Source organism: Camelus ferus, chromosome 13 (genome assembly GCF_009834535.1).
Source record: "Camelus ferus isolate YT-003-E chromosome 13, BCGSAC_Cfer_1.0, whole genome shotgun sequence".
Classification (NCBI taxonomy): domain Eukaryota; kingdom Metazoa; phylum Chordata; class Mammalia; order Artiodactyla; family Camelidae; genus Camelus; species Camelus ferus.
This window is the reverse complement of record NC_045708.1, coordinates 48853467-48925555: the sequence shown is the minus strand read 5'-3', so window position 1 is coordinate 48925555 and position 72089 is coordinate 48853467. Positions and strand designations below refer to the sequence as shown.

Below are 72089 nucleotides of genomic sequence, written 5' to 3'. Positions count from 1 at the left end.
GAAAAACACACCCACGTGCCCGTTGTACTGAACACTGGCCTATAAATTTGGAATTCATCAATACATAGTTAGTATACAAAGCCATTAGCCATTCCACAGGTAAATTCTCCTGTGGAATGAGTGTAGAAAGAGAAGAGAAGGGAAGAGACGAAGTTTAAGGACTGTGCCCTAGAATACACTCAGTGCTTAAAATCAGTGTCCAGAGAGCCAGAGGGAGAATCAAGAGAGAAAGTGATAGTCCTACAACATGTGAATAAAGTGTTTGAAGGAGTCAGGAACTCACCACTCAGGCCAAATGCTGGTTTTCTTTTCATAATACAAGCACTGAGAGCTGAACAGAGTTTTTTTCAATATAAAGATCACTGATGACTGTGACATAAGTCAGAGTTGGGAAGAAAAACTAGAACAAACTGGATTCAAAGAAGAATGAAATGGCACAACTAAGAAGTGGTTACGATGATTTTAGGCATGTCTTCTGAAGACATTTCTGTAAACAAGAACAAAAGAATGAGGCAGGCAATTTTATTAGAGCATTTTTGTGTGCTCTTTGGGAATAATTCAGTAGCCTGGAAAATCTGATGAAGCAATAGAGGGCCACATGCAGGAGCAATATAATGAAGGAGGAAAGAGAGACAGATCCAGTCCTGAGAAGGGGAAAAAAAAGTATAAAAGTATAAGAAAATATGGCTGTTTGATTAAGACGACAAATCAGGGGTGGATGAAATGGGAGAATGTGGTCAAAAGGTACAAATTTCCAGGTATAAAAAGTCATCGGGATGTCATGTACTGCATGGTGACAATAGCTAATAATGGTGTATTGTGTATTTGAAAGTTGCCAAGGGAGTAAATCTTAACAGTTCTCATCACAAGAAAAAATATTTGTAACTATGTATGGTGATGGATGTTAACTAGACTTATTGTGGTGAGTATGTTGCAATATATATATAAATATTGAGTCTTTAAGTTGTACTCCTGAAACTAATATAATGTCTTATGTCAATTATATCTTAATTTTAAAAAGATTGAATCTTGGATCCTTGACAAATAGCACTTGGTTACCTATGTAGTAAAATTGACAACAAAATATTTTCAAATAGATAAATAAGCACATTATGGAAACTTGGCTCTTACATATGAGGACATTTTTTTCCCTTAACAACAAGAACAAAACAAGGATATGATAAAGTCGACCAAAGGCAGAGCTTATTCTGCTGAGAGATACAGAGGTTCTGCTATATGGGGACCTTACCTGAACAGTAAAACTCTAACACCAATTTATTAACTCAGAGAGAGAGCCAAATTCTAGTTTTGCATTTAGTAATGTTCCCCCCCCCAGGGAGAAAAGTAAACTTTATTTACAAGTAATAATATTTAGAAAAGATCTGTTCCTCACCCTTAAAAGCCTCCCCGTCCCTCCAAATTGTACCCCTGTGTATGTCTGGAGAAGGTGGGGGATGAGCTGCCTCTAAAGGCCGCCCTGCTGTCCTCCCAAGTCATGGGGCCCATCTGTCTTGGAAAAGAGCATCCTCTGGGCAATTGTGCCCTTGGAGTGGTGGGAGGATCTGGGAGTGAGTGCTGACCCACCAGGTCAGTGGCCAGTCCTGGACTTTAAGAGCAAGTTCCTCTGCTAGGCTCAGCCACCAGGAGCAGCAGTGACCAGGACTCATTCCTCCAATGGTCCCTTCTAGATCCAGAGGCTGAGATGACTGGCTAAGCCCAAGGACCCAGTCACTCAATGCCAGCCTCAAATCTGGTTGTGATGGAGAAGAGACTTGGCTCTAAGAAGACATCAGGAGGCAAGGTAGGGAGAAGACTGAGATTGTCCAGACTCCATGCCTCCTGGGACGACTCTGAGTACACATCTGTCCACCTGGGGAAGGTCCAGGAACCAGGGTGGGATATGGGCAGGTATCACTGCCTCTAGGCATCACTGTTGGCCTGAGTGTTGAGAGAACGCACTGAAAGAGGGAGTAAGATATGTGCATGTATTGAGTAATAAAATTTTCATAAACTCTCTTTTTTCCTTAACTTTGTGAATATACCCATGAAAATTATATAAAATTTGCCAAATTTAACACATTTCATAGGTCCTTTACAGACTTAAGTACATATTATAAACCAAAGCAAATGAATTCAGCCCTTTCAAACCTACATTTTTCTACTCTCCCAGGTTTTGTCTTTTACTGTGTTTTTTCATATTCTGGAACAGGCTGAGCCTTTACTTTGGGAGAAAAATACTCTCCTTTTTCCTTGAAAAACAAGATCATATGCCCAGCTGTATTTCTCCAAAGACAGTCTGAACCACTCATATTAATTATAACTTTTAATTAAAGTAACAACTTCTGTTTCACAGAGAAGACCAAAAGGTAGGTCATTCGTAACAGTTTATCATTCAGAAATCTTTTAGCCAGCCAGCAAATCTCATGAATACACGTAATTCAATAAATTACAGACACATCTCTTTTTTCATCGATTTCATGTTTTCTTAAAGAAATAAAAATGAACACATTCATTAATAAAATCCCAAAACATATATTCACTCTGTAGAGTATCTGAAAACAAGAAGCAAAAGTTCATAAAATTAGTATATCAAGGGAACTATGTTCAATAACTTATAATAACCTATAATGAAAAAGAATATGAAAAAGAATAATATATGCATAACTGAATGACTTTGCTGTACACCAGAAACTGATACAATGCTGTAAATCAACTATACTTCAGTTAAAAAAAAATTTTTTAAATAAAACTCTCGGGATAGGAAAAAAAGTTTATAAACTCACAATTATGCTTACTAATCAATGTTTCAGTATTCTACCTTAATTATAAATTATCCAGCTATTTAAAGATTAACAAAAATAACTCAACTTGACATTAATACAAGTATTTAAGTTACCTAAGGATCTTGGAGAGTAAGCTGACGCACTACAAAACAGGGTTATTATTATAAAAATGTGTGTTAGAATTATAATTCAATTCGGTTGAACACAAATTTGCCTTATTCATAATCTTAAACAGTATGCAGGAATAATGTTAACTTATTTGATCAGGAAACTCCTTATTTTTTTAAATATGCTTACTCCATACTTCATAATGACAAGACAAAAAGCTATTATTGTTTTTTAAAATCAAAATCACTAAATCAGTCTAATTCGTCCAAATACTCATCATAATTATGTAGACTTAAGTTCTCATACAAACATTGCTCTAAGCCAGCAGCTTGTGTAAGAAGGAATTTTTTTTCCTTAAGGGTTTAGCACATTTAGAATCGTTAGAAATTAAGTTTCTTTTTATTTGTGAATTTGGTATTTTATTTCATATAAGTGCTTATCTCATCAACTGAATCAGAACAAAGTTCCTATATTTTTACTTTTTTCTTTCTGAGGGGTAGATAACTAAGTTTTTATTTATTTACTTTTTATGGAGGTACTGGGGATTGTACCCAGAACCTTGTGCATGCCAAGCATGTGCTCTACCACTGAGCTATACACTTCCCCCAAAAAGTTCGTGTATTTTAAGAGACAATTACTTAATCTATTAATACTTTCTACAGTTTAGGAAAGTACTTTTCTGATCGCAGGCATACAGAAGTAGAGAGTTTTTAGCTTGTTTTACAGCTCAGTCACAGGTCAGATGTAAATCTAAAAGTACAAAATCTCCATGGTCTAGATCTCAACTATTTTTCTTCCTAATGGGCATGAAAATTTTAATTGATTTGAGCTCACCGGTCGACAGAAAAGACAAGCCGGATTTTGTTCTCTCTCACCCAGAAGAGAACAGATCTGCATCATCTTTTTGCTGCAATCACCACGTGGTCAAATCATAAAGCCAAATGTGCAATTTTAACTGCCGTACTCAAGGACTGACATTAGCCAGGAGAGAACAAAGTGGGGCTGTGAGGCTAGGGCAGCAGCAGGGACAAAACTAGAGGGGGAGAAAGAGAGAGTCAGCAAAGTCACTTGGAATGCACCCTGGGAGCCGAGGAAAGAAATGCGCGGGCTTGGTAGCCCGTGAACTACACGCCTCCGTCAGCACAATGTACTTGTTTTTGTCAGGCGAGATTTGTTGGACACCTTGGTGGACGCACTTCTAAATTGTTAAAGCCTAATTCTCAAAATATTAAAAGTCATGATTTCATACAAACACAAAACAAACACATGTCAAATGTTTTATTTAATTACTTAATGAGAAGGATATTAAGGATGTTAAAACTGGTCTCAAGAATATTTTAACAGCAAGGCGTATATAGGGAATTTAATCAAGCATGTTAGGCTAAGAGAGCTGGCCTAGATACAAGAGTGGTTCACGTCTGCCAGGGCAAGTCGTAAGTTCTGCCGCATCTCTTCCACTCAACGGAAGTTCTTTGCCTCTATACCATACAAAAATCGATAACCTAACTTCTTTTCCCGCTGAGTTATAAAATACCCTCGTCCAGCCAGTAGCACCCTGAAGGAATGCTCAGTAATCTCTTTTGCCTATTTCTATGTTTTAGAAAATTTTTCTGATTACCCATTTTCTGTTGTATTACTTACCCCTATTTATTTTACATAAAATTAATAAGCATACAAGTCTTTGCTTTCTTTTTCTTTTTTTTTTTTTTTTTTTGAATGAGTACTTGTCTTTTCTTGCTCTAGACTCAGCCTTTGACTTTCTATGATTTTCCATCTTGGCTCTCTCTCTCGCCAAGAACTGGATTTCCATCCCCAAATCCCTGGTCCATACTTTCACTTAAGGTCAGAGGTTTTGGCCAGGCAATGGATGAAATCTTTGGGACCCATTCTCTTCTTCTGGTCTAATTAAGGGACAATAATGGCAGTGAATGGAGACTGCTCCTTAGGTACAGAGCTAAGAGTGGGGCTGGTGTGATGTCCAATACGTGTAGTAATAATAATACATCAAGAAGAGAATCAATCACCTGTGGGAGGACGACCTCAGACAGGGCAGGGTTTTTCAGATATTTATAACTCAGAAACCTGAAACTCCATGAGCAAAGTCAGGGCTATCTAGCATTGGATACTAGTTCTTTCTGTTCCCTCTTCCCTCTTCACATATATCCAGAGCCTGCCTCTAACTTTTCCTGGCCCAGACTCAATTCAAGGTCTCTCTTCTGGGAAACACCAAAGGTGTCTCTAAGGTTCTTACACTTACTTTTTCTTCCACCCAGTTAATGTTTAAGGAACAGTGAGTGAGTTCAATTCTCCAGGCGTAGGTGTTCAGAGCTTAATGACGAACACTTAACCGATAGGCACTCAGACATCTCTTGGTTATTCTGCAAAATAATGATATCTTGGAGGAATGGATTGGAAAAACTCTGTAAGATTAAAATCTTAATATAGTAAACCATTGGGAGCATGCATGTACAGAGGTAAAACATTTTTAAATTCCTTGTAACTATTGTCAGTAACCGTTTAGAGATTATTAACATGAAAGGAATATTAAAAAGGTAACTTGCCTCTCATATTTTATTGTCCTAGTTTATAGGTTGTGTTTGCTAAGCCTGGGTGACTTGAGACTTTTGTTCCCAGTTGAGAAGTTTCTTTGCTCTCTTGATGATTGTGCAGCCAAAAAGGCTTAGAAGGGAAGGATCTTACCAGCGTTTCCATCCATTGGTTCCAAGGACAGAAGTGACTTCAGAAATGGTCTTCAGGGGTAGGCTAAGAGCATGGTAGGGAAGAGGAAAAGAAAAGACGGGGGTGTTTTCAAATGCTTCCTTAGGTGATTCTGATGTTCTTATACGGTTTCCTGTTGAGAACAGCCACTTGTGTTTGAAATGATGGCTATGAAACAGGTAAACTAGATGTGATACTAAAAGGAATAGATCTTTTAAAACTAATTTAAAAAACAACAACTCTGGAAACTTAGATAGCCAATAGGACAAGAAAGGAAAGTTAAAATGATGACTAGTGGGTTTAGAATCAAGGCTTATAGTCTCACCTCTGCTCTAAAGAGAAGATGTCAGTACGTCTGGGATTTATCCTTTATGCTGTATCAGGTTTCTCAGTAAAAAAAAAAAAAAAAATCAAGATAATTATATGATTCCCTTTGGGATCTGTTTGTAAGAATTCTTATTTTCAAAACAAAAGAAAAGGTCAATGTTTCTGATTCCCTTGGAGTCAGAGCTTATAAAGAAGTAAACTGCTCATTAATGCTTTCATAACAGACCAGTTCACACAGTCAGATCCCACTTCTCTGATAATTCGCTTCTGCTAAGACACCCTTTAATTTTTCATCGGCTATTTATTGAGCACTCTTGGTATTTTAAAGCAATTAATTCCTGATGGATGCTTAGGTGATTTATATGTATACTATCTAACCTTTTTCAGAATTTCTGAACAGTAATATATTAATGTTTCCATTTTTTAAAGGAGTGAGCTGTTACAGCATGATGGCAAAATAATTTTGAGTGTGTAGTACTGAAGACTATTGTATGCAGGAAAAAAGGTGACTGAAAAATTAGTAAGACAGAAAGCCACACAGAATTTGGTTCACACCATGTGTAGCACACCAGCCGATCACAGACTCTGAGTATAAATAATAAACCAATAAAAAAGGTGAATCACTTCTTTAATCCATAGGGCTTTCTTCCTATTTTCTGAGATTTATAGTGTGTTTTCCTCAACAATAATAAATCCTTTTCCATGGGATGACTTGATTCTGGCAATCAGAGTTAGTTTCTCACACAAGAGAAAAAGAAAAGCAGCTTAATACCCAGGTCGTGGTATTCGAGAGACAGCGTGTGCAGTGAAGAGAATTTGGGGGTAGAAATGGGAACTGTTCCCACTGCATCTCTTTGGAGCGAATACATAATTTCTCTTTAACTTAATTTCCTCTTCTATGGAGAAATACTTTCCTGCCTACTTCACATCATTTTTCACAGCACAAGACAGAAAACCCATGTGAGAACACAAGTAAACGGCAAAGCACCAAGTTTTAATTTGCCACATAAATATAAAGAATCGCAAATATGAGGGCACCCAAAGATCCCTTGATCAAAACATATCTCTCAAAGGGGCCAATTTTAACTTTTCAGTGTTATTATCTTTCCTGAATTGCTTTGAAAACTTTGAAAAAGTAACCGATTAGCTTCCTAAATTATCAGTAGTTCTTTTAGTACATTAGTAAGTGCATCTGTTGGTTGGAAACTACACTCAACTAAAGACTCGTGTTGCTGTCTTTGTGGCAGTCTCTGTTTTAAGGTGTTAGATCACATCCAAGTTAAGTGTCTCTCTGGCCAGCCCACATGCACAGACCCAGAAACTGAAGAGCAGCGAGGTCGTGCTCTGGGTATGTTACACGTGCTGATGTGTTCCCAATTGGACAATGAAATAAAATCAGCATTTTCTTGCCAAGGCTTAACTTCCCCCTTTTTTTTTTTAAATGACCACAGTGATTCACTCAGGTGACTCACTATACATGTGCTGTACAGTTTGACCTGTGTTCAAGTCCCAGCTTCATCAACTGTGTAACCGTGTATCCCTTTGTCTGTAAAATGAGGGGAGTAGTCAAGTCTACCTTCAAAAGACCTTACTGAAGGGAGAGGGCAAGCAGAATTAGCGTAAGGATTTTATAGATCAGGTTCAGGGGTAAAACACATCACTTCCACCTCTAATTCTCCCACTACCTCCCGGACCAAGCCACCATCACTTTGCACTTCAATTATTGCAGTAGCCTCCTACATGGTCTCCTTTCTTTCAGCCTTGCCTCTCTACATTCTTTTCTCCATAGAAGTATCAGATGAATCTTATAAAATATGATGGATAACATAGCAGCAGATAATGCCTTGCTGCCAGTTATTTCTTTAAGAACCTAGTCCTTGAAGCCTTTGTAAACTTTAATGGTTGCTCTGGGCTGCCACATCTAGCCAGTGGCTTGGGGAAGAGAGAGCACTTGGAGGATACATGGAAGGTTTTTATGGCTTAGGTGTGGAAGGAGCACACAGTGCTTCTACCCACATTCCAGTGGCAAGACTCAGTCACATGACCCCTCCTGGTTGGTGAAGAGGGAGAGTTGGAAGATGGGCTCCCTGAGAAGCCACTTCTCGACACTCAATAACATCTCTACATTCTGGAAGGGAGCTGAGTCTTTGGTAGACAGCTAGCTGACTTTGCCATATCCCACTAAGAAGCATCAAGCAGAGAATCAGATACGTTTCTGAATAAAATTCAAAATCTACAAACATTTTTGAGCTCTATATCCAATGGCCAAATTATCCGCTAGAAATATGGCATCAAGTTACAATCTCACTGGCAGTGTATAACAATGCCCCTTTTAATGATCTTAGCTAACACTGGAAGTGATCAGTTTTAAAATTAGCCTTGCAAATTTTGAACCCCAAATCTAATTTCATTTATTAAATTAAAATCTATTGAGTGCTTACTTTCTGTCAGGCATTAGGTTAGACTCTGGATTTGCCCCTGATTTCATAGAGGTTATAATCTCCCCAGAAACTTCAGTTAATTAACTGTCATTGTGTCAACTGTGAGGAAAGAGAAGTTCCGGTGCTGAAAAGATGTAGCGCAGGGAGGATGGAACCAGTCCTGGAAGTCAAATAAACTCTTAACAAGGTGACGCTTGGTAATTAGTGTAAGTTGGTGAAACATTTTAAAAACTGTTTTTGTCACTTTTATTTATTTATAAGTTCTATGATCGTGTGTTTTGCACACTTTTAATTGAAATTGAATCTGCTTTTAAACATACAATGTGTAATTTTAGATGGCTTTTCTCACGGCGTATCTTGGAACAGAGCCCTTGTGAAATGTTGTCTTGGCAATGGCTGCTCTTTACTCAACATTGTACCTGTTTTTCCTCTCCCCACACCATATTCTGGTAACAGACCCTATCTTCCTGGCCTTGGGGGTAGGCATATGACCACGAGTCGGCTAATAGTGTACCCAGCCATCTGGTTCAACTTTGGCCAAGTAGGATCCTTCTACTGAAGCTGGTTGGAGAAAGTTTGCTTTCTTCTCCAGAAACAAATTGGTAAGAATCTAAGTTCAGAACTCCCTGTGGCTATAATTATATGCTTGTGGGACGAGGTAGCCTTGGAGAATGAAGTTCATATCTAAAGAGAAATGGGAGATACTGGGTGGAAATGGAGAAAGGGAGAGAAAGCGTGAAAGCAAGGAAGAGAGAGGGAAAAGACAGGGCATACAGCATGCAGCTCTGCATGCAGCTACCCCTGAGGCCAGCCCAGAGCTCTGCCCTGCCTGGCCCTTCTGTTGCTCAGGTGAGCCAAGAGAGTCCTAACTAATCAGTCTTACCCGACTAATCAGTCTTAGCAATCAGCAATTAGCATTCACCTTATTGAATATATTAACATTTTCTTATTTAATTTAGTACCTGACACATAGTAGGAACTTGATGATTGATTCACGATTGAATTGAATATGAATTAATTGATTGAATGAATGATTCGAGAACAAAGATTTTCAAATAAGCATACAGAAAACACAGGGTTTTGTTGTTGATAACGTTTAGCTTTGTTGCTTTGTTCCCAGCATTGCAGGGATCCTAAACTGGTGCTGTCTGGAGAGCTTCAGGAAAGCAAGACAAGAATTGGTTCGGAAATACCACGTTCGGTCATCAAGGCTGTATGCTTTAATTGGATTTTCAGGGATGAAATATATTCCCATTTACTTTTATTTAATAAATGTCCTATCATAATGTTTCTTCTGGAAGCCTTCTTCCTGGTGGGTTTTTTAATTTTGCCATGCCATGTACTGATGTATTAGTCAACTCCATTTCCCTTCTTCCTGTTGGGTGACCCAGCTACTAAGGGGCACAGTTTAGGAAGGAAAAGAAGGAGCAGAAAGACCCATCATTTCCCCCATGCCTGGGGGTGTTCTTTTGCTGCTCTCTGTGGTCAGATAGCATTGTAAGTGGAGATCACATCATATAAACGTAGAGGAGGAGGAGGAAGACAAATAACTGTGTGTCCTCTGTTACATGCAAGCTGGGCTCTAAGGAGTAAGGGGAGAGCCCGACAGAAATAAAATGTTTCTTTATTTGCCACTTTTAAATAAAGAAGGAGTCATCTTTCACCTGTATTTCTTGCTAGTGTTCAGCCCCCAAAATTCTATTAGTGTTTTTTTTGATATAAAACACTGTCAAATAGACAAGAAGATATACCTTTTAGCATTACAATAGAAAGATACATTTGGCTTTACTGTAATTTTTTTTAAATAATGAAATAAAGGGGGGGGGGAACCATGCTATTACGTCTAAGTCCTGTTGTCTATAATTTCACCACAAAACTGATAACTATGAACTACAAACTTTGCATAAGCAGTTTTCCTTTGAGAAGCACTTTCCGAACCATCCGTTTATTCTATCTCAACCTGTAGTACAATGGGAAAGTCACAATGTCTCGAATCAGAAAGTTTACTATGCATTTGGACAGGTCACTCAATCTCTCCTCAATCATGTTTCCTCTTCCATAAACTGATGATAGTAATACGTACCCATTTGACAGGTAAGGAAGATGGGGGACAAGAAGAGTACGCGACTTGCCCACAGTAATATCAGAAGGCTGGCAGAGGCAGACATTGGAACTCAGCTCTTTTGTTTATTTTTTAGGATTCCTTGAAGGATGTTGTAAATAATAGCTACTGTTTTACACATAGGTCCATAAACAGTTTTGGGGAAATTGTATATTCTATAGGAATTTTTTTTTAAGAATAAGGATATTCATTTTGTAACACATGATACAGGCTCATTATAAATAATGCAGGCAATTTTTCAAAATATCTGGGCCACATTTGTCTACCCATCAAGATGAATGTGATAGCCAGTACTTGGTGTGTATATGTATAGGGAGGAACAGAACAAAGAACAAAACTTTTGCTTTTGTCTGTCAGCATCTCAGTCAAAGATTCAAAGCTAAAAACAATATGTGATACGTACTCCTATGTCCTCTAGAAGCAAGGAAACTCCTAAGGGTCTCTGGCTTCAACTTCTTACAGTCAGGGTCATTCATTCTAAATCAATTTTCCTATCAATCTTCCGATTTGGTTCTTTCATTTCAAAAAAAATTGTTTTCCATTAACCCTTGAAAATCTTTTCTTCTTTGTTGGACTCTACTTCAAAAACAGCAAGTATAATTAAGCTTTCTCATCTTTTTCCTTTACCTCTAATTATCTCTAAATTGCTTTATACTCTTCATCTTTCTTCATTTAACGTGATCATTTCAACCCTTTCCTCCACATCAGTAATTTGAATGGGTCATATATATTCTGTTCTTGGTGTTTTCCATTTATTTACTCAATTTATAATGGTGTTATTTCAGTAGCACATTTCACTTTCTCATCTCTGCAATTTCCTGTGTCATCTTATTCTGTTGATTTATCAGAACTCTCATTCTACAAAATGTGTCCTTTAATTAATCCTTTTATAGCAAAAAAATAATCAAAGGCGATTGCCTTCTGACCCTTGAGTTATGTTTTCCAGTCTCAGTTGTCCATTTTTCTGTTTCATATTGTATTTCCCCCAACTTTTAAATTATAGATTGTTTACATAGTTGCCATGCAATTTCTTCATATCTATCCAATGTTAATGTTGGCTGCTCTAAATATATATTTTATTTCCTCTGACATACTATTGATGAATTCTCTAAAATTCTCTTCCCACCTTGTCTGGGCTGTAGTTTGAGAACAGGGGTGGGTTTGGTGAGATATCCACTTAGGTTTAGTGCTGTTTTTCTAAGATGGTCTTAGCTATGCCCTCTCTTTCGGCATTCTGTTAACTATTTCTTTTCATTATCTACTTGACCTCGAGGGTTTAGAATCTATTCACTGGGGGTATCATCTTCAGGCCGCTTAGTGTCACCACCATTTAACATGGAGCAAAAGGAAGGCATCGCCAGACTCAGCCTGCGCTAGTTGTGAACTTTGCCCACTTCCCCCTTCTCCCGAAAGCTACTTCTATTTCATCCAAAACAAGAGAGGAAAAATAAAAGGTCAGAATTTGATTGACCCATTTTCTTTCACCAGAAGTGATTTTGTGGGGTTGGGGCCAGATCAGGAGCCAACAAACAAGGCTCAGGTCTTCTTTTCTTCCATAGCTACATACATTTTTAAATTTCATGTCATAAACACTGCCCCTATTTCCCTGTTAGATTTCATACGATTTTTTTTTTGCTAGTTTTTGTTTGTCTTATAGATTTTTTCTTCTGATTCAATTAAGTACTAAGAGGGAAATGATGTGATTCACTCTCACACCATCATTTTTTACCCAGGTGTTATTAATGGAAAATAAAATTATCCTACATTTATCATATTTTTATATTTCATTCATTCAGCATGCTATATCTATTTATGAAACACCTACTTTGTGCCAAGCAATGCAGCTATACTCCCACGGGCCAGAGGAGAAAAAGATTTCCATGACGCAAAAATTGTCTGATCCTGTTCTCCAACCTCTCCAAGCTACTTCAGTCAGTACTTTTGGTTTTATCACTTTGGCAACTTACAAAAACTTTTCAAGCTCCCTAGTTAATTATGCATGCCCTTAATCTTGTCTACATCACCTGCCAAGACTGCTAACTCTCTGTCTTTATCTCCTCCAAAAGCTTTAACAGAAGCAAAATGATCTCTGTACCAGGAAGGAAGGTTTTTAGTACTCAAAAAACTGTAGGTCTGAGACCACAAATAACAATAAAAGTAATTGGTGGAGGCTTCAGAGATACAGATTGTTATCCACCCATGTGTGGATTCTCTGGAAACAAGAGAAACAAAGGAATTCTACTTGATTAACTAAGTAGTTATCTGTGAATTGTATTTATCTCCAAGATCTTTAGATTTCAGAGGAGTTCCTTCAGCCTTTGCAAACATCCAGGCATAGGAGCCAGGAGTGGCTGAGAATACAGACCATCCTCTAAAGCCTAGTTTACCCTGAGTATTTAGGGATAGTGTGACCATTAGGTCTTATTCTTGTTTGTGCAAAGGGGGTTGTCAACACTGAGTGTGACTGGCAGTCTCTTTAGTTCTTATTGAGCAGGTCTGGGGAAGTAGATAGCACTTTCCAGACTGAGTGCTACCATACATGTAACAGAGTACCTGCCGGATGTGCAAACCTGAATATCTTGGTGGAGCAGGTGAACACGTGGTATTTGTTCTCTAATCAGAAATACAAATTTCTGCATAATAACACCCCTCTATTAAAGTAATTTTTTTCAGTAAATATAATCTCTTATATTTTGTTATACAGTGAGATCTAATCACATGTTGCAGTGAGCCCAACATTTCTCTTCAGAAGATTGCTTTATACAAGTGTGTTAAACTTTAGATTGCTTTACATGTGTATGGTAAAGTTCAAATGTACATTAAATTACTTGCTTTGTTACTTTTTTTTGGTGTCCTACATTTATGGAATTATTCCAACTAAGCAAGTGTGGAAATCAACGTAATTGTATAACTTATAATGAGGTATAGCAGAAGCTCTCCTTGATGCTGCAATCTAGAAAAAAAAATAGTATTGGTCTATCTCAAAGAATGTGACATGACTTTTTATTTTCAAAATGTAAGTCAGTCAAATATAATGACTTTTTTAGATACATGATTTAAAAAACCAAGAGGAAAAGTGAGGTTTCCAAGATATATTGTGTAAGAGATCTAGGGTTTCTCAGACTCCATGATTTGAAATTTATTTCAAGATTCAAAAATCTTAGTATAGGTTTGAAATGTAAACACTCTGGGCAGATAATCCATTAAATTACTAAAACTTCTATGTGGATAATTACGGTAATTACGTATTATTCTTAACGCCCAGCATCTATGCTTTCTTCTCCTGGTAAAGAATCTTGATTTTTCCAAAGAAAAACTAGTCTCTCCCTTGCTTTCCACCCAAGTTCATGGGTGGAACATGTGGTTCAATCCTGGTTTAAATACATCCTAAAAACAATCAGTATAACTTATCAACTGGATACATTCAGTGCTTAGCTCTTAAAAGGCAAAGAGATATTCCCAACTGGGACATTTATACCAGCTATCTGATCCTTCTTCTACAAAGTCTGGAGCTAGAGCCAGCACAGCCAGGGCTGTTAGAGGAAATTTCTTTTATAGAAATCCATGGGAGCTTTAAAGTAGAGGAAAATTTTGAATGGAAAGTTGAGAATGGAACTGAGATATCAAGTCAATCTACAGCATCTAAACAGATTACAAAACATGGAATCACAACCAGAAGATAGCAGTTGGAATATATATGTGGCAATCAAAGAGCCAAAAAATAATAGATTGAGCTTGTCCCAGAAAAGGGGCTGTTTTCTAAGACTAGCTTTTTCCATCCTTTTGCAGCGTTATGCTTAGACAAGTCAGCTGCATTTAAATGCAGACAACAGATATCCACTTGTTATATGCTTGTTATAATACTGAGATCATAAACTATCTAAAGGGCTGCCATGTGCATGCACAGATTATTGTATATCTGATCTTAATGCTGTCAGGTACCGTAAACCTAAACCTAAAATACAACATAAGAGAAATCACAGGAGATGATGGTCGGAGATGATGGTCTGAGGACTGGAAGTTTCCTTGAAAGCACCTGTACAGTGATACTCTCAGAAAGCATTCCAGAGGAACACAGCAGTGGTTTATGGTTTAGTAACACAGACATTCTGGGAAAATTGGGGGAGGAACTAAGATGCAGTCCATTGCAATGTTGAGCCCCTGCACACGCAAATACTCCACCATACTCCACCTTTAAACTCACCCAGGAGCAAAACAAAGAATGGGAAACTTCTCTTACCAGACAGTAAGCACAAGGCAATAGCCTCAGAATCACAGCACCCCCGAATCCCTCATTATTAAATTGTGTTTTTAATGACCAGAGGCACAGAGGATGTCAGCCGTTTAAGAGCCCTCCTTCTCTTCAGAGCCCAGCTGCCAGGGATTGTCATTCCCAGCAGCACTTGAAAAGGTATCCCAGCAACGGCACCTTCCCCTGACTAATTATAGGCCAGCGGGGCTTCTCAGCCCTTTTTCTTACCTGTCACTTTACTCCTTAGCTCTCTTTAGACACTCCTCCAACTGTGCCCCGTATCTCTCTAAATCTTGAATTCTCTGCGTCCTCTTCAGAGGGCCTTCTCATAACCACTTTTGTCAGGAGCCACACTTTCTGTGCCCTTTTGCTGTGCCATTCTTGTGCAAGGTGTCCCCTCTCTGATCTCTCTTTGGGACTAGTCCATCTCTTCTGTCATTCTTTCTAACTCCTCCTCTTTCCGCCTAGCGTCTGGGTGTTCCTTCAGTTCCTCAGTGTATCTCCTAATCTCAACAAGAGTAACTTTTCTCATCATTTTCCCTCCAGAAAGTAGCCAAGGGTTTGGCTCCACAGAAGTTGCAGCAGATACTGCTCCTTGCTTGCAGGATCTCCATTCCTCTCACTTTCTTTATTTCTCAGAACAACTATGATTTTGCTCAGGTAACCACCATTACTCCACAAAGCTGCGTGCTTCAGGAGAAATGAACTCCACTGGAGTCAGCTCAGGTGGGTGGATCCTGACTAGTGTAAGCCAGCTGCCATCATTTCATTCCTCTTTCCAAGTGTAGCCTTAGAAAAGGAAATCTGTTCTGGCAAGAGAGACAGGAGAGGAAGTCTGCTGGAAGACTTGTGCGAAAAGAATTTCCATCTTCTTAAGAAGACCCCGGATGAAAGCCAGCCCTTTCTTCTCAATGCCATCATCATGCATTAATAATAATGTATTACATTTGTTGAGAGCATATTTCACTGCAGGCTCACTGATTTATAAATAATCTTTCATCCTCCACAGTTCTGCAAGGTATGTATTATAATCCCCTGCGATTTAGAAGATATAAATTCATACAAATAACGAAGCCAGGACATTAAGCCAGTTCCTTCTGACTCATGGTACCTTCCTTTATTTTAATTAGAATTTTTTCTTCCTTACATTTAAAACCTTTTATATAAGGACATAGCTATCAATGAACTGGTATTCTATGGAAAGAAGGCTTTTCATAAATAGAATAATAAATTAAAGTTATTAATTCGCTACATCTGTTGTTCAGTTATATTTGAATAATATTCTTCTAATTACCTTCTTAATTCGTAATATAGAAAACTTGGAAAAGCAAAGGCAAAAAAAAGGAAAAATAGCTCTTGTAATCCAAATGTAACTACTGTTAATATTTTGCTATGGTCTACCAGTATTTTTTAATTCAAGCTTAGAAAATTTATAAATACTTTGCAAAGTCGATACCATTTTGCATACACTGTTCTGTAGCTCATTTTTTTCTCATTTTTTAAATTGAATAACATATAGTGAACAATTTCCCATGCCAAAAATATTCTTCCACAACATGATTTTTAAAGCCTTGTATGATATACAAATATATTTTTCTTAATTATCCTGTGTCATTGGAATTTGTTTTTTCCAATTTTGTAACCGTAGAAACAGCCCAAACTGGTCCTGTCCTGTTTCTAACAAGATACTGAGTTGTTTTTCAGAGATAAACAAACCCGCCAAGTCCTGTAGCAGTAGCAAGCGCAGAGAAGAAAATTTTGACCCCGAATAACTGAGAACCAAAGTTTTCTCCCCACCTCCCACCCCCACCTTGTAATTAAAGGACCAGGACATGACAGAACCCAAAGGTAGGAAACTTTTCAGAAGCCAAGGGTCCATTGTCTAGGAGGATCAGGTGCTGAAGCCCCTTCACCATACCTTATCGTAAATGACCAGGTTCCAGAGCCCTCCAACTGAAGCCTGTCTGCCAGCATGTCTGCAACCCTCCTCCCTCAACTCATAAAAGTTTGACTGAACCCCAGATGGGAAGACAATTTGAGGCCAGCCTCCTGTCTCCTTGCTGGTCGACCTTGCAATAAAGCTCCTTCCTTTCTCGAAATCCAGTACTTCTCTGCATGTCCAGCAGCAAGCCCTTTGCTCGGTAATAATTTTTGCTATTATAAATAGCACTATGCTAGCCGTTTGTATACGCGTATTTTGTCCATTCCTCGAACTGTGTTCCTTGACAGAGAAGTGCTGCAGCAAAACATTAAGGCTTTGTAACACATGGTGAAATTGCCCTCCAGAAAGATCGTTATCTTAAGCTGGCCGTAGTGGTGTCTGTGAGTACTCCGCTGCCTTCCCCCTTGCTGTTGGGATTTTTGAGAGATGCAAGATTCAGATAAAGACAAAAGAGCGTCCGTTTTATTACTGATAAAAATTGAATTGGAAGACAATACTTTAGGTTTGCAATCAAATTGGCTTTTTAACGTGTGACCTCTATACTAGTCAGATTTACAGACCCCATCTCTAGCCCAAGTGCGCTTCCACAGGCTGCCCCCTGGGGTCCTGGCCATCAGGCTGAACGTGTAGAGGATTATAGTTTTGAAAGTTTTCCGCCTGCTCAGAATTAGAACTGAGAACGAGTTTAGATACACATGCTTGGTTTCTTCTCCAAAGCATACCAACTCTCTCCTTCTCCCTTGGGAAGCAGTAGAGGGAGAAAGAGAGAGAGAGAGCTGGAAAGAGAGAAGCCAGAAGTGTTAGTCGAGCTGAAATCCCCTTGTGTAAACATGAGTCAAAACAGTTGGAGGTTCTACCCTATTGTTTGCTAATGCTGTGCACTGAAATATTTAGCTTTAAAAAATAATTTTCTGCCTTGATTGGGAAAAATAAATCGTCTCAATTTTTTTAACTTTGTTTCTTTTCCCAGTTTTACTGAGATATAATTGACATGCAGCACTGTACAAGTTTAAAGTGTTCAACATAATAATTTGATGTCATTGACATCATGAAATTATTACATTAAGTTTAGTGAACATCCATCATTCCATATAAATACTACATTAATGAAATAGAAAAAAAATTTTTGTCCTTGTGGTGAGAACTCTTAGGAAAGAGGGTCATTTTAATGCACTACTTTGGTTACTAGAAGGCTGAAATTCTTCTGTGAATTTCATCTCATGACTTGTGACTATATTGAAGAGTCATCTTTTGACGTTGATTTGTAACACATGATATGGAAGGAAAATAATAATTTGCTATATCTCTTACCCAAAATTTTAGTTTTCCATTTACCTCTTATTTTTTATAAAAAATTACTTTTATTCCTTTGAAAATATATATACCATTTTTAAAATCAGAAAATAACTAAAAGTAGAGGAAAAAAGTGAGAAATCTCAAGTAATTTCCCAACTTGGAGAGAACAACCAATAAGGTTTTCTTGTATATCTTCCCCAGTCTTAATAGACGAATACATAGACAGATGACTGGTTAGAAATGTGTATATACGAACAAGCACACACATATCATTTTATAACAATTGGGTCCCATCTGCTGTTTTGTAGCCTGCAACACTTGCAGTTACTGTCCTCACAAATCTATCTTGCTATGTGTGTCAGTTTTTCCTTTGAACATGCTTACAGAATGTTTATGTTTTTGATGTAAAAACGTGAACTCATATTTATTACAACTGAACAGTGTATACTGTTAACCGTATAATGTAACTTCAATAAGGTGGTGAAGATGAGAGAGATTCTCTACAGAAAGTTAAATTTATACAAGCATAGGCAGCAACTATGCTGCTCCCTCTGTCTGGTGGGTGACAAGTTTATTTTGGTATCTATTGTAACATTCACAATAATTTCAGGACATTAAAAATGTGAGAAGATAATCTGTTTCTTGGAAACGAGAAACTTTGGATATTAAAGCTGTTCATTGTGAATTCAAATGTGGAAATGCACATAGCTCTCTCATTTTTATTTCAATGTGTTGTTATCTTTTCTTACCCTTTTTTCCTTCTATATCAGACTGGCTATCATTTTCTATGAATAGTGAATATTATGGGCTTTACAGGCCTAATAGTTTCTGTCATACTGCTGGATTCTGCCACGGTCGAACAAAAGGCACCATAGATCGTATGTCAACAAATGAATGTGGCTGTGTTCCAATAAAACTTTATTTACAAAAACAACAGGCCAGATTTGGTCCATGGGTCTCAGCTTGCAGACCCCTGTTACATGAATATTGGAATCATTTTGCTTTGGGGGAATTTCATTGGAATTCCATCAAGGGTTAAATTAATCTGGGGTTAATATTTCTGTAATAATGCAACTTCCCTTCTTGGAGCAAGATACTTCACTAAATGAATTCAAATCTTGTTTATGTCCCATAGCAAAGTGTCATATATTTTTAAAGCTGTCCAAATTGTTTGTCAATTACTGCTCATATAGTGTACACACCAGGGATCATTCTCTCCACTCTTTGAAGTATAGTTGGTTTATGATGTTGTGTTAGTTTAAAATATATATAGTAAAATATGTATATGATATATTTTATATATATAAAAAACCGAATCACTTTGCTGTACACCTGAAACTAGCATAACATTGTAAATCAACTATACTTCAAGAGTGGAGAGAATGATCCCTGATAATTTATTATATATACATAAAATATATGTAATAAAAATATATATAATATATTATATATATTCTTTTTTGAATACTTTCTCATTGCAGGTTATTATAAGATACTGAATATAGTTCCCTGTGCTATACAGTAGGATCTTGTTGTTTATCTATTTTATATATAGTCATGTGCATCTGTTAATCCCAAACTCCTAATTTATCCCTCCTTCCCACACTGTTCCCCTTTCCTAACCATAGTTTGTTTTCTATGGCTGTGAGTCTATTTATGGTTTGTAAATAAGTTCATTTGTATCATTTCTATTTTTGTTGTTTAGATTCCACATTCTTCAATCTCAGAACACATCACTCTGTGTAGAGCCCATTCTAAGGGGAGTGTTCTTTTCCCTCCTACTGTAGTTATAAGTGTGTGGGTAGCTGACTATGTGGTTCAGCTTTTTTCCCTTTCTTATTTTGTTTTTTTAGAGCAGTTTTAGGTTCAAAACAAAAATGAAAAGAAGATACAGAGATTTCCCATACACTCCCTGCTCCTCCTGATTCAAAGCCTCCCCCATTATTAACATCACTCCGGAACAGTACATTTGTTACCAAGGATGAGCCTACATTATACAGCAAAATCACCTAAAGTCCATAGTTTACCTCAGAGTTCATGCTTGATGGTAGTACATTCCATGGGTTTAGACCAATATATAATGACAACGTATTCATCATTATAATATCACATAGACTATTTCAGTGCCCTAAAAATCCCCTATGCTCTGCCGATTCATCCCTCCCTGACACCACCACAAACACTGATCTTTTTATTGTGTCCATGTTTTTACCTTTTCCAGAGATCAAATAGTTGAAATGAAAGCATATATAGTCTTCTTAGATTGGCATCTTTCACTTGGTAATATGCATTTCAGGTTCCTCTGTGTCCCTTCATGGCTTCATAACTATTTCTTTTTGTACTGAATAATATTCCGTTGTCTGGATGTACTACAGTTTATTTATTTGTCCATTCACCTACTAAAGGGCATCCTGGCTGCTTCCAAGTTTTGGCCATTATTAATAAAGCAGCTATAAACATTCTTATGCAGATTTTTAAGTAGACATAAATTTTTCAATCCCTTTGGGTAAATGCCAAGGAGTACAATTGCTAGATCTAATATTAAGAGTATGTTTAGTTTGTAAGAAATTGCCAAACTGTCTTCTGAAGTAGCTATAGCTTTTTACATTTTTACCAGCAATGTGTGAGAGTTCCTATTTCTTCACATCCTCACCAGCACTTGGTGTTGTCAGTGTTCCATGTTTTGGCCTTCCTAATAGATGTGTTTTGGCATTTCGTTGTTTTAATGTTCATTTTCCTGATGACATATGATATGGGACATCTTTTCATATGCTTATTTACTATTTGTGTGTCTTCCTTGGTGAAGTGTCTATTAAGGTCTATGACCCATTTTTTAATTAAGTTGTTTTCTTATTTAAGAAATTTAAGATTTAAGAGTTCTTTATATACTTTGGGTAACAGTCCTTTATCAGTCACGTTGTTTGAAAATATTTTCTCCCAGTCTATGGCTTATCTTCTCATTCCCTTGGCATTTTCTTTTGTGGAGCTGAAATTTTTGCTTTAATGAAATTCAGTTTATCAATGATTTCTTCTTTTATGGTTCGTATCTCGTGTTGCGCATAAAAAGGCATCACCATACCCAAGGTCACTTAGGTTTTCTCCAATATTATCTTACAAGAGCTTTATATTTTTGTATTTTACATTTATGTCTATGATTCATGAAGTCTATGAGTTCATTTTTGTGAAGAGTGTAAGGTCTGTGTCTCGATCCTTTTTTCTTTCTTTCTTTCTTTCTTTTTTTTTTTTGCATGTGGGTATTCAGTTGTTCCAGCACCATTTGTTGAAGACACTGTCTGCTTCATTGCATTGCCTTTTCTCCTTGGTCAAAAATTTGTTGACTGTGTCTACAAGGGTCTATTTCTGGGCTCCCTACTCTATTCCATTGATCCTTTAGTCTGTTCTTTTTTTGTCTATACATATACTGCCCTGTCTTGATTACTGTAGCTTTACAGTACATCTTAAAGTTAGGTAATGTCAGTCCTCCAACTTTGTTCTCCTGCAATATTGTGTTGGCTTCTCTGGGTTGCTTCGGCCATTTTACCCACTGAATTTAGGCATTAATAACTTATTTCTCTTATAGGCCAAGGCTTTAGATCAACTGAAAAGAGAAAACAAAGAGAGTGAGAGGGTTGATGGAAGAGGGTGATAGATTTGATAAACAAATTCTAAGAAGTCAGTTTGACCTTAATGCATTAGCTCTCATGCCCTCTTAACAGAGACCTGTTAACGATTTTCCATTTATTCCCACAAACACTTTCTCCCTTTCACGGTTTATAGGTAAGAGATAATGTGAACATCTTTCTCTCTTTGGCATACATAATAGAGCTAGGGAATCCTCTTTTGTTACTAGTTTCCATCCTGACTAGCACAACAAACACTTATTTCATTGAGCCTGAGACAATCACGTTCGTTATTAATGAGTGTGCCATTTTCTCCTTTGGATATAAGACGGTATGTTTGGAGATTTTTCATTTCCATAAAGTTTCCTTAGAAACATTTGTCTTGCAGAAGAATACATTTGCATTGCAGATGAAAGTTGGGTGTAAGGGTCATTCCGGTGGCTTTAGCTGAAATCAAATGCATGGAAACCACCATGTACCCTATGTTAACTGCACATAAATGATATCTTCTATTGTAGAAGGGAAACATGCAAAAATAAAAGACCGATTTTCCCTAATTCAATAATAAAAAAAAGAATTCAAAATCTATTGATATTAACAGATGAATTATTGGTGACAGACATTCAGAATCTAGGAAATTTAATTGAACTCTTCATTCAAATGTAAAATGTGTCCTTGTTTTTTTTTAAAAAAAGATTTTTTTCAACATTTTCTGTATTGTTAGACTCCTATCCATATGATCCATAAAATTCCATCATATGTATATGTGATAATTTAGTCAAACCTCTATTGTTGAGCATTAAGATTACTTCATTTACGAAAATGTCTTTTAAAATATATCTTTGCATGTTTTTTCCTTTCTGTGTGATAGATTTCTAGATGCGAATTACTAGGTTTATATGAAATTTTCAAGGCTATTGATGCGTTTTGTCAAATTATTCTTTGAAAAGGCTGTAACAATTACACTTCCACCTGAATTGTGTAAAAGGTCCTATTTATTCACACCTCATCAATATGAAATATTTACATACTTATGCTAATTTAAAGGGCATATTTTTATTATCAAAGTGGTTGATATGGGTTAAAAGGACAATGAAAGAAAGATCAATATCATTTTTGAGAATCACAAAAAGATTATTTGTTGTTTTCCACTTACCAAACAGTGACAGAGTCCCATCTCAAATCTCTTAACTCATATTGATGTAAATCCATATTCCTAATTATTCCTATACTTAAATTAAATGTATCTTCAGCAAAGCCACTATTACACTTCAGAATGCTATTCATTTCAAGACCCTGCAGCTATCAATCTAGAAAGCTTTTAACCAAGTTCCTAAGGCTGATTAATGGCATCCTTTCCCAGTGGTTTGATGAAATAAGCAAAAGAGGAAAGAGGCTTAAATTGAGCTTCCAGTTTAGGACTTGGGACTTCTGCCTTCTTCTAAGATTTGACCCAGCTGTTATATGACTTCTAATTGCTTAGGGTGTATAGGGGATTCTTCTCCAATATTTTTCAAAATGGAGAGAGTGTCAGATATTTTTCTTTAGCTGAATCTCCAGGTCCTCATTATAGCAAAAGAAAGAAATAAGATACTGTAGGTTTTCCTGTTCCCAGTTGTGAGTGAAAAAAGGGGAGGGGGGACTTAAAATGAGATCTTTGTATCTCAGTGTCGACTAATGTGGTACGTAGCAGATACTCGACTGCACGTACAGCCTATAAAACAAGTGAGAGAATGGATACAGAAACAAAAGGACTTGGAAAGAGATTTCTTTGGAAAGAGCAGGCTTCACGGTGACACGGCAATCTACTCCACCCAAAAAGAGAAAAGTTTATTCCTGTCCCCTTTAGCTACGGAGGGGGCATTCCCTGGTTTCTGCAAGAGCTTTAAGTTGTCTGTAAAGCTGAAAAACACTAAGGCATGTTGCCTTGACCCTCATATGAGAAAGATTAAAGTAGCCAGCAGGTAAAAGATAAAAGTCACTGCACTGCAATGAGCCAGCACTCCCGGATGGTCAGAGCGAGGGGTGAGTGCCCATTCCTTCTGGGCCTGATAAGAGTCCGCCAGGACAGAAGGGCCTGGAGCTATGCTAAGTCCTACCTAGAGGAATATTTAGGAGGGCAAAGAAAGCCAGTAAGAAGAACCTGCAAGAGAGAGAATTGGGTGCCTTGACGGGGCTGGGCGGCTGCTCAAGGGAAAACATTCAAGGGAAAACATCGCCGGCATCAAGGGAGCTGCACTGAGACCACAAAAGCACTTGAGTCCACTTGAAACACCAAGACCAGGGAGCCGTCTGGTTAAGGTCAGACTCAGCAGGCGTGCTGGGCCGGAAGTGAACACCAACAAGAATTCTAACCTTCCCATTAATACAGAAAGAAAAATCAGCATCTTAGACTGGATATATTTTTTAAATTTTTTATTTACTCTTTTTTTTTTTTTTTTAATGAAGTTACTGGGGATTGAACCCAGGACCTCATGCATGCTAAGCAGGCACTCTACCACTGAGCTATACCCTCCCAGCTTAGACTGGACATTTTAAACTTATGATCCAGATTGATTTGAAACTTAATAAGACAGAATTGTCTATTGGAGCCTGATAGAAACAAGATTTTGTTTAGGAAAAGGGCATTTCCTCTCTGAAAAAATACTGAAGGGAAGGATGGCAGACTTAATGATAGTGTCGCAGCCCAGGGCAGGCCGCCCCAAGATATTCCTCAATGACATATTGATTATCTTGAATTAAAGTTACTTAAGAAATGGCTGATGCAAGAGGGACAATTTAAAAAAAAGTTTTTTTTTTATTGAGGTATAATCATTTTACAATGTTGTGTCAAATTCCAGTGTAGAGCACAATTTTTTCAGTTATACATGAACATACATATATTCATTGTCACTTTTTTTTTCTCTGTGAGCTACCACAAGATCTTGTATATATTTCCCTGTGCTATATATATATATATATATCTATTCTGCATATGCCTGTCAGTATCTACAAATTTTGAACTCCCAGTCTGTCCCTTCCCACCCCCCAAGAGGGCCGCTTTGACCCTCCTCACTGTCTCCCTGAAAGCAGGAAGTAAAGCTCTCACACGAAATGTGCGCTCCCTGCGTCTGGAGACAGAAGGACACCCGTATTGCCAGAGTCAAGAAATTCAGACCAAGAAGCCTTTATAAACAAACGTTGTTACCTCTTTAATTTACTACATCAAGCCCAAACTCTATTTAGATTCTTCACTAATTAAACACTCAAACCCTAAGTTTCTTTGTCTTGTCAATTTCTTGCCAACTTCTCATTTCTTTCTCTACAAAGTGCAAAAGCTGCTTGCTTTGGCCAATTCCTAGGTCCTAATTCTATGAACTTCCGTGCTCACAAATTAAACTTGCTTATTTTTCTCCTGTTAACCTGTCTTGCGTCAATTTTATCATTAGTCCAACCGTAAGAACTCAAGAGGGGTTGAGGAGGAAATGGTCCCTTCCCCAACAATAGCTAACACATGTTGACTTTAAAAAAAAAAAAAATGCACAACCTAGAAGTGGAGAGTTATGTTTTATTCGTCAGGCTTCTTGAGGACTTCAAGCCTGAGAGGCAGCCTCTCAATTCACTCTAAGGAACTGTTCTGAGGAGGTAAAGGAAGAGCCAGGATATATAGGAGTTTTTTTGAAACAAAGACCAGGTAGCAGGAACATCAAAAGATTACTGTTGATTAAAGAAAACAGATACTGAGGAATCCAGAAATTTTCTAGGTATGGGATGATGCAGAAGTCTAGGCTCAGTGAAATCATTCCTTTACTATGCACCGCAGCTGTCTGGGGCCAGTCTCCTGTTCTTCCCCATCCTGAGTACCCTCAGGGCCCACCACTGCGGGTGGCTGCAGAGGCTGAGGACTTGGCAGTGGGCAGCCTGTTTGTCTCCATCCAGAGATCTCTCCAGCTCACCAACAGAGGGGTTGCGGTAGTGGCTGATAGCTTGATGGCCGCAGCATCCTTTGTTTACTGATACGGCAGGCAATATTTTTCATTCACACACTGGATAGGGCTTTCTATGTGCCATACACTATCCTAAATGCTTTATACCGATTTTAACTCATGATCATTACCATGATCTCAGGAGGCTGGCATTATTTTTATCCCCGTTTTACATGTGAGGAGTCTGAGGCATAGAGTTGAATGTGACAAACATCCCAGAGCTGGTAAGCAGCACAACTAGGATTAGATATTCAGCAATCTGATGCCAGAGTTTATCAGTCTCCAAAGCTGGATGCATGCATTAAGAATTATACAGGGCAAATAACAAGCTCTCCATGGGTGGACGTGTGAGGGAGATAGCCTCGAGGGCTTTAGGAATCATGAACAATCTATCTTCCTCCCTGGCACATAGCACAACAATATTGCCAATTGCCCAAAACTGTGTTTCCCAATCTAAGTTGTAATCTTATTGAGAATAGAGAAAATGCAGTGATCTTATTTGCATAAATGTTGCTGAGGTCGGACTACATAACCAGCATCTGTGGATGATGACACATTAATTTAAGGGCATTTAAGGGAAAATGACAATCCTTATTTCAGTTATTTTGGAAATATGCTCAGGAATGGAAATGCTAGATCAAATGGTAATTCCATTTTTAATTTTTTAAGGCAACTCCATACTGTTTTGCATAGTATGTGCACTGGTTTACATTCCCACTGGCAGTGCACAAAGATTCTAAGTTCTCCACATCCTCACCAACACTTGCTACCTTTTTTTTTTAACAATAACAATCCTAACAGATGGGAGATGATATCCCGTTGCGGTCTGGGTTTGCAGTTCCCTGATGATGAGTGGTGGTGAGTGCCTTTTCATGTGCCTGTTGGCCACCTATAGGTCTTCTATGATATCTGCACTCCCATGTTCACTGCAGCATTATTCACAGTAGCTGAGATATGGAAACCACCTAAATGCCCATCAACAGACAGATGGAGGAAGAAAGTGTGGTATATACATATGATAGACTATTACTCAGCCTTAAAAAAGAAGGAAATTCTGCCATATGTGATACGCTGTTCACATGGATGCACCTGGAGGCCACTATGATTAGTGGAGTAAGCCAGCACAGAAGAACAAACACTGCATGATTCCACTTATGTGAGTATCCAAAACAGTCAAACTTATAGAAGCAGAGAGTTTGGTGGTTGCCACGGTCTGGGGGGAAATGAGATGTTGCTCAGTGGGTGCTCGAGGGGATAGTGTTGATGATGACAATGATACTGGAAGAATCCTTTAGTTACTCATCTCATCAAAACATTTTCTTGAGGGCTCCCTGTGACCTAGGCATTGTGCTTTCAGATGGGAGTTCAACAGAGAACAAGGCAGACGTGGTCTAGCAGGCGCAGATTAATTCTGTTCTATATTTCAAACTTATCACCTTTTCAAAACCTGTAATGACAACATAGAAAGGTAGATGTTCTTTACTTGAAGTGGAGCTGCTGGCTCCAAACAAATCTATTTGGCTAGTATCCTAGAAATCAAAGTGAGAAATACTTAGATTCTGAATTTCACAATCTGACCCTAAAGCTCTCAAACCCAGGTAGCACCGAACATTCTAACACTTCGCAATTCAAATCATAAGAGAAGCTTTTTTTAAAAAATGAAAATAAGAAAGCTCATACTCCTCAAGAATGCTAGTCATGTAGGCCAGATAGAATGTGCAAAGTTTGAATAAAATATTCATCTTAGCACATGTTATTTTTTTTTCCCCTTAGGAAGATAACTGCATATTGAATTCTTTCTTTTCTCTAGGGTGAGCGCTAAAAGGTCTTAGAAAATAAACATGCTGTGCCTGGTAGAGAAAAGCTTTGTTCTTCTCTTGAGCTTCTCTCTGTTCTTTTTTGGTCAGAAATTATGCTTCTGAACCATGTAGTCAAGGAGGGAGTGTACACTCTGCTTCTCTAGATTCTAGTTTTACAAATGGAGCCAGAGGGGTCAGAGACGAAGCCGATGAAGGATTCCAGAGCTTCGGGCCAACAGTACATTCAAGAGCCAGAGTGACACCCACCAGTTCAATTTCATGAAATTAAATTTGTGCACAGTGATAGATGCTTTGGACATAGAGAGCCCTAGATCAACACTGCTCAACATGCATGCGCACACACACGCACGCACGCACTTGTGCCTTTGTTCTTAGCCCTTCAACTGGTCAGAGGGTGAAAGACGCACACTTGGTTGAAAATTTTTTCTTCCTCTGGCCTCCTAAGGAACTGAAGGAGTAAATGTCATCGTTTTCACAGCATCAGGTAGCAAATGGCTTCCCAGCAGGTACGAGGGAGCTCAGCTTGAAACACAGCTGGTATTAGGTTCCAGAAGATGAAACTGAGAAAAAGAGTCTCATCTCCAGCTTTAATCAGTGGCTCTCTGCAGCACCCAGGCCAGCAGGCGGTCAGCATTCAGCCCTTGCTGTTTCTTCCACTTGGAGAAAAATGGAAGGCGGTAATGAGAAGAGGATGAAGGCAGCTCACAGGTGGTCAGTGACCCAGCCTTTCCAGTGCGGTTGCTCCTCTGATTCCCCACCCATCACATGTGCGTTTTGTTCTTCCTATTACTGACTCTGGGAGCGTCCCCAGACTTGAGCCCTGGCAACAGATGTGCTGACAGTTTTAAAATCCTCTCTAAACCTCACTGTGCCCTGAGCAAAATAGTTGCTCCAGAAATGTTAGATCATGATCACAAGGATGGAGGGTGGAAAACTCAAGCTCAGCCTCCCAATTGTATTCATACATCCAAACAAAGCTTTGAATATTAACTATCCATTGAGTGATTACTGTGGAACCGACACTGATGGTCTTCACAAAAGTGAATAAAAACGGTTATAGCCCTGCGGCATGGAAGTTACAATTGCAAGGGGGAAACAAAATAAATCAAAAGAGTGTAAGTTTGTAATAGTGATCAGTGCTAACAAGGAAAAGTTCAAGGTGCCATGGGGGGGGGGCAATTTTAGAAGAATTTGAGGTAGACTGTGGGGCCTGGGGGGGTTTTTCTGGGCAAGTACAATAGACCTGAGAGCTAAAGGATAAAGCAGAGGTACTGGGTGTGGGAGATGGAAGGGAGAGGAAAGCGTATTTCCACCCTGGGCAAATTCCTGAGGTAAGAACTAAAGTCCCAAGCAGGGGACTGCTGAGGGCCACGGGGGACATGGTACCGTTACCCCACCCTTTTCAGATTCTTGGACAGCGATATCATAGAAATGAGTGTTGCTTCCATAAGCCTGTTAGGCAAGCAGAACTTTTTATTAAAAGAGACAGTGTTGTGGGCACAATGAGACAATGGGCTGGCTGGTGACGCAGGTTGGTAAGAAAAATTACCAGAGACAGAGAAAAGTTTAGGAAAGTTTAACAGTTACACTGCTATAGGCAACAGCGGGCCAGACGGGCAAGAGGTGCCTGCCTGAGCCCCGAGGGTGTGCGTGCAGGGCCTTCTACTGGGGGAGGGGGCTGGGCACACAAGGAGTAGGGGTTGCAGGAGCAGTTCGTGCACAGGCACCTGATTGGTTGTAAGGCCCATCAGGAACTTCTCTGAACCAACAGGCTTTATGACTCTGATAAGAGCAGGGTCTGAGGCCAGTCCCCTGGTAGTGTGAGCCAGGCTATCCCCTGGGGCCATGAGTCCTGCCAGGGTAAACACACAATAGGTGTTTTTATCCTACAGAAATGCAGGTATGCGGAGAGGTCCTGCAGTGGGGAGTCGGGGGTTAGGTGTCAGCCCCCCAGGGTCTTTGTCCTTTAGCTTGCATGGCCTGTTTTGCCCTAGTCATTTCCAAAACGGCTGTATTCTTGTCTTCCTGTCTCAGACTGAGATGAGGCTGAACGGGATTTGTACCCCTTATTAAGGATTTGGGACTCCATCCCTGAGAGTCAGAGGGAAAGAAAAGGTTTTGCGTTTCAGAGCATTCTCTCTGATTGCTGCAGTAAGAATAGATTGGAGGCAGCCAAGTTTTTGAAGGAGTCTAGGCAAAACAGATGAGGACTCGGGGCTAGCACAGACAGTAGAGCTGGAAAAAAGTAAATAGAGCCTAGATGTGTTTAAGAAGCAATTGGTATATTATTTTGGTTATTCACAACTCAAATCAAAGGATCATTTTTATTCATTAATTCATTAAACAAATATTTCTTAAATGCCGATGTGCTAGACTGTGGAAGAATAAGTAAAATAAGTAAAGATGCAGTTCTAATTGGAAAGCACTGCAAGCATCCATTTACAGGGCAGTCAAGAGCGTGGGCTTAGAAGTCAGGTGGACTGGTTAGAATTGTGACCATGCATCTGATGGGAAGCAGACTATGTGACCCCAAAATATGTCACTTTGGCATTTGGCTTGTTTTGAGCTGAAAGCAGTCAAGATTCAGCAGACTCAAGAAAAACATACACCTCTTCCTTAACCACCTATGAGAATTTATATAGGGGGCCTGGCTCAGAAAGAGTTAATACCAGAGAGAAATTGTTCCACCTGAAATGGTGGGGCAAACATCTAATTACCCAACGTCTGCCCTTCTTATTGTTCTGTGAATTACTGTCTCCCCTTTGAAGCCCACGGCCCCCATCCCATTCCTTAGCCCAGGATGGCACATAAGCCTCAATTGCTTGACTTGCCCCTGTGTCTCGTAAATTTGGGACTACTGCGTATACAAAATTCAATTTGTTTTTCTTCTATTAGTCTGTCTTATGTTAACTTAATTATTAGGCTAGCCCAAGAACCTAGAAAGGAAGAAGGACAGTTTTTCTACCCTTTCACTTCTTACCAGCTGTGTCAAAGACTCTGAGCCGCTTTTATAAGTGGACATCAATGGCGCCCGCTCACAGAGCTGTTGTCAGGATAAAATGAGGTGATGCACGTCAAATTAATGATGAGATGCTTGTTTTTAGAAAGTTTTTAATAAATAGCAGCCATTTTCCTGATTCATCAATAATTGAAATACCAAAGATACATCAAAACTTATTTGCAAACACAATGCTTACTTAAAGGATTCATGCTATACTGTATAGCACAGGGAAATATATACAAGATCTTGTGGTAGCTCATAGCGAAAAAAAAGTGACAATGAATATATATATGTTCCTGTAAAACTGAAAAATTGTCCTCTACACTAGAATTTGACACAACATTGTAAAATGACTATTACTCAATAAAAAAAATGTTAAAAAAAAAAAAACTGAACCCGCACTGGGTTTTGATGATATTAAAAATAATAATAATAAAATTTTTTAAAAAATTAAGGATTCATGGTTATAAGATGGGTTCTTGGTGAGTTCTTTCTAGTTAATGACAACAATTTCACTACAAGCTAGCCTCCCATCATAGAAGTTGAATTGTGCTTCACACATCCTGCCCCAGATGTGTAAACTGGTAGAGAAGACATTTGCAATGTAACATATGTTACATAAATATCTCCTTCCAAATCTTCCATAAATACTATTCTCAAGACCTACCCAAACCTAGTATGGCTGAAAATAACATTATCATTTGCTCACTCAAAGGTAGCTATAGACCAATATACAAGCTAAAGCTGGTATATTAATTTGACCTGAAAAAGATCTTACTTTTGGAATCTTCTTTATCATAAATAAAACCCCACCGTAATGATCAGCACTTTTATGTATACTGCTAATAACTTTGGGCAACTCTATCATGGGTCCTGCTGCAGCAATAAGTAGATTAGCTTTGCTGACCAGCTGGTTGAAGTCAGATTCACTCTGTGTTTTGAGCAAGGAATCAATAAAGAAGATAAAGTCACCTTGGAAAATCTCTCTCACCAACTCTTACTTCATTCAAAGGTTCTCAGGGGCACTCGTGCGTATCAAATGACCATAGGACATTTCAGGATAAATAATGCTAATTTTGAAAGCAGTTTAAAAATCTTTGGAGCAATGGACTGCCTCTGCTTGGTGGAGGAATATTTATCAGGCAAAGAAGGTCTAAAGTTATATAAATTCTTCAGGCAATAATACTCATGTAGAGAAAAATCTTCCAAAGGGAATATTTTTAATGCAAATTCCATACCACATAGCTGTTTCATTTTCTTTACCCTTGTTTTAATGACTGATTTTTGGATTTAGTATGATTTGAAATGGGATCTTAGAAACAGATCACAAATTTTAACATTGATCCTATAGGAGATGAAGGTTCTACTCACAAAGGCACACTTGTAACCATCCCCCAGAAATAAATTGTCAGTGGTTTTCAAATTGTTCTCAGATCCTGACAGTTCTTCAGAGGTGTCTCAGAGCTGCAGCAAGGCCATGGGAGGCCAAGAATCACCCGATGAGTGTAACCAAGTAGGACCCTATGGGGCCTTCCAGGGACAAACCCCTCCCCCATATCCTCTGTTTTAGCTCCTCTCTGAAGTATCTGATATACATTTCCTGAGTTGTTTCACAGATGCTAAAGCCTCTTGGTTTTTATCTTTTCCTCTAGACATGAGATTAATAGCTGTGTCCCCAGTTATGTATGCATTCAGGTTTCACCCACAAAATTTCCTTACTCTTGGACAGATGCGTAACCTCCAGCAACTGCACGCATTATTGGGACCAAAAAGGACATTCAGCAAATTCCCTACTTAAAATACAATCTTTCTGAAGGGTATCTTTGAAACCAAGTTTGTTCTTAGTCATAAGCCTGTCTTCTCCCCAGGTTGCCGGCCCCCTGAACAAATCAACATTTCCTTTCCAATCAGCACTTGTCTCCTGAATACTGGCTTTCAAGCAGCAAGCAGCTGAACCTAAGTTCAGTAACGTTGGGACGAAGTCAGTCTGGCTTTTTCAATAAAAAGTACTTTTGCAGCCCAAGGTACATATTCAGTGAGACTAAATGGGAGGTTGGAGGGGCTTCAGAGCTGATAAGGCACCTTCCTAAGTCACAGAGGGCTGAAGCTGAGTCTGAGGGTCTGCGTGGGGTGAGGCAGAAGCCTCAGTATGGGGATACATGGCTCCTTCTCACCCAGAGTCACCCAGCCCCTTCCCAGGCTGCCCCTCCAAAGGGTCCTGGAGGTGGGGCAGGAGGAGGGAGGTGAACTTCTCAGCCCATTTCCCATTTTCTCTTTAATAGCCTTTACTCATTGTCTTTCCTGGCTTTCAATAAGGATTATGGTTGAAATCTCTAAGGCTAAACTTTCCACAAGATATGTACTTGAAAAATCCATGGGCCTGGGGGTTTGCAATCTTTATCATAGGTGTTGAAAGCTTAGGAGCCAATAAAATTCACTAAATGGTGGAGGAGCGGAGCTAATGATGAAGATTCTCCTTAATCTAAACATGACATTATACCAGGAGATGGAACGTTAGAGGGCATGCCAGCTCCTCTGTCTCAGATTTGTAACTGTGTGTGCCAGCATCGTCGTCTCCCCTGGTGGCCAGTTTTCATGTCTAGATGGGGAGTGTAGAGTCAGGAGGGAGAATTCCTTTTCTTTCTCAGGAACGGAAAAAATACTTCAGCAGTCTTGACTGTAATTTGGCTTTTGGTCGATTATCTGTAGTGTGCTTGGTGATGCCTGTGTGGCATCGGTTGTTAACCATTTTTAGCATTGCCCTTGTGTGGAGAACTCCTGATGAGTCAAATTGAGAAGATTGTTTGCCTTTGATTTGACACAGTCTTTGAGAAAGTAAGAAGAAAAGACTGTAGATATTGAAGGTAGGAACTGATAGGCCTCTGGAACCTTCTATGGACCAGTCGTTATCTCATTGAATCCTCCAAGTCATACAAGGTTGGGAATATGACCCTTTTCTCTCAGCTGAGGAAACCGAGAGCTGTAAAATAATTTGTGTAGAATCAAATAACCAAGTAACTGGGAGGGAGAAATGTTACCCAGGTTAGCAAGTGGTGGAGCAGAACTTCAGCATGGGTCTTGTTTTTCTAAATGTCCCGCCTTTTTTTTTTTTTTTTTTCAGAACAAAGGGTTAAATGAAGACACTGAAATTATGCAGTAAAATTCAGTGAGAGCAGGGTGAAACTTGGGCATTGAGAATATAATAAAAATCACAGAAGCTCTTTAAGTAATAGTTGGAATGGAAGATCTCACAGTCCCTAGAAGCTCAGAGAACTTGTGCCTGTGGAAGACGCCTTCTAGGCTCAAGTGCAGAACTCTCAGAAGGTTCTCAGGACCTTTCCTCCCGCTGTCACAGCCTCTGGTGCCACCAGAATTAGATCCTCCTTACTAAATCCAGGAAAAGCCACAGCTCTGGGCCACTGAAGGGGTGTCTGTTCACAGAAGCAGCAGGTGTCCGTTTTGTTGCTGGCTGTTTGGCGATGAGGCGGCACGCTGTGGGGATACTTACTGGGGCTTTGACGTAAAACAGACCCAGGCTCAAATTCCGGCCCAGCCAATCAGCAGAGATGGCCCCCTGGGCACTGTCTGTCTCACTCTGTTTTCCCATCGGAGGGATGTATCTGAAGGTGTTACATCTAGTACATGCTTCACAGTGCTTTGCTCCTGTCGTGGTTCTTGCTTTCCCACCTTGCTGTTTGGAGAACAAACCTTCTTTGTGGATTTTGTTCAAGGATCACCTTTTGTGGTCCTCCCACAAGCCAAGCTAGCTGATTTTCTCTCTCTCTCTCTCTTTTCTGTCTCAGCAGAAAACTGTGAATATGTTGATTAAGGCACTTGTCACATTATGTCATAATAATCTGTTTAAAAATCTGTGTCTGTAAGAAATCCTTTGGCTGCAAGTAACAATCAAATTCCAACTGGCTTTTTGGATGAGGAAATGGCTTATGTCAAGGGATGAAAAGCTAGAAGGAACTAGACACCATCTCGGAGTTTAAGAGGTGCAATCAAGGGAGAGAGGGAGCGGAGTGGTTTTAAAATATGAATGGAAACTCCTTGGCACGCCTCTCTTCAAAAGGTAGAGAATAAACCCCTGTCCTTGAGTGCAAGATCCTCTAGATCCTCATGGGCTTCCTCTGTCTAACGGGGTAATACTCACACTCCCCTCCTGGGGTCATTATCAGTAGAGTGAGCTCAGGCAGGTAGCACGCCTCGGGGGAGACAGTGTTTCCAGGAATGTGGATTCTGCACCAACGGGGACTCAGCTGTTGGTCAAGTAAGTCTGGGAAGCTCTGAGTTAAGCTGGTTGGCTGTAGGATCCTCAGAGCCTTGAATAAGCTAATCTTCATTGCACCCATCTAAGAAAGGCATATTATCAAGTGGCAGTTCTTTGGTATATTTGACCCTAGAGTCCTACTTTGGAGGGCACTTTATGGGCCTGTGCCTTAGCTCCGTATTAGGGAAGCCACCTGTGGCCACCCGTGTCCTGTGGTAGGTTCATGGCTGGCACCTCTCCTGTTTGAAGTGGAGGGCAGGCCCTGTGCAGCGAGTGGAGCCCCGCCTTTCCTCCTGCCCTGTGTGAATTCTGGGCTGAGTAGACTTAGCAGTGGCCTCACCTGCACCTCACTTGTCTCCCATAATACACAGGGGCTCATAGTCTCAAGGCTTCCCTGGGCATCTGGTGCCAGGATGGCTGTGGAAAGGCACCCGGCAGGTGGCCCTGAGGGGCCTGGCCACGCACCACGCTCTTCTTACCACCTGTGCCTTGCAGCTCCATTTGTTATCAAAACAAAAGCCCCTGGAAAGTCATCTCAAGGACGACATGAGCACCTTTAAGTAAAAGGCACCTTTAAAATCCACACACCAAATGAGGTGCTTCCTGAGTGGACACCGTCACGGAGAACCCATCCTTAGCTTCCTTAGCTTCCAGGGTAGCTGATGGGAGTCAGGGCAGAAGAGGGCACAGACACAGATAGGATGGCACACAGCCACTCCCCGCCGTTCCTCCCAAGTTTCTATTTTCCTCCCCCAGAGAAAACAGCCATTTCTCCTGGCTTTGAGAATGTGATGCAATGCCATTTCTGTGGTGGGTTCTGGCCTCCTTTGTCCCTGGCTGTCCCAGTGAGGCTGCTTCTGTTTTTAAAAAATTAATTTAATTTTGAAATATAGTCAGTTTTTTAATGTTGCATTAATTTCTGGTTTACAGCCTAGTGATTCAGTTATACATATATAACTTTTCGTATTCTTTTTCATTGTGGAATACTACAAGATATTGAATATAATTTCCTGGGCTAACAACAAGTTTAGCTAATTTATTTTATTTGTGTGTATTCTTTTTTTTTTTTTTTTTGGTTGGGGGGAGGCAATCAGGTTTATTTATATATTTATTTATTTGTAGCACTGGAGATGGAACCCAGGACCTCGTGCATGCTAGGCACATACTCAACCACTGAGCTATAGCCTCCCCCATATATTACTTTTTTTTAATTGAAGTATAGTCAGTTTACAATGTTGTGTCAGTTTCTGGTGTAATGTTTCAGTCATACATGTATGTAACATGTATTCGTTTTCATATTCTTTTCATTATGGGTTACTACAAGATATTGAATGTAGTTCCCTGTACTGTACAGTAGAAACTTGTTTATCTATTTTATATATAGTAGTTAACATCTGTGAATCTCTAACTCCCAATTTATCCCTTCCTGCCCCCTTTCCCCCTCTGGTAAGTATAGTTTGTTTCCTATGTCCATGAGTCTGCTTCTGTTTTGTGAGGCTCCTTCTTAAGGCAGAAAAAGCTGTGGGTGAGGGAGGGGAAGCCCGTTGGGCTGAGGCTTCAGACTCAGGGTTTATCTGTCCCAGCCGCACAGCTTTAGTACCCACAGTGTGGAGTTAGTTTGGGATTCCCAGGGCTATTGGGCCATCTTGGGATGAGCAGAGCCTCTGAGTGGCAGTTCTTGGTCTATTTTGGGGACCAGATGGAATCTTTGATTCCTCTCCCCAGAGAAACACAACCCAGACTGACACAGATATAGTAGCACTGGCATTTGGGGGTAAAACCCCTTAGATTAGGGCACTATGAGTCTCTCTCTTCTCATTTCCTTTTTGGGGTCCCTGTTTGGTGTTGCCTTCCTTCCTTTTAGGGCTGCATTCGTGCCTGTGCCCAAGACAGAGTGAGGGTGAGACACAGGGATGACCAACCAGCTCCTCCATCTGTGATCCCCCATCCTGGTGGTGACAACACGGGTGACACGGACCAGAGCATGAGCTTCCCTCATCCAGAGCCTGGGATGGGACAAGTCAGGCAGGGCTGGAGGATGGGGGGGTGGGGAGAAGAGGAAAGAGATGGGGGTAAGAGGAGAGAACTTGGGGAGGAGGAAGAGGGAAGAAGGAGAGGATGGAGTGGGGTGAGGAAAGAGACCCAAGAGGAAGGGGGAAGGGAGGGGCAGGTGGGAGGGGAGGGGCAGAGGGAGCAAGGGTCCCTGACTAGGGGGCACTCAGCACAGGGTGACATGTGAGTGATGCCCGGTGACTTAAGAGAGAAGTTGGCCTGAAAGGGAGGGGGACAGAAAGCAGGGCTTTTCAATATGAGCATTCATGTTGCTGTGACAGCGGTCATTTATCACGCCCTGAATGGGAGCTCAGGGCCCAGTGCTGCCACCAAAGGCCTCTGGGTAAAGTTTTACCTGAGTGTGAAAGGGGTGGGGGCCTGGCCGAGCAGCAGCTCCTGGTGCTTCTGGGGCTGTAGGGGTGGCCCCCCAGGGGCCATATGTTTGGAGCAGAAAGACTTTGGCACCAGGAGAGGGGACACAGGACAGGATGTTTCCAGGTGGGGGACCCCTCCAGGCATCCCTGGCCATTGGGGGAAGGGGTTGCTTCATATAGGGGCCTGGAAAGACCTTCTCCAGCCACCCTTTCCCCATTCAATGCTGTGAGCTTGCCGGGGGGTGAGAGAGAGGGCAAGTTGGGGGGCATATCTGGGCAAGTGCTGTCACTGGTACCAGTTCAAGTTCTTAGAAAAAGATACTGTTTCTTACTTGCCACATGTAGGTCATGTATAGATTTTTAATGAGGGTGACCCTCCCTGTTTGCTGTCCGGGAACTCAGGTTTCCTGGGATGCTGGATGTCCCATGTTAAATCTGGGACAGTCCTGGGCAAAGCAGGGCAGCTGATCGCCCTAATATTAATTTGTTTGATTTCACAGTAGCTCTTGGAAAGAGGCACTGCATTTGCCTCCACTTACAAGTAAGGAAACGGGCAGGGAGAATGAAGTTCCAGAGGCCACAGAGCCAGGGAGCGGGAGGGCCTGGGTCTGGAGGTGACTAGTCTGGTGTCTAAGTATGCGCTCCCAACGCCTCCCCTCTGCCACCTGGAACCTAGAGGCGACACTAATGTGATGAACATGTTTTCTGAACAGTGAACCAGGATGATGGGGGCCAAGGGGGTCACTGGTCTGTAGGTCCCAGTGCTTGAGACAGGCCTGCCCCTCCCTAAAAATTAGATACAAAGAGAAAGAAATACTCCTATTTAATAAAACTGAAATTAAAAGGTGATAATAGAAACAACTCAATAGGAAAATAGATCAAAATATATTTCCGTTAGGACATCAAAAAAGTTTCCTATCACAGAGTGTATGCGCAGCACTATTGAAACAATGTAACAGCAGTTTAGTCCTGAGCACAGAGTACAGCTCAGCTGCACAACATTGGTCACTACAAGTAAACAGCAACATTTAACACAAACTGCTTAACATTCTTTGTTAGTAGGTTAAGGTCAACTCCATTTTATGAAAAATCATCAATAATACTCTTACATCTCTTTTCCATTACAGTAAAAGAGCTTTCAAATTTGGGAACCCTCTGCAGACTGATATGAATACCACACAAGCAGATCACAGTTTGACTAACATTCTCGACATGTTTAAATATGTAAATCAGCTGAACAGTAGAGTTAACAGCGGGTTGCATTGTATTCCAGGTGTATTTTCTGACTGTCACAATAGCAGACATCTTGTATTTCAAATAATTTGAAGGTGTTTTTTAATAGCTAGGCACAAAAATCCAGCCATGATAAAAGTGTGAATCAAGCAGTATATCAATTATAGGATATACATGCATTGGTAGATATTAAAATTAAGCACACAGGATAGTACACAATTTTATTAGAACAACATTTATATTCAGCAGTTGGACTCAGATATATTTCCCAGTTAATCCCATTCACAATTTTGCCTAATAAATGCAAGATGACATTTTCCATAAAGAACACAGAGTATTATCACAGTGTTCAGCTTATGACTATCTTCATCCATGTTTAGTTACTGGCAATATCTTGGACATTTGACCATCTTGCAAATTTTGAGCCTTCCAAATTCTCACAGTTCAATCACTACAAAATAATAAATTAAAAATGAACATGTGAAAAGATGTGGAAAGATAAAGAAATAAGTTCTTAGAATTACTTATCTTGGAAGCATTTTCTGAAAAGGTCTTTAATAGATGTAAGTAAAAATATACATTGTCCTATAAGTATATCAAACAGTTACCCATAATAATAAAACTTAAAATAGCTCATATGATCAAGGGCTTACTATGTGCCAGCCATTGTCACTATGTTTGCCTTACATAGATGAATGAATTTACTTCTCCTTGCCTACCATTAGATATAGATAATGCTATTATCCGCTGTTTACTGATGAGCAAACTGAGGTCTAGAGAAGTTAAGTAATTTGCCCAAGATCACAAAGTAAGTGATAAAGGCATGATCTGAATCTAGGCAGTCTGACTCCAGGACCCTGTCTCCTAAACATCACACTGAAATGACAAGGTCAGAGGTCCTTAGGCATAAGAGCCCACAGTAAGGTCAGAGTCCGGGGGCCGGGCAGGGACTCCAGGGAGCTGGTGACTCTGTCAACAGTCAGGAAGAGTTATGTTGCGGTGGGATCAGCAGAAGCCCACAGGAAAAGCAGGGGGCTAGTAAGAAGTGGACCACCACTCTGCCTATCAGAGAACACAGAGGATGCAAAACTTTTCTGAGAAAACTTACTTTTGTTCACCCAACATGTGGGTACTGGGGACCAGTCATTAGACACTCACATTTTTCTACCATGTCTCTCACGGCTCTAAAAAGGGAGTGTTGCTTTTCTCTGATTTCCTAATAAATCCAAAGCCAAAAAGAAAGGGTTGCCATGGAATTCTATAGTTAAAAAGCAGTTGAAAGGTTATGCAGTCCATTTCAAGGATAAAGAACATTTAACGACTTGTCCAATGTAACACAGTGGAGCACAGAGCCAAGCCTAGAATCCAGGGTTTCTAGTTCTTAATCAATAATCTCTCCTGCAAGAGTTCTCATCACAGGAATAAAAAGCACACTTTTTTTTTTGTATCTACATCAGATGATGGATGCTAACTAAACTTATTATGGTGATCATTTCATTATACATGTAAGTCAAATCATTATGCTGTACACCTTAAACTTACGCAGTGCTGTATGTCAATTGTATCTCAGTAAAACTTGGGGACAAATAATAATCTCATCAACCCACACAGCACATGTACACTGAAAACAGTAAGGGGCTGTGCTCATTCATCCACCCATTTATTCCATTCAACCATCCACTCAGCACATTTTCACTGACAACTTGCTGTGCTCTAGGCACTATTTTAGCTGCCTGGGATAAACATAAAATAAACAAATAAATAAAAAATAGAATTTTTTGCCTTCATAGATCATATATTCTAGCAAAAGGAGACAGACAATAAACCACAACAAATAATTAGATTGTAAAGCTTATTAGAAAGTAATAAATGTTATAGAAAAATAAAAGAGCACAGCAAAGGGGGGCAGGGGGAGCAGGTCAGAGGCGAGATCACAATTTTAAATAAAATGGCAAGGCGATTCTTCTTGAGGAAGAAAGAACTTAGAAGGAGGTCTGAAGGCAAAGCGTTGCAGGCAAAGAGCTCAGCCAGGGCAAATGCCCTAAGACTGGAGTGCGCCTGCTCTGCTCAAAGACCAGCCGAGAGGCGATCGGTGTTGTCAGAGAAGGAGCCAGGCAGAGGGCACTGGAAGGTGACATGAGAGAGAGCACGTGCTCAGAGGGCCAGGCCCAGTACGGGCTCGTCTCTACATGAGATGGACAACAACCGTGAGCTTTTCAGCCAAGAAGAAACGTGACCTGACTTGTGTTTTAAAAAAATTACTCTGGCTTCTGTGCTGAGAATAGACCACATGTGGGCAAGGGACTGTGTTTAGGAGGCCGCTGTAGTCATCCAGGAGCTGATGGTGACTAGGTCAGTGAGGCAGCAAAAGACATGGTGAGCAGTGGTCGGATTCTAGACGTAATTTAAAGGGACAACACCAACAGGATTTGCTGACGGCTTGGATATGGGTGTGAAAGAAAGGGAGGAATGGAAGCTTCTGGTCTGAGCAACAGAGAAGACAGAAGCCATCGACTGAGATGGAGAAGGCCACAGAGTGGCCTCAGGAAGGGTGGGAGTTCAGTTTTTGGCGTATGAAATGTAAGATGATCGCCACAACTAGTCAGGAGAGGAAAACTTGTGCCAGATTCGCTCTCCTGTTGTAAACAAAGTGGAAACTTGAGAAAATGCATGGAACAACTATTTTCAGACACTGGGCAATGGGTGGTTCAGGCATGTGATCCCTGAGAAAAGGGGAACAGAGAAGGTAAGCTCTGTGACGGCCTTGGTTCTGGCCCTGGAAGCACTTGCCAGACTACAGCAGGGGGCGGGGGAACCAAACAGAAAAATTACAGAATGGGAGGTGAAGAGATAGGAAGAAACACCTAGGAAGTATGAAGTCTTTGGAATTTGTAAGACCAAGTAGAGGAGAGGAGAGAGTGTGCAAAAGCAACTACGGAGCTACAGGAAAAAAGTTCCATAAATACACATAGAAAGCCTCTAACGTCTTTGACTGAAGGCGAAGCTGCACATGAGTAAAGACTATAAGGCCAGGCCAAAAACCAGTTACTAGTAAGTGTAAGTCAAACGACTCCCAGGGCACACTGAGGGCTGGGAGATGCTCAGGTTCTGACCAGTAGAGCAGAGAGTGTCATCACACACCCAAGACAGTCAGTAGGGACCCAAGAAGAGCTCAGGACAAGTCTCAGAAAGATGAAGCTGAGCCACAAGCAACTTAAGTGCCTGACAGACAAAGCCCAACACTCTTTAAAGGAATATAATACAATCCTGATACTCAAACACAACATGTTCAACAGTCAATAAAATACTACTTGACATAAAAAAGGAGGAAAAATGAGACCCATAGTCTTAAGAAAAATCAGTGACAACAGATCCAGGAATCAGATATGACGGAATCACTTCTACAAGGACTGGGGATTACACCTCAGTTTTCCCTCCTGTAAAACAGGGATGATGACAATGCTCCCCTCGTAGGGTTCTCATGGAGACAAAGTGAGTTAGTGCCTGAAAGCACCTGCAACAACGCCTGGCGGGTACTAAGCCCTGTACACATGTTTGTTAAATAACAGATACATACAACTAATTTGAAAATAGCCCTTTGGATTTTATTGTCTATTTTCCTGATTTAAAGCTATGTGGTAAATGCATCTACACCTGATGCACCAGGAATAAACTGAGGGAAATTTCAGTTCTTCAAAAATAACACTGGGTCATGGAGGAGAGGAACTACAGCATCCTCACACCTCACTGGACAGGCCTCAGGGACGCACAATTCTTCTATAGTCTTATTTTGAGCGTCCCATGACTTTGAGGGATATTAAGTTATTTCTGGTAAACTGTCAAGGACACAAGGTTCCAAGGAGATAAACAAAATGGTGACTCTTAAGAAAGTAATGCACCTTGGAAATTGCATCAATGAAGCACCAAAATTAGCCACACAGAATTAGAAAAACACAAAATAAATTGGCTTTGATGTTCTTTAAAGATGAGAGAAAGAAAATCTAAATGAAAAGAGGGATTTGAGAGAAACATCAGAAATAATAAGAGACACCACAGAAATAGGACAGAGGCTTCAAAATAAAATCAGGGTTATCATGCACTTGGGATAAAACAGTCAAGAAGGTGCTCAAGTTAAATTAAGTAACATAATTGGCGCAGAAATGACATAGGGAGATTTTCAAGATAGACATTCAGGAGAAATGACGTTTTATTTGAAGGAGACAAACCCCTCACGCTGTAGTACATACACTTTCCTTCCCAAAGTGCTTATACACATACGATGTCGTTTTCACGGTCGCATCTCTACACCTCCTTCAAGCACATTCTTAAGTGTCACGTTCTCAGGCAGGTCCTCACTGACCACTCTCACTGTGCAGTCCCCCCCGCCCCCCCAATACTCTCTCCCTTGCTTTACTTTCCTCCATCGCGCCCATCACCATCTGACACGTTTTACTTATTTATTTTCTTTTCATCTCCTTAGAATAAGCCTGGGGTTTGTTCATGTTTTGCTCACTTTGCTATTCCCAATAGTCTAGGACAGTGCCTGGCACACAGGAGACTCATCATGAATGAGCAAATAAATTAATCAACCCAGTCATCCAAAGAGGGAGGAAGCAAATATTAATATCATGTATTTTAAAAGAGGTGGGAGAGGTAAAAAGAGTTTTTTTTTTAATAGTTTGTTCTAAATATGAAGAATGGCAAGTTTGTTGCCTTTCTGGGAAAAAAAACCTTTAGAAATTAGTCACCTATGAATGATTAAAAAAAAATTAAAATCACCAGGGGCAGATCTGGAGGTAGACTTCCCAGTATAAGCAGGGAGCTGATACAGGAGTAACACTATTATCACGTACCTGGGGAGCCCAAACTCAGTGCCCACAGTGGGCCTCAGAAAACAGAAACGAGACAGCATGAACAGCCATTAGAGTGACTGCAATAAAAGAAGGGTTTCACATGTTCTGCATTCACAGATGTTGACAACTTAGAGCATTTATTAAATCTGAACACCAGCAACCAGTGTAGAGAAAGATCACACAGGAAAGCTGACTCAGCTGCAGTAGAAACGTGGGTGGAACTAACACCTACGGCTTTGCTGGGGCCATCATGACCTTCCATCTCTCTGACGGGCACCAAGTTATCCACGTTCCGGAGTTTCAGAATGCCCCCGCCGCAGCCACTGAGCAAAACCGGGTGGCCTGCCACCATTCCCAGGGCACAGACCCAGTCCGTGTGTGCGTTTGGAACTTGCCGAGAGAAAAAACAAAAATTACCAGCATAAGGGGATCCTTCCAAACAAAGTTTTCATATGAACACAAGTTACAAAAGTTTTTACTGACAAAATTACATATTTGGAACACTGACTTGGCCTGGAAACTATAAAAATCATTTGGTATGCAATCACTCTTAGTGATTTAAAGAAGTAAATCTATAATTTGCTCTGCAATGTGCCTCACTAGTTATCATCAGTCTTATCAGTACTAAAGGGCTAGAATATTAAAAATTTATAGAATCTAAAAGGCCTGGATAGTATACAGGATTTTTCAAACATCACTTCTTCTTCAAAGGAGCAAGTATCTCATCTTTCTCTAACACGTATTTCATGCAAGTTTGGAACCTTTAACCTGGTATGTAGTCTCTAAGGATTATCTCATAAAATCACTGCCTTAAATTCTGAACAAGAACATAGAGGCCTAAAGCTTTCTGTTGAAGGCTGGAGCTAACTATACATTTCAAAGTGAGTAGACAATAATTATAAGCTCAGACATTATGACCATATTTTATGCATAAATATATTTCTATGCATAATATAGAAGTTACATCCAAGAATGTGTATCTATAAAAGAAATGCTTTTGAATGCAATGTCTGCATCTGTTGCCAGGTTTTTTCTATCAACATTCAGGCTACTTGTTTATTTGCTTTTCATCTGGTTGTCAGCAGGAAAGTGACAGCAACAGCAGGACAAACGCGCCCACACGGAGAGAAGGGAAAGCTGGAACCTGAGAACAAGTTCATCTGTTAATTCATTTCTTCCTCTGGGAATTAGGGAAAGCCACCAGTATTTGAGTGTACTGACAAAACACTTCAACCCAACCACCATTCTACAGGAAGTGAGAGAACCACCACTCGTGGAGGTATGAACATGCTCCTGCAGAGGAGGCACCATTTACACTGCTCTGACTTGAGCTACACTTAGAATTCTTTGGACTGTGCATACCTAAAGCAAAAACAAAGCAAAATGAGAAACTGTAACTGCTTTGCTCTGAGACTGATTTTATTTAGTAAGCAAATGCACAGGGCAATCCCAGATTTCCCAATTCTTATCAAGGCCTATTGTCCTCTTATCTAAGAGGTTATCATTAAATGCTGAATGTTGCCCTTTCCATAATTAATAACTCTGGTGGGTGACAATGAAACACTCTTGAAGAGGAAGCCCTGACTGATACCATCCTTAAATGATGAAATTCTACTTAGAGGCTCTTCAAGTTCTTATAGAGGATACTGGTGACTGAAGCACCCAATCTATCCCGTGCATTACCTGTAGAAGGTCTTTCTGAGCCAGATCCCATTTCTTGATTCCATTGTCTCTGGACCCACTAAGCAGGTTATCCCTTTGTATGGTTAGTGCTTCAGTGCCATCATAATGAGGGGGCTTGAAAAAGTGGGTCGGACTCACAGTTCCAAGAGCCCCTTCAGTTACATCAAATATCTAAATGAAAGCAGAAAGAAAACAGTCATCCTATTTAACTTACAAATAAGTACCTATATGTGTTCATTCATTGAGATACATGAGATGTATATTAACCAGACATGATTTATTTTGTTGTGATATTTTACTAAGTTAACTTAAAAAATCTGCTATGAATGACTCAGAATGAACCTGAGCCCTATTTTCATATTACTTTTGCTTACATGTTAGGCTTTTAAAGGCAACAATTTTTTTCATGTACGAGTGCACAAATGGTATGTTCGATAACAAAAATACTGTCTATCAATCCAGTTGCAATTCAAATAAGTGACATGACCGTTATTTCAACACTAGAACCTCTGCGGTTCTGGTGGTCATCGTAAATACCCCAGAGCTGCTATTCAGAACTTTTCACTCCCCTCAGTTGCCTTCATCTGTCTCAGCTGTTGATCTTGTGATGTCCTGCAAAGGCTAGTGTGATCAAAAATAAACTTTCTGGACCCTCCTTCCAGTTACAAAAGTTCGCTTTTATCCTCAGACATTCTCTTACCCATCCTTTCTTTTCAGCTGCTAAAGTGTACTTACTTCTTTCCAAGGCTCACATCTTTGATCTGACTATTTTTTGATCTGATTCATCAATTGCCACCCCTTCTCTGTTCACACTTTCCCTCTCCACTGAGCCCATCTCCTAAGCATTTAAACATGCTCAAGTCTATAGAGTACAAAATTCTCTCCCCTTTACCACTCTCTTTTCAAGTCACTAACCCATTTCTCATCTCTTAATCAAAGTTCCTTAAAAAGGAGCACTTATATGCTTCCTAGCTCTCTTTATCACTGTGTCCTTTTTTATTCCTGTTGGTTCTTGTAGGACTCCCCAAGGCTGAGTCATGTCAACTTCTTGCTCCTTTGGCCATGTCAACTACTCTAACTCCTTGAACGTCTGCTTCTGTTTGACTGGCTCTGAAACACACATGTCTAGTTATAACTTATCTTGAGCCCTGGACTTGCCTTTCAAATGGCCTACTGGTCTACACAAGGAAATCCTCAAACTTAACATCTCCAAAATCAAACTATGCATCTCTCCTCATCTTATCTGCTACTTGCATAAAACCTGAAGACCATACTATGTTCAGTATGAAAGATGGTGATGATGGGACTTAAGCAGTAGTTGGATGACTGAGCCAAGAAATCTTTAAAATCCCTCCCAACCTATCTTCTATGACAAGTGATCATATATGTATAAATAATAAGACAACAAAATCAGGAACTATGAGTGAGGAAGATCAGGGAGAAAAAGCAAGGGCTAGAAATGAGAAAAAAGAAATCTGATAAAGAGAAAAGGGTCCTAGGTGTATCTCAATACTTTAAATCTATAATTTAATAGGAGAATATAATTCAACAACTCTATTATACACACTTTGATGTGATGATCCTTGGAGCTGGTGATGATTAGATCTTGTCCATTGGAAATCTGATCTACAGGAAGACATATAACAGGGCCTAGGTGTCCTGTTAACTTTCCTGTGGACTGAAACCTTAAAAAAAAAAAAAAGAAAAGAAAAATAACTTTGTTTGGAAACATTTCTTAGCATGCTAAGGCTAAGCCTCAACAAAAATAATCTATATTCTTTGATAAAACTGTTCATTCATTTTCTTCTGATTTAACCACCTCTATACAACTCTGTTCAAATTAACAGTCAAAAAATGGCCAAACTATGATGGAAGTGTCAGAAGTCCTAAACAATTTATTCCAAAGTGACTAATGTCATTCAGGTATTAAACAAAAAGGCATCAAGTGTCCAAAAACTTGCTACAGGTTAACTTTAACTCCAACCTAAGTCCAGGTAAACTTTAACCTGTTAAATGTCCGCACATGTTATAGACATATGACTGATGTTATCAGACCCAATGTGAAATTTGATTAAAACAACTACATCACTGATAAAACTAGAAAATAACAATATGGAGAAAGTAAGATTATTTTTTACACACACATATTTTCACACATACACATGTACGTATATGTACACCCATCTTATATACACATGTGTACACATATACACATGCATGTGTGGGTGCTATGTGTGTACACACGTGCACCAGGAAATAGGTAGTCCATTTCATCAGTTATTTTAAAGATATGAAAATGACCAGGAGTGTATCTGACTGGTAGAAAAACATATGATGTCAATTATCGGGGTGACAGTGAACCTTTGTTTCATAGTCCTGCCTCAAGTCAAGCTGCTGGGATGCACAGATATATTTCGCTTTCAGCATATTACCATCTTTTGACAACTCTTTTCTTAGTTACTTTGTTAAGACGAATCTGTATTTAATCACGTTGCTGAAATCAGGAAGGTTTCAAAGGATCTAACTTTTCAGCAAAAAAGAAAGTGTAAAGCTTTTCAAAAGCTGATCTTTTCTGCCTCATGTTATGACTAAGTTTCTCCCTCCATGGTGCTCTGACTACAAGTTTAACATCTTCAAGAATAAACCAAGTCTTCCTCTCTTTCCTAATTTTCTTAAACAAGCACTCTTTTAATTTTTCTACTTTTTATTTTTGAAACAGTACTCAGGACTGTGTTTCTACTTTCTCTCTCATTTATTTATATATAAATTAGGTTTATTATACTTTCTCAGACATGCATTAAAATATTACAAGTTATAACTAGTTATTCTCAAAATTTCTAAAATAAATTTTACTTTTATTTACCACTAACAAATTCCTTCTAGATTGGATTATTACTTGAATTACCTGAATTGCAAACTGAACTCAGTATCCTGTAATTGCTTGTTCAATGGCCTTTACCCTCCGTTATGAGATGAGTTCCAAGAAAGTGGACCCCACGTTTGTCTGGCTTAGTCTTTAGCCCCAGTACCTACCACGGTGTTGGTACAGTGTCTGCCATAATTGCTTGACTAAGTATTTGCTAACTAATAAATAAATATTCTCTTGCTGCCAAAATTGAAAGAACTAAAATAAACACTCAAATGAAGGATAAAAACTCATACTTCAATTTATCGTTTTTCTCTTTTTACTCGCTTCATCTTCTTAATACTTCATTTTTTACATATATTATTTCATATTCACCAAAATCCTGTGAGGATTTATGTGCAAAGTTGTAAAGTTTATAAACTGAAAAATTTGAGATGTAAGATGCATGACTGATGTTACAAAAAATAATCCTTTCACAGGTGCTGATGCGGTCAGGGTGAGAGTCTGGGTCTCTTCCTAGTAAACAACACAACTTGGAGACATATATTAAGAAAGGCTATTTTCCTTCGTATACATTTTTCCCAGCAACAGAGATTAAAGAAGGAAAATTGGGAGTTTGCTAATGAGTAATGAGGACAGAAGAGACATTTAGGAGTGTTGTATTCAACAGAAAAGCCTAAGATTTTATGTTAACTTCTGGGGTTATAAAAATTAGATTTCACATACACTAATGATGAGTGAAAAAATACATTTGCCATGCACAAGAAATACATTTTCCTTTAAAATTCTGCCTTTTAAGATCCCACATTCTGACCGCATTTCCAGAAGCTGCATAGAGGAAGGTGCCAGTTGGGTTTAGTGCAATTTGACTGATCTGGTTTTCCCCAGAAGGAATAGCAACTGTCCGGCTGGTACTTGCAGAACAAGCGTCTCCAAGAGGAACTTGACCTGAAGACCTTAACAGAGACGAAACAGCAAGATAAGTCACATTTCTGGATAACAGTTAGGCTTAGAATTCCTTAAATCCCTAGGAAACTGGCTGCAGGCAACAAGATCTGCTTACTGTAAGCACCTTACCTAGCACAGCACTTCACAGACAGGTGACTGGCACTTATAAATAAACATTTTGACAGATAAATGAACAAATGAATGAAGAAAACAAGATGACATGACTTTAAACTCTTAATTTGCAAGTCTCTTAAACACTAGTAATTCTGGGTCCTGAGTTAAGGATGACTTCAATATGATTCAGAAAAGATTAGATGACAATGATTCAAAAACTCAACAAATGATGCAGTGCCACAAAGGTAAATCATTTTTCTGCAGTTTCCAGAAGTCCCCTGAGGGGCAAGCCTACTGATATTCCTTTCATAGGTAAGATTTGCCCTTTTGAGTTAAAGACACTGAGGACTTTTAAAATTATTTTTAGTTTTTGTTTACTTTAACCCAATCATATATGGATTAGTTACTATTGCTTAACCATAACTTACTTCTATTTCCTCAGCTAAATTCTAAATGGCAAATGTATTTTTAAATTTGGGAACATTTTCTCAGTTAACTTCTAAAATATCAAGTTACAATCAATCTTTTCAAATTAGATTTTAGTGAGTCAACTGGATGGGTAAATTTCTAACGTAAGATAACAGTATTCTTTTTCTACAAAATTTCCCTCTAGAGACTTGTATTCAGTACAGTAAATAATTAGTAGTTTTCAAAATGCAAAATAGAATTTAATGTTAGTAACCCCCACTCTACAAATGCATAAAAACTAACCACTCCTATGCTTTCTACTCTTATTTAAACCAACAGAGTTCACCTTAGTTTTAATTATGTACAACAATTCATCAATCTTATGGCAAAAAGAATCATCTGCTCTACATTTTAAAGACATATATGATAAGAAACACAGAAAACAAACTCATCCTCCAATTATCCAACACAATCTAAAGTTACAAAATATGGGCTAACCCCAAGGCAGTGTTAAGTCCTAAAAAAACAAAACAAAACAACAAAAAAACCCTCTCAGTTATTCAATACATGCTAATTAAGTGTTGAAAGTACTTCTTCACCATCAATGGTGATTTCAGCCATTTTCCAAGGAGTGGTATTCATTTGACGCATGTAACTATATAAGTAATAAATACTATGAAAATTTAATTCCTTAGTTATTTGGTTAGGGAGGAAATATGAAATGTGTACTTAGTCACAGATCAGATAGGACTTCTCCCTTCCTGTTTAATATTGAGCTCTTATATATTATTTTCTCAACAGGTTTTTTCACCTTACTTTATCAGGCATTCTTACTGTAAACACTTTAATGTTCCTTGCAAGTAGACAGGTATAAATAAATAAAAATGCATTCACAGACCTATCTTTCCTCATATTTATAAACAAGGGCTATTTGCCCCTTATGCTGCTTGTCTTTAAGTTACTTACGTTAGCATTTGAATGCACTTTGCTGAATCTCTGATATCCCAGACCTTAATAGAAGATGTTGACACTGTGAAGACAAAACTTGCCTAATTATAGTATTTTACAGATATAACATTGTTGGGATGACCCCCCAGTGACATTATTTCCTGCCCAGTCACCAGACTCCATACTTTAAAAGCACAATCTAAAACAAAAAAAGAGGAAATACTGTCAATATGAACTAAATTAGACTTCTATGAGAAAAAAAAATGAGATAAGGAAACAGTAATTATTCCATTAACTTGAAACAGGCATCCTAACTCCATCCTTGACACTTTGCAGCAGGTTCAAGGGCAAAGTAGGTGTAAAGGATTGGATGAAAGCTAGGGATGCATCACACGGTATTAAAAAAAATTACACAAAATTTTGAAACAGATATATGAAAAGAGTCTTACTCCAAATTACCCCCGAATTTTAAACAACCATCGTAAATCAGCCATTTCAAAATCTGCTCTTACCTCCTGACAACACTCCATACTCATAAATACACATACATTTCTTTCCAGAAGTCACTGATGGATGGATTTTATCTTTGACTCAAAAAACATAATCATAAAACTATTCTATTTTGGTTTTCTGACATGCTGAATGTGTAATTATACTGGAGAAATCAATTAAACTTGAATCATTAGAAAATTATGTTTTTGCAGAGTCAATTTTTTTTTTAAATGGGGGAATTGCTTGCAATTATTCACAACACATAAGCTAGACTCTTATATTTCCCTCATAGACAATGAGCAAAAATTTTTGCTGATAAACTGAGTCTTGGAACATCCCTATATGCTAAGAAACTTTAACTAGCTCCCCAAATTTCTATACATGCTTCCTTCTCATCTTCCTAGTCTCACTGCCCATTGTCATGTATATTCCACATTTCAACTCAATTGGATTTAGTTTCCAGATTCCTTTTTTTTTTTTTTTTTTTTAAGGATTAGATTTATTCATTTATTTCTGCTTGGAAGAGGTACTGGGGATTGGACCCAGGACCTTGTGTGTGTTGAGCATGCGCTCTACCGCTTGAGCTATACAACCCCCCTCCCCCCAAATCCACTTCTGCCTCCACGTCTCTGCTTCTGCTCTTCGCTGACCTCGGTTGCCCGTCCTTACCTGTCAATAGCAACAATCCTGTAAGACTCATCCTAAACACCTCCTTATCAAAGCTTCCCTTATTTTTTACAGCTTGGCATAATCTCTCCCTTTTCTGAAACCCCAAAACTCTTAGTCTATAACTTTTCAAATCATTTGGAGTTGATTTTTTTAGCTGCCTGCCATTTCACCAAAGGGGTTAAGAGTGCAGGTCTGGAGACGAGTAGACCTAGGCTTCCAATCCTGGCTCTTTCGCCTTCCAAGGGTATCTGGGGAAATTACTTAGCTTCTTGAATCTTCAGTTTTTTCATCTGTAAAATGAGGATGCAATATGTACATCATTGGGGTTGTTGTGAGAATTAAGTGAGATGTAATTTGCACACTGTCCAGTACAGCCTCTGACATAAAGGAACTGCTCAAGAAACGGTGGCCGCTACCCACCTTACTCTCTCTGTCACGCTGTATGCTGCAATGGCCTTTCATAGATTTTTACGCAGCCTGCATTACTCAAGCTCAGGGCTTTGCACACATTAGATGCTCAATTACCAAAGAGGGATGTATCCCCATGCCATTCTACTCACAGCACATCAACAGAGGTTTTACTTTCTTACCAACCATGCAGTGATTTTATATTTTATATAATTCAGAGGTTGAACCAGATTATCTCTCAGATTCTTATGAGTCTTAAGCTGGTTTGACATTTTTTTCAAAACCAGCTCAGCGTAATCATTTTTTAAAAGATCTGTTACGCACCCACATGAAACAACAACCAGCACCTTTGATCCAGTGAAGAGAAGAGCATCAGTAGCCCCACACGGAGCGCAGCTGTGTGTGCCCTTCAGCTACGTGCACACACGGAAGTGGGGGTGAAGCTGGAAGTGGGTTGATCATGCCTCTGAGCTGGGGGGAAAAACACAAAGCTTTACTTCAGTAGCTGTATCATGAAACTACTTTTACTTTTTTTCTCTGACTTTAAGAAGTCTTTCCAAGTAATTAGTAATAAAATCCATACTGCTCCCTTGTCTCATTTTTTAAGCAAAGGGACACAGTGTGAGATAGTAAAAGCAGTGATGGCGTGCACCGAATAATCAGGTGTCAGCCAACAGGTGCCTTCTGCAAGGAGCAAAGCCAGTGCTGCATCTGGATTTTCTTATTAGTAATTCCATCTCCTTCAAATTTAATGAAGTAGTATTGGGAGCTGTTCGGGTATAGTGAATTCTGACAGGTATGAAAGTATAAATGATGGTTAACTGGAAGATGTGACTCTCTGTCAGGCTGGAATATAATTCTATGTCAAAAAAGACATTCTGGAGAAAGCATAACACATACCACCTAAAATACTAAGAAAGCAAATTTCAAACCAATTTGAAGAAATATAAGAATATTTGCATAGACAGAAATTCTAAAGGGAGAATGGCTCAAAAATAGCAAAAACTTTAAAAACTCTTAACAATGTCAAAGAAAAAAAATTTTTAAGAGTAAAATTTTAAGAGAACAGTGAGGCTCTTTAGGGAGCTTTCTAATAAATTTAATATTTCTGAAGTTTCTGCTTTATGCCATTGGACTATGAACTATGGAAACAGAAAGTTTATCAAAACACTGTCCCTATCCTAAAGGAATTTAAGACAGGATCTGAACTGAAATAAATGTAAGAGGAAGACTAAAGATGAGTGTGAATTAAGACATGATAAATACGTAAGTTGAATGTAACTTTGCTTTAGAGCAGGAAGAAAAATTATGCTGAAATATGCCCATCATCTAAGACAGATGGCATAATATGAGGGCAGATACAGGCATAAAACAAAGCTATCTGTTTCCATCTTCTTGATGAGTAAGAACAACTTTCACGATGCAAGGGGCGGGATAATTCAGAAGAAATGTAAGCCCAAGATAAGTTAGAACTGATAATGAAGACTTATTCAATGAGCTCAAATACTTCTGTTTCTGAATCATTGTGTCACAGGGTTTTGAAAGTACATACCATTATGGAGGCAAAATCATTGTTGGGACACTAAAGGGATCTATAAAGGGGATAAAACTCATAGACCCAGTTTTCTAGAAAGGAGAAACATAGTGGATTTCAGAGATTACAGATGGGTAACTTGTTGAGTCTCACAGAGGAAAACATTACATAATTATAAACACTTAGATGTTCATCTATAAGAGATAACATGAGCTCACTAATCTCATGGGGAAGTTCTTTGTAGAATTAACAGGCAGCATGTTAGGGGAATGTCATATTCACAACGTATGTTGACTCCAAAAAGGTCCATACAAAAAGCTTTTCAAATGACATCCTTGCAGACGAGGTGAGTAAGTAAAACCCTACTGTAGGAAGGTAGTCCCACCAGTGGCTGAAGAACCACACCTAAAGGGTCCATGTTCCTGCCAGTCTGGAAAGAAGGCCTTCAATGCCTAGTCAATCTGTCCTCAGAAACAAAGACAGACATGGCCTGTGTATTAAATTGATATATTAAAGCAATGCACTGCGTAGAAAAAATTACAACAAAGTTCATTTAAGTACATACCTAGCACTAAAATATTCAATGGAAAAAATTTAAACGTAAAATTTAAGTTGAAGAGAGAAGAGAATGCCCCAAGTAGGAAAGGGACTTAACTCAATTTACAAGCTAAAGAAACTTGTTTATTGATATGAGATCAATGGCTTAACAATTTTTGATTCCTCTATCAACATTTTCAATGACTTGTGCAGTAGAAGTAAATATTTCAGAAGAAAGCAAGAGAGATACTACATTCTGCTGAGGCCACATCTGGAATGAGGTTGAGCTCTGGATGCCACATTCTAAGAAGAACTCTGAAAAATGGGAGATTTTCCAAAACTGTGGAAGCAGAAGGAAGGATCCTAGACTATATCATATTAGGAACAGATGCATCTAAAACTTTTGAGATGATAAGAGAACTTCCATTAGAAGAGAGCATACAAAAGCACAGTTAAATGGCTGAATATTTAAAAGATCTGTCAGATACCCACAAAAAGATGTACTGGGTTAATTCTACTATAGCTCAAGAAGGCTGATGAAAGACCAATGAATAGAAATTTAAAGGAGGTAAATTTAGGCTCAGGATTTTTAAAAATCCTTTATTTTTAGGGTTTAGTTATGATTTCAAAAAATGAAGGGAGTCCCTCATTACTAGAAATAATACCAGGAATTGTTATCACACGGATGTGTAATGACAAAACCCAAAGTATTATTTGCATACATGCATCAATTTGAGATTTTTGAAACTAATGCTCAGTAACTTGTTGGTAATCTAAGAATTTAATCAGAACTGAAATGGGAGCAAAACCTCTTCAAAAGTCTGAATCTGCCATTTCAAAATCTTAACTGATGTGGGGTTTAAAAGCTATGAACTGAAGCCATCAAATTGTAACTATTGCTTCACATGTTGAAAAGTTATGATCTAATACACAGTCAACTGCTACTGTTACTTCGAAAACAGAGTATGTATGTATGTATGTATGTGTGTATGTATGTATGTATATTCTAAGAAGCTGACTATAAAGAAAAAAAAATCCACGTTAACAGCCTAAGAGTTGCATGGTCTGCATTTAATGACACAAATCATCCTAAGGGGAAAAAAACTAAACAGTACCCTCAGTTATATAATACTACGTCTCCAAAAAATTTCCTTCATTCAGATCATTCTCTTTATCCTAAGAATCTATTAAATGTTCCCTTCATGACATAACATCCAACACAATTCTGTCATGTCAAAGGTTGTAATAATACAAAAGTAAATATTTGCCTCCAGTGACAATGTATGGCACAGCCTAGAGACCAGGATGTCTTTTTTTCATTCTTGTTTTTATTTTTTCAGACCTTTGAAGAAAAAGAATTTCAACACTAAATAAAGAATTTTATTCATTAGATACTGAAAAGTGCTCTCATATATTCAGAATACTAGGGTTAATACTTTATAGAGATTACCTTATATCAAAGATAATAGAAAAAATACAGAAATTGGAAACATACATCCATGCTATTTTTTCCTATTAAAATTAATCTATTCATGTTCTGAAATATATAAATCAACTTTAAAATTGTTTAAGTTAAGGTTAAATACTGCAAATCTTACACAACAGACCTGATATGAAGGAAAAAAAATGCTTACTTTTGTTCCATGCAAAACCAGTAAAGTCTTGCAATGCTGTGAATGAGATTAATTTCCTCTCCCTTCCCCCGCCTGACTTCTGGAAGGATCTACTGATGATCAGGAAAATGGCCATAAGACACGGGCGGAAAGTGCCAAGGGAAAGGAGACAAAATGATTAGTGGAAAGAGGAAATGATAGAAAGAAAAAGAAATTAAGGGTCCAAAAAAAATCTGTAACATGAAAAAATGCAACATTGTTGTTTCTAAAATAGCATTTACTATTTAAAAATATTTATTATTTTTTAAAACCTCTTTTTCCTTCTATTTCTTTCTATACTTTAGGTACCATAGTATCCTTTTCCCCCTAGCATACTTTTTTTCATCACAAACCCTGCCATAAGCTTCTTATTTAAAATCGATAAACCAACATGAAAAACTACCTTATTCATCTCCCACAATTTGAGGGGGCAATATTCATTGAGGAAATTAATTTTCATAGAACTAAATTTCTTCTAAAGAAAACTTTTAGATTATAGACAGAAAACAAATAGCACAATTTTTTATGTTATTATACAAAAAAGTCTGCCACTACTTTGTCTGAGAGTTATGATCACAAAAATATATTATTATATATATATTAAAATTTATGGTTAAAAATATTCGTGCATTGACATTTACCAGTTATGAATGCAACAAAAACGGGACTTGCTTAAAAGTTTCTAGGAAGGCATTTTAGAACTTCACTGAAAGGTCAGAAGGTAGGAAAGACAGAAAGTCCCCATGTACCTCCGACAGAGAAGAGTCATGCTCATCAGACCTACAGGGAAAGAGTCAGAATTATGCAGAGAAAGACTGCAGATGGTAACAGGCTGACACTGAGGCTGAGCTGATGCAATGGTATGAATAATAGAAACACAGCAAACATTTCCTTTAATGGGCCCTGCTTTCCTATTTGCACTGGATATTAGCAAATTCAATATACACCTAAATTAGGTAAAATGTTTTGTTCTTATGTTTTCTACCAAGATTGGAGGGGGGGTGGTTCTATTACTGATCCATGGAACCGATCTGTCCTCGCTTTCTAAAATGTAGCCCCTGAAGAGGAACACCGTCAGGTAAATGAAATCCATCACTTCAAGGTGCTATTTAATCTGACTAGTACTAGAAAACTTTTCCCATTTCAATAACCATTAATGAATTTTATTCCTCCTGATAATTACTTTAGAGTCTCATATGAAAATTACACAAATACATGTCTGCGTGGGGAGTGAATCAGTCAAAATTTAACAACCTTTGATTTAACTCATCTCAAAAACACGGAGGTCTTCTGCTTAGTCAGTCCCTCAGTAACAGCTGGGAGGTTTTGGTGGGATTTTAAAAATAGCTGAGCCGTTCCTGTCAGCCTGACCCTCAATCCTCCAGGACTGACAGTAAGTCTGGTTATTATGATACTAAATATTTAGCATTTAGTATCATACAATAGGCTTGGGAAGGATGAGAACAGAGTGAGTGCTGGCATGTCATGTCATCAGAAACAATGTGTGGGACCTAACTTCTAGCAGGTGAAATATGCTAGTCTCAAAAAGGGGCCCAAAGAAAGTGATTCAGAAGGTAAGTGAGGGTTCGGGGTAGTCAGTTATTCTAAGTTTTAATTTACAGAGATGGCAATGCAATTAAATGATTGGTAGCTGATAAACCATTTCAGTAAAAAACATGGAACTATGATTAGACTGTCAAGATTATCAAAAGACTGACAAAATTTTATGACTGTAAATACAAGGCGGACAAAATTTAGTAATTCTTCATATCACTAGTGAAAATGGACTTCCTAAAGACATTCCTAATGCTCTACTCTTTTCTCAATTAAATGAGAGGTATGATTTAACAATGTTTAAGAATATTTAAATACTTGTTTTTAAATTTTAAAAAAAATCACCTAACTAGATCACTTTAAAGGACATATCATCTACTGATTAAACCATATTTTAAAATCTAATCAAGAATTTTATCCATAAATTAAGTAGATTAAAGATTACTTCAAAATAATAGTGTATCTTTCTAAGTCTACAGAGCCATTTAGCGTGATCAAACATGCCAGACAGATCTTAAACAGTATCCTGTAATTTCAGAAATCATTGATATATATAGGAAGATCACAGCATAGAAAACAAATTGGCGTGGGAGGCTGGATATCAAGTACATACATCCACAATGTTATAATTCAAAATCAAAGCAGACAAGTCAGAGTTAATAAATACTTTATGGCAACACCTTTAGTATGAAATTTTTACAAGACAGATTCTGGCTCAATGTGGGAATATTCTTTCACTTCAACTTTGATGAAAATTGTATTTTCCCTACCCCTCCAACTTTTCTTCCCCAACAGCCCACCCTGAGTTCTACCCCCTCCACCCATAAAGGTACTCTTTTTTTTCAAGAACACAATGACTCAAATTTTGTGGTGGATTTGTAGAACAAGCAACTGATAACATGTTACACGTCTGTGACATGGTCTTTGTCAGCTGTGACATCCATCAAAGGTAAAATAATTTGCCCCTTTTCAAGGCAGGCTATCGAATTAGAGGCTTTTATGGGCTCAGTGAAGATGAAGAATCCCAAGGAATTTCAACTTCAAGTGATCACAAAGATGCTTCAATTCTAACTGACTTGCAAAAGGAAAAGGCAAGGCAAGTGCTGCAGTGGAGCAATGCAAATCTACAGCAGGGAATGATGTTCAGCAGGAAAATAAATTCATCTAACTTTGTGTACATAGTTCATTTCCCATTGGAAAAACACATAAATTACAGCACGAGTGCACAAGTCAGACTCCACCTCCCGCACAGAGAGAGAGCTAAGTGTTCTCCCTAGAGTGTATTGAAAGGCTCAGGAATATTATAATCCATAGTTGGGACTCTTTAACATAATGACTTACTTATCCTGCTGAACTGATGCGTTTCCCTGAGAAACAGTGAGACGATTAAAAACATTCAGTTCATTACGGGGCCGGCTCGGTGGGGAAGACGGAGGTGAAAGGCTAGGTTCCAGGATCTGAGCGACAAGGAGAAAAGAGTTAAATAGGTGGCCTTATTGGCTTTTATTTGTTAGAAATGTTATAAGAAACATGCTTTAAAAAAAAAAAAGCTTGTCAATAGAGAATTCCTTCCTTCCTTTCTTCCTCTCTTCCTTTTTCATAAGATAAAATGCACTCTGAACAATTTAATTTTCCCCCCACTGGATTGTGTTAGATTGGCCAAAAGATGGCACTAAAGAAAAAGTTCTGTTGGCTAAAATCTAAACTCAGCATGAATAAATCAAGGCAAATTTAAAATTATACAATTTTACACTTGAGACCAAGATGCTCACTTTATAGATGAGGGAACAGACCCTGAGAGATTAAGAGGGATTTGCTTATTCAACTGATTAATTCATTTCTTTTTCAATTACTTATTTGCTCCATCCCCTATCTCCTAATTATTCTTGAGATATTTGATTCAGTAGAAACAGGTAAATTATATCTTTAAATACAGGAAGCAAGGATGATTAGAACAATTTCCATGACATTCAAGGCAGCTAAGCCAGTGGTCAAAGTAGAGAGTGTGCATGATGGTACAGGGGAGGGGATGGTATAAGATCATTCACTTGGGTACAGAAAATACCCAAAAACTTCTTTTTGTATTTAATATTGAAGAAATTGGCTTTACCAATATTTGAATAGAGATTGCCATTGATACTCTCACTCAAGACCATGTCAGAGATCGACCTGCCATCTGCAGCCCGTTAGGTGACCCGAGGGAAAGGTGAGTGTGCCGCAGGTAGAAGGGTACAGGGGCTCTAACCCATTCATAACTTTCTGCATGTTGTGGTGTTGCAATTTACAAGTGCCCAGGTAAGTGGACCATCAGATTATATTATATACTGTTAGGCAGACTAACCCTCACAAAACACACACATAGCTTCTAAAAGATTTCAACAACAAAAAAATTAATCATAATACCAATTTAAATATGAAAGAACAGCAAGAAAACAGCATAACTCACACATCTTCTAACACTAGATTTTTTCAACCACTTCAAAGCGGTGAAATCAATCTGTGTTATCAGATAACAGTCAGAATTAATTTCAAATTTTTCTAGAAGACTATTTGAGTTACAGTTTTAATAAACCTCTCCTCAAAGGTATATTAAGTCCACAATGACATACACAAATAATTGAAAAATAAATCAGAGTACATGATCGATTTAATTTACAGGTATATGTGTGACCAAGAAAATTAGAAGACCACAAGCTGACGGCTGATTTGATTGTCTTAAGTCAAATCAGTCACAACCCCAGAGTCAGCCTAAATATGGAAAATAATTCCACTGCTGTCCTTTAGCATCTCAGTGCCACTGATGTTTTATACACCCTATCAGATAAAAAAGCATTAGTAACTGACTGCTTTTGTTCCTTGGTCTTTGGTTTTTCTGCTTTCTCACACACCTTTCTCCTTGCTATGGGGGGAGGCTCTGGTGTTTTTTTTCTGACAGAGATGACTGTCTGGAACTAACAAAGAAAAAGATTCTGTAATCATCTAATTTTAAATATATACATAGAACTTTGGCAGTTCAACCTAAATTTTTAATAGATTACTAAGTAGAACTTGAAAAAGGTTACTTGGGAATAAAAGATAGAACTAGGATAGGAAAATATTACATGAGTTATTTTTAATTAATGGGAGCTTGACAATGGTATATTTAATTTTTAAATTGGCGATCTTATCAAAAATATATAAGCCTATTATCTTTGAACACAAACATCAATGCTATACTGCCAAATAGCTAACATGAATTTTTAAGTTTTAAATGTCTTTAAGTTTGATTAAAACTGCTTTAGGTGAAGAAAAATTGTCTTTACAATTTTGCAAGAACAAAAATATTAGAGTATCAGAATATGAGAAACAATGAAATTTAATGAATTATTATTTACAGAGTCACAAAAGAATACTACAGGTGAGCACAGAAAATGTTTCACTTAACTAGTATTTAAGTATTAGTTAGCTACGTAAATTTTGGTAATAAAAATATTCTTAATTTATTACAAATTTCAAATGTTGAATAGTGGCTATGTAGCTAACAATTTAAGACTGATTTTTGTGTATAGTGGTAATGAATTTTGATTGGAAAAAAATGAAATTTTGCTATCCTTGGCTAGTTATACTAATAAGGAAAAAAACACCAAAGAATTAGAAAGCAGGATCCTCAGAATGGGCTTACAGTGATTCCTACTGAAAGTGAAAACTAAATGTAACTAAACTTCATGTGCTTGATTTTTCTAACCAGAGGAAATCACATTTTAGAAGTTCTGCATCATTTAAGTCATAGGCCTACTTAGGTAAATTATTTTATTTTATGCAATAAAAGTCATGAAGTGACAGGCTGTAAGAGTCATTGCACCAGCACATGACCAGCTCTTAAATTTGTACATAATTACACAAGCATCTTAATTGATGAAAACTTCTGCCATCATCAAAATTAATGAAAGTTCTGCCATCATCAAAATTAACTTTGGAACTAAAGGTAGCAGATGGGCTTACTGAATGGAAGACAATGAAAATACCTTCATAAGATGAAGAAAGTTATGAGAAACAGATATTCAAGTTGGGAGCAGGGAGTTTGTTATATTTTATTATTTGCAGAGTCATTTAGTGTGTGCCACTTTTTTGGCACTATTTCTCAATGCAGTCATGTGTTCATCCAGTAAATCATTTGCTAGATCATATGTGAGGGTTAGTTTAAAAAAAGTCATTAAAAATCTTTACCAGTGAATGACTGATGTAGTTGTAATACAACTAACAAGAAATACACACACATGCACACACACTGGCCTGTGTAGGAAAATTATTCTTCTCAAGATAATTATGAACAATTTCTAAATAAAATCTGTTTTGAATAGAATGTTTCTTGTTAAGATTATCATAGATGGGAAATGTTCCCTCCTTCAACTCTTTAATAACACAATAACAATTCTTTGTGTATACACTCATCCCAGACATGCAATGTCTTCAAGGCAAAGAATTAGGAAAGTTCAAAATGGATTAAGTTGGTAATTGACATCTGCATTTTTCTTTAAAAGTGACAGCAAAAGTCTACTCACCTGCCCAGGCTCTTAGAATGAGGATGTACCATGATTCAGAGCAAACTGGAGAGGCTTCAAGGTTCTGTTTGATGTAATGATTTTACAGGCGTCACTTTAACCTACATTTGTTTCTAAATAAATTTTGTCTGTAATTCACATCTCAGCCTTATAAAAATGATACTCTTTAAGAAAGACCCTAAAACTTAGAAGTAGGACAAAGCAATTTCAACAAAGCACGTGTCATTTAAATTATTTTGAATATTCAAAAAATTAGGGGACACGACACCTAGCAGAAATTACTTTGAAAACTATAGATCTTACTTACATAATTTTTAAAAAAAATAGAAATAAGAAATTAGCAACATGCGTATTAAAAAAAAAGTCAAAAGAAATGAAGTTGGTTTAGCTGGGCCAGACTTACATGCTACCTACCTTGGAAGCGAAGCCAGACGGGGGAGGGAGCTCTTTTTCCCTAGCAGAAGTATTGGTCTCAGTATTCATTCCAATCTCTTGGCCTTCTGCAACAGGTGTAAGAGGGCCAGGCAAGAAGGCATCTCCTGCACGAGTGTCTGAAGGTAAAAACATTTAGCATGTCTTTTCCTAGCAACTGTGTCAAACATAGCATGTAAGACAGTGACAAGCCAAAGCTACAGCAAGGTAAGATTTTCAGGGGTCATACTCAGCCAACATTTGTATATGCTTATTGGATGCCAGAAACTGTTCTAAATACTTTATTATATTAGCATATACTATCATTATTCCAGTTCACAAATGAGAAAACGGAGGCACACAGAAGCTAGAAGTCCAAAGTCACAGTATGTGGCAAAGCCAGATTCAAAACCAGGCAATCTGCCTCCAACATTACTGCGCTATGCTGACACTCATGGCCAGCTCCCTCAGTGTCTCATAAAAGAAAAAAAAAGAAAGAAAGAAAGAAAGAAATTAAACCAAAAGATAATTGCAGGGAGTTTCAACTGAATTTTGATTTTTCCCATGCTTATATAATTTATTTAATGTAAATTTTATTTTAATATCAATTTTTATATTTGTATCTCCATTTTCATGACCCTGCCCCCTGACGTCTTAACTGGATGTTTAATCTGCCTGCGGGATATCCAACGCCAGCCCATCCTAGCTTTTGGCAGCATGGTGAGGCAGGTGAAGGTTAATTTTCCCTAGAATCTAAATTCACCTTAAGCATTCCCTTCCATACTCCTGGAAAACCAAGGGACTACCTTGTTATTAATGCTTAGAGTTGGATGTTATCAATAATGTGTTAACAGATAATCAAGGTGTTTGCCACAGTAAACCTTCAAAGTACAGACACCCTGCTGTATTCAACTTTACACCCCCTGCATTTAACATAGTGCCGGTACATACCTATTTAAAGCATATAGTCAACTTCCTTTATTCAATGAGTGAAAAATAAATGATCTGAGAGCCTTTTAGGCATCTTTGCAGTTCAAAAGGAGTGGCAGAGAGCAAGAGAAAACTTTTGGAAAGAAAAAGCCCTGCAGACACGCACCCCCCACCACCCAGGCCCCCTGCAGCCAGCGCACCTCCACGCCAGGGCGCCCGCCCACCCTCGGTCCATCCCTCGGCTCGCTCCCAGCTGCGGCTGCGGCGCCTCGCACTTCTGACTCGAGTCCCCGCCCCGCTAGTCTTCGCAGCTGGGGTCCGCCGCCCCGCGGACCCGGTGGAGCCGGCTGGGCTGCGAGCGCCGCATCCCCCCACCCCGGGCCCCGCGGTCCCGCCTCCGCCAGGGGCCACACGCCCTTGACCCGTCCCTGGCCCGCCGGCCGGGCTTCCCGCCTGCGAGCCGCACAGCCAGAAGATGAGCGGCAGCTGCGGATCAGCGAGAGCGGCCAGTTCGGCGACGGGCTGGAGTCGAGGCTTGTCAGAAAGCAGCCCTCGACTAAGACCTCACGAAGCCCAGAACCACAGGAAGAAGGCATTGTGGGTCTCCTGGTTCTCATTATTGTCACACTGGCCCTGGCGGGGGCTCCCTTCAGTGCTGACTTTTAGCTGAGCATCTTCTGAGAAATGCTGTGGGCTCCTTTGTACTTGGAGATGAGAGTGATGGATATATGTAGGTATGGGGGGCACCTCTCTTCTCAGAACTGGCAAGACTCAAATTTTAAATAGTGTGTCCATTGCAGATAAAGACGATGACCCTTCATTGCAGAAAGAAAGAAAGAAAGAAAGAGAGAAAGAGAGAGAGAGAGAGAGAGAGAGAGAGAGAGAGAGAGAGAGAGAAAGAGGAACAAAGAAAGGGAAAGAGGAACAAAGAAAGGGAAAGAAAGAGAAAAGAAAAAGCCCTGCAGGCCAGCCTTTTATCCTGTCAATTCTCTCAGCTGCCAGTGGAATCATTTCCCCAGGCTTCCTAACCACAGTGGTTTTTTCAGGAGACGGCCTTGAGGCCACCCCTTCAAGTCTCTCCCTGGCATCCTACAAGGGCACGAATAGCAGGCCTTCACAGAGCCTGAGACACAAAGTTACCTTAAGAGATTTTCTCCCCAGCTGAAGACTGGTTCCAAACTACACTAGAACGTTTTGAGTCTGGGTACCTTCTGCTCAGTCACTTAGAATAATAAGACACAAACCACACGTTACCAAGCCAGTAGCTCAAGGACCACACATGAAGCCCGTCGATTTGTTTTAATTGGCAAGCCCATAATTTTAAAGATAATGAAATTCTCCACTGAAATCCATATTTAAGGCTTCTCTTGAAAACAGAGAATCTGGTAGCCTTAGGCCCATATTCCATCATGGCAAAAATAAGCAGCAGTGGAGTGGTGGCCCTTGTTTTAGATGGGGCATGTCCTCTTCAGGTAATCACACTGACACCTGCTAATTGCTTACATCCAACTGAAATATTCACTTGCATTACCTGGCTGACCACTGTGGGCCTCAAGTCCATCCTGTCCACTAGCACAGTACTGTTCTTTCAGGTCCGGCTTCCACCCATTCATTCAACAAATATTTACTAAGCACTGCAAAAATCCAAAAAACATCTTAAGGTGGTTATAATTCATCTAGTAGCAAATGCTACCAACACTCAATCTGAAATATATCATGTGCGTCTTACACATTTAACAGTATATATTACTCATATTTTTTAAACTTCACAAGTATCCATTATAGCCTCAGTTTTTAAAATAAAAAGATGATTAAAAGTTGGCCTATTCAAACCACCTCTGGATACAATTAAACAAAATACATAAGGAACGCTTAAGGACATATTAACAGGCTAAAATTTCAAAAATCTCCTATCAATCTAAACTATTTTGAAGGATTGCTCTCCATAATCATCTTATCTGGTGGGAAAAGTGCAAGAATAGAGTAGGTCACAAGCCCCATAAAGGAGAAACTGTTCAATGTAGCTTTTTTCTAAGGGGAAAACGATAAAGCACTAACTTTCCCACACGTGAGACCATGCCCACCTGCGAGCCTGCGAAGAGCCGAGCCTGCACCCTCCGTGTTCAATAGGAATCATGAAGAACTGTAGTAAGAATGTTCACCTGGTATTTCCAGTTCTCCTTACCTTGTTTTTAGGTTTCATTTCACCACGAAGCTTCATAAGGTCTGAAGACAATGAGCTATGTGCAGATAATTAACCACAAGATGAAAAGGGAAATTATAGAAAACTGTACATCCTCTCTCAGTATAAGTATGGGGGGAAATGTATATGCCTGTGGAAAACAGAGAATGACAAGATTCAAAATCAAAACGAATTAAAATAATTCATTTTCCTTCCTTAAATATCCCATTATTTTTAAAGTTTTTGAAGTTAAACATTACTCAGTTTGGTTTCCATATTACTGTTTCTAGTGCTCTTCACTTAGTCATAAACTCCAAAATTATTTCTCTTATGGTAATTATTTGATGCAACAAGATAAATGTATTAAAATATTACAGTGGTCAGCCAGGTAATGCAAATGAATATTTTAGTTGGATGTAAGATAAACAGTGGGCACAAACAATGCACACATTGCTGCATTTTGTTCCAGGGGGAAGCGTGTGCTCTGTGTGATCTCTCATGGGAGGGAGAGCGCATAAGGAAGCCTGGACATGGATTCCCCCCAACTCTTATCTGCATCTTTTCCCCATATAATCCTGTTGTGGATCCTTCCTACACTGCTCTCATGAATCTCTGCCATGAATACAATTATCTGCTGAACCCCGTGAGTCTTCTAGCAAATCTCCAAAGAAAGGGAAATATTCTAGGAGCATTAAAAAAAGAGAAAAAAGAAGGGAGAAATAAAAATATTCTTCAAAGGCCACAACACAAACCTATTAGGCATGAGGTACTGGCCCGGCTGCCCGTCCAGCCTCATGTCCCATCCCGCTGCACCACAGCCTTGTTGCTCCCGAGCACCAACCTGCTTGAAGGGCTCACGCCTATAATGCTGTGGCTAAATGCCCACGCTTTAACTTACTCACTGCACAGAGCAACTCTTTGCTGCACCCCCTTCAACCTTGTCTCTTGCCTAATTTTATTCTTCATGTTTCAGCTCAAATTTTACCCCCTCCAGAAAGCCTTCACCAGCTCCTCCATTCTTGGTGGGTAACCGCACTTTGTACCCCCAAAATTCCCTGTACAAATTTCAGTCTCTGCCCTCACTGCAGTGTATCACTATCTGTTCATGGTCCGTCACCCTCAGCAAGGCATCAAGTCTGTGAGTGCAAGATTTTTTGTCTTATTTATCTTCTAATTTCAGCACCCAGCCCAATACTTGAGATAAATTGGAACTAAATAAGTATTTTTCAAAGCAATGCATATGTGACTATGTAGCTTCCACGGATTTAACGTCTGTGCTTTTCTCCTTCCATACTCTTTCTTTCAGGAACCTGTGGTTTGGATCGTGGCCCCAGTCCTCAGGGAAAATTTCTGTCATGAGTCACAGGTCATATTAGCTAAATGTGTTTTCCCTCTCTGCTTCCGACCCTTCTTTAAGCTACAGATGTTGGAAAGTTGTGAAAAGTAACAGCACTCATCAAATAGCAGTTTAATATTTTTCTGCACAAAAGGTCATCAAAGGGGGCACTGCATTTTTCTTCCAAGTTAAAAGGGATAATAGGAGCTGTGAAGATGAAGAAGAATAAAGAGAAGGTGGAGGAGGAAGGTGGGAGCAGAACAAGAACGAGGAGGAAGACAAGCAGAAACATGCTTGATAACACGTGGAATGGTAAAAATTCCAGTTATGATCCAGGAACGTGGGCAGTCTAGCATGGTTCCTTAATACAGCCATGGTTCCACTCTCTACCCGTTCTTGTCACAGCTTGAGTGGGTTCAAAGGAGTAGCCTGTCCATATCTACATTACAGGGCTGATCTCAAGGAAGTATTTTGAGATTTTTCTGTCCGTATCTATATTACAGAATTGATCTCAAGGAGATACTATTCTGAGATTAACAGTGTAAACATGTAAAAAAAAAATCAAATAGCTCATATATTTTATTTGTGTAACATCTTATTTAACATAAATTTATTTTAAATTGATTCATAGATTGTTTAATGACCTAGAGAAGTAATTACATTTACTCTTTCAGTTACATTCCTCTCCTTCAAGTACAAGTATTTAGAAAACTTTTGACAGTTGTATGATTAAAAAAAAAAATTAAGATCAGATTTTGGAATAATTTTAATAAAAACTGCTCCAAAATAATCATTCAGAAAAATCACAAGTAATAAAATTACCCTGATACTCTTGGTCCTCCATGTATATAAATCACCAGAAGGAGCACAGATAATTACTCACGGTAGGTGTGGTTCACGTGAATATTGCAGTGGCAAGAGAAAAAAACTGAAAATCTCAATATTCAATGAAATCTAAAGCTCTTTCCAACCTGAAAATACCATGTTATGATTATATTGTTTCAATCTATTCCTATAAAGTCCTTTGGATAGTTTTTTTCAATTTATAATATACGTGCTTAACTTTATAAAACTTAAGAACAGCTAAAAATCTAGCAAATATATGCCAAAGACAAATATGTGCCAAAGATAAATAACAAAGTTGTTTATGAGGTTAAAAGAACAGATACAAGTTAACAGATATATTTAAAAATTAAAAAGGAATATATCTTCCCTTTTTTTCCTATAAAAAAAAAGGGGGCTTATGAAACCGGAGCTGAAACTGGAGTTCAAATAATGAAACAGAAAATTAACTAAACATACTTATTTAAATATCTAACAATTTAAAAATCAGGAAATGTGTAAGAAAGACAAAAGACTTAGTATGTTTGTGGTCACAGGTACATTTCAAAAAATGATCATGCAGAAACCAGCTGGCTGCCAATAAAAATGTTTAAAATAAGATGTACCACAATTAGTGTACATGAACAATTGGTAATTCATGCAGCTGTAGGCACACAGAAAGCTAAACACACTTACCTAAAGGTGTGCCATCTGGATCTGTGTAAATAACAGCAAAAGGGAAACAAAAAGCAATACTCCAACCAAAACAGATCCAACGTTAAAAACCCCCACGTAAGACAAGATTATGCACCATTTGTAAGGTATGTGAACAGATGCCACAGCAAACGCTTATAAATTTATTTTTAAGGCAGTTAGATATGCAGAGTAATGAAATTGGTTAATACTTTAAACAATTTAAAATAACCAATTCAGAAACATGGTTGATTTTTTATTTATAAAAGCTAGTTGCTCAATAATGTTAAGTAAGCCCTTTTAAGTTGCTACCCATTTCTCGAAATGACAATAATTACACCCCCCCAAAGTTATGCATGGAAATTAAAGGAACGATTATTAAAAGCACAAGTAAATACAGCAGCTGTTCAGTCAGGCTATAGGGGACAAGGGAACAGTATAGCAAACTCAAAGAGCAAAGTTACTATGCAATTTATATAACTAAAACTTCATCCAAATTACCTTGTAAAGCATGGCCGGGTAGAGCATCTAGCTCAGGATGTAATTCTGCTTTCTCTTTCGACATGTGGGATAAGAGCTTGTTTTGTGTATCACTGGTTATTTCAGTTTGTTAAATCCGACCTTCAGGTACTTTCTTGAGCCTCCTTCTGGGCAGCCTGAGGACTCTACACTACCACCCAAAAAAAAGTTATCTTAGATCACACAAAACAGAATCTCCACACAAAGATCTGTATCAAATAGCAAATGCATATGATGTATGAACTCTGACATCAGATAGACCTTGATTCATTGCAGCCCCTCCACTTCCAGGCCTGGTGACGCTGAGTAAGTTACCTTATCTTCCTAATTCTCAGTTTCCTCATATTTAAAATGGTACGAATATTACCAGTCCCTTGTATGTTGTGAAGATTAAGTGAGAGAACAAAACATAAAGGGTCTAGCACTGTCTCAACATGTGGAAAAAGGTGAATCAGGAATCATTATCACTTTCAACATTTAGGCAAAAGTTGCTTAAGGTAAGGAGAGAGCAACTGTATTTTTTTTTCCTGACTTTTTTTGAGCTGTAAAGAATCAATGTTAAATCAAAATTGACTCTAAATTTATTTGCATCCCAAGGGATTCTTCTTTTAATTTTCCTTTGTTAAAGTAAAGTAGAAATTATTTTATTCTTTATGTTGTTTATCTGTTCTAATACACAAGCACAAACGATGACAAGCTAATGGAATTGATGTAAATAATGCTGACTTTTCAAAAGAATCTTCCTCCACATTACAAAGGAAAGGGTCACTGGAGAAAGATGAACAAAACTACAATGAATTAATCAAAAAGGAATAGAGACTTTACTCAGAAAGCCAGCAGACTGAGAAGATGGCAGACTGATGTCCTGGAGAACCATCTTCCCCAAGTCACAATTCACGCTCTTCATACTGAAAAGGGGAGGGGGTGTGGTCACTTGTTGCAAATTTCTTGGTGGAGGAATTCTTTGTTCTTGGAATCCTTCTTTTTTGTAGCTGTCCATGAGGGTCAGGTCATGGTTCCCCTGTAAAACCAACAAAAGTTATTTTCTCTTCTTCAACTTGTTATCTTTATGAATGTAAAAGTGCTAATATCCTTAAAGGTCAGAGCCTTGAGAACAGGCTCTCCTGTGCATTTCAGGCTATTGGCAACACTGTTTTACAAAAGATGCAGCGCAGCAAGTCTAAGCCTAGGAAACAGGGCACAGGGTTAAAGTCAAAGGAACAGAGCTAATACAGAATCAGATTTGTTCTTTTCTATCACAGGGCAGAAGCCACTTAAGGATTTAAATTCCTTTAGGTTAAAAATAAGTAAATGTTAAAGGAGTTTACATGCAGAGGTTGGAATGTGCACAGCCTATTTGGAAAAACACACAAAGGATTGTAAACAGTGACAACAAAGAATGAGGGAAACCTTTCCTTTGTGTATTTTTGTGCTCTGATTTTTTTTTTTTTTTACCATATGCACATATTTCTTTCTCAGTAAAAAAAAGAAAAAAGTGTAAGGATGGAAAGGAGTGACCAGCTCAGCACGCCCGGCAGCCGTGGAACACTGAGCCGTCACTTCTGCTTTAGGCCGGGAGGCATTATTGACTCTCTGCTGTGCCCAGGGCTATCCTATGACTTCTTTTATTATTTATATATTTTATAAAATAATAATATGCTATTCCTCATCCCTGCCCACAGCTGGGGGGAAACCAATTGAGTTTTCATGGAATTGTTTTCCAAGGAATAGAAGTGAGTTACAAACAGAACCCATCTTAAGGGTACAACAGGCAGAGTGGGTTTCCAGTGGCCAGACAGCTAGGAAGGGCTAGCAACAGAGGCGCCCAGAGCTGAGAGAGTAAGCCTTGAGGCCCCACACAAAGCCACCCAGAGTGGCTTCTCTGTGCTCTGCTGTGGATCCTAGAGGGGAAGGTCTAAGGATCCAGATTCAAGTTCAGCAGCAGCTGGAAAGAAAAAGAATTAAGATTCTTTATCTAAAATACTTCATAGGTAACTAAATATGTTAGTTCTTTAGAAAGCTGAGAACTTTCTAACTGTTGAGAAGAATGAAAAGTATCTATATACGATACAATACCAAATGCAAGATGACGATTCTAGAATCTGCCCAGGGCTGCACGTTGAATTACCTGCTCGTGTGGCTGAGGATCAGAGCTTCTGGTTTTCTCATTCTTTATTCATTGGCCCAATAACCATGTGGAGACACTGTGAGAAGCACTGCAACTGCATGAAGATGACACAGTCCACCCTGAAGAATCACATACCATAAACTGGAAAAACAGGCAACTTCCATACAGAATCATAAAAACCACAGCAGGTATAAAAGGGGGCACAACTGGAACACTTAGAAGGGACATCCAGCTTTGTGCCAATACTGCCCCCTTTTGGTGGCAGTGATATGTAAGCAGGTACCTGAAGGAGGAGGACAAAGTGTGGGAGGGAGACGGAAGAAGCAAACACAAAAACTAGAGCCAGGGAAGAGCACGTGTGGAACTGGAAGCAGTCTAGCTGGGCCAGATGCTGGAGCAAAGCGGCAGAGCAGGGGAGTAAAGAGATACATCTGAATACTTTGGCAAGAAACAGATTGATGTGTTTTTTATTCCAAGCTAAGGAATTTGGAATTTTCCCTGAGGGCAAAGATTAACCAATGACAGGAAATTTAATTGTCACACACCAGTGGCAGCTACATGGACTGTGATTGCTTGTGTCTGAGTTTTTGGCCTCAGTCACTACCAGAAACTCGAGAAGCTGATGACCTCCAGGTTTTCTGAGAACAGTGTCGGTGTGCAGGGTGACAGTCCCACAGGGACAGCAGGAGGAGAGGAAGGATACAGCCAGAAATAAACAGAGAACATAGGCTTCTTGAGATGATTTTTTTTAAAGCTATGGATCATTATGAATAAATGAGGAGTAAGTATATTTTTCATTATGAATGGTTTTGTTTTCACATTTTTCATTAGGTATGGGTAAGAAAAAAATGTAACATAGTGTCTGTTATTCAAACAATGGAGATGTTATTTACTATTTAGTTTATTTCAGAAATCAATGTCTAAATGTAATTCATACATTTTGGCAACATACCTCCTAGTTCTCTAGTTATATTTTTCCCAACTCCTGCTGCATTGGAAATAAGTCAAATAATACTTATAATGTTTAAATTAAACAAGAGACAGTATCATGGGAAAGAGAGCTGGCTTATGAAATGTTAACTTTTAAATAATACTTTTAGAGACTAGATCCAACTTGGGGATTGCTTAAATAGGAAAAAAAAATCACATGAATAAAATAAAATAAATTCCTGCTTATTTTGGTTTTAGATAATAGGGAACATATATATGTAATGCAATTTAGATTCATCTGATGAAAAGTACAATAAATATTGGCCTATTGAATACATATAATTTCAGATTTTATTGCTTAAACAATTCAAGTCATATTTTACACTAAATGCATTACCTTGCAATTCTTAGAAAAATTGCCCTTTATAATAAAAGTTTAGTCAGTTTTGGGTTTTTTTAGTTTAATGGATTTTTCCTTAAAATGAGCTTTCCATTCTTGCATTTTATAAAACTAAAATGTTAAGTTCTGTTCTATGCTAATAGTTTTTTTAGCACAGAATCTTGAATACATAAAATGAAGAAAGTGGTTCTGTTGTAATGTCTC

The 72089-nt window shown here is 38.8% G+C and overlaps 1 pseudogene; it reads right to left on the bottom strand.

The window, feature by feature from the left end:
* Positions 1–38693: 38693 nt before the first annotated feature.
* On the bottom strand, positions 38694–64504 carry LOC116668100 (annotated as a pseudogene).
* Between the last annotated feature and the right edge of the window lie 7585 nt (positions 64505–72089).